General features: G+C 39.2%; 4 protein-coding genes and 1 long non-coding RNA gene across 6 annotated transcripts in view; 2 read left to right on the forward strand and 3 right to left on the reverse strand.

Annotated features, from left to right (window-relative positions):
• Positions 1–5,830: 5,830 nt before the first annotated feature.
• LOC115662421 (WAT1-related protein At2g37460-like) lies at positions 5,831–9,599 on the forward strand. Its single transcript, XM_030584572.2, has 7 exons — positions 5,831–6,027; positions 6,195–6,257; positions 7,025–7,141; positions 7,271–7,529; positions 7,655–7,816; positions 8,481–8,632; positions 8,720–9,599. The coding sequence occupies exons 1-7, from the start codon at positions 5,837–5,839 to the stop codon at positions 8,943–8,945; spliced, it is 1,170 nt and encodes a 389-aa protein (XP_030440432.2). The 5' UTR covers positions 5,831–5,836; the 3' UTR covers positions 8,946–9,599.
• Positions 9,600–9,648: 49 nt separating this feature from the next.
• LOC130139000 (uncharacterized) lies at positions 9,649–10,556 on the reverse strand. Its single transcript, XR_008817245.1, has 2 exons — positions 10,400–10,556; positions 9,649–10,192 (listed from the first exon to the last, which is right to left on the reverse strand). It is a non-coding gene; the product is annotated as an uncharacterized LOC130139000 (long non-coding RNA).
• A 978-nt stretch (positions 10,557–11,534) lies between these two features.
• Positions 11,535–14,307, reverse strand: LOC115662420 (WAT1-related protein At2g37460-like). Its single transcript, XM_030584571.2, has 7 exons — positions 14,019–14,307; positions 13,687–13,749; positions 13,498–13,614; positions 12,869–13,127; positions 12,506–12,667; positions 11,930–12,081; positions 11,535–11,836 (listed from the first exon to the last, which is right to left on the reverse strand). Exons 1-7 carry the CDS (start codon positions 14,225–14,227, stop codon positions 11,620–11,622), a joined length of 1,179 nt encoding a protein of 392 aa, XP_030440431.1. The 5' UTR covers positions 14,228–14,307; the 3' UTR covers positions 11,535–11,619.
• Positions 14,308–52,827: 38,520 nt separating this feature from the next.
• LOC115665093 (WAT1-related protein At2g37460-like) lies at positions 52,828–55,967 on the reverse strand. Of its 2 annotated transcripts, none has more exons than XM_056314409.1 (7): positions 55,699–55,967; positions 55,344–55,406; positions 55,126–55,242; positions 54,496–54,754; positions 54,152–54,313; positions 53,344–53,434; positions 52,828–53,189 (listed from the first exon to the last, which is right to left on the reverse strand). In XM_056314409.1, the coding sequence occupies exons 1-7, from the start codon at positions 55,905–55,907 to the stop codon at positions 53,101–53,103; spliced, it is 990 nt and encodes a 329-aa protein (XP_056170384.1). In that variant the 5' UTR covers positions 55,908–55,967; the 3' UTR covers positions 52,828–53,100. The 2 variants fall into 2 exon arrangements, with proteins under 2 accessions (XP_056170384.1, XP_030442841.1); XM_030586981.2 differs by having other exon boundaries at positions 53,283–53,434.
• Positions 55,968–71,027: 15,060 nt separating this feature from the next.
• LOC115673719 (soluble inorganic pyrophosphatase 4-like) overlaps positions 71,028–72,089 on the forward strand; it is a 3,867-nt gene continuing 2,805 nt past the window's right edge. Inside the window, exon 1 of the mRNA XM_030595971.2 lies at positions 71,028–71,141. The gene's annotated coding sequence lies outside the window, so the exon portion shown is untranslated. The remainder of the gene's footprint in view (positions 71,142–72,089) is intronic.

The raw sequence follows: 72,089 nt of genomic DNA on the forward strand, positions 1-72,089 counted from the left end.
GAATAGTTTTTTGTGAGAAATTAGAAGAGAAATATGCCTAATCATTTTCAAATTATTAACTAACTTATTAAGCATCCTCACCTCGCCAAAATGAAGGTAAAAAGTATGTTCCCAACCACCCACTTCATCCATTTCATTTGATAATTACCCACTGTCTATTATAGCTCGCTTGGACGTATCGTGCATTGCCTCTAGTGATCCTTAATGCAAAACTTGATCATTCTTTCACATTGGTGTTTTAATTCCAATATTTCCAAGGATTTATTTCATTGTTACCAACGACCATTCACCTTGTCTCTCTCTTGGCCCCCACTTCTCCCACTTCCCTATTTTCTTGATAACTTCAAAGCGCTCTCTCTCTCTCCGCTACCTTTGGCCACTAACTTCCGCTAATGTACAACTTCCAAGCCAGCTTTCTTATTCATACACCTTTAATCATTACCAAAATCTTGCGATTAAGCACTGATAAATATTGTTGTGTAAACACAACCTGTTTGTTTAATTGTGGATGCTCACCTCTATTTTTTGGTGCCCCCGACTTTTGCACAAAAAAGGGTAATACCCAAAAAATATTTCGTCAGCTACTTGTGTTGGGGTTGGAATGCAATGCATGGTCAAAGATTGCATTATGAGATAGCATATTATACAATCCCACCACCCATGGTTCCACTTATGGGGGATTTGTTTTCTTGTGCTTTAACTTTTGTTGAATGCAATGTGCAATATGAGTAATGGGTCACTCTCTCTTGCATTGTTCCTTCTTAGCCTCATAATTTATTTCTTTCCTAAGGTGCTTTAGGTCAAATGGCACAATCATGAAGAGGCAACATTTTTTTTAGGGGATAATGACATAAACAGTCCCTGAACTTTGGCTCAATGTGCAATTTGGTCCTTGAACTTTAGCCTAATGTTTAATGTGATTCCTGAACTTTTGATACATTTTCAATTTAGTCACTGAACTATATGAAAATGTACAATATAGTCCCTGAACTTTAATTAATGAAAGGACTACATTGAATATTTTTATAAAGTTTAAGGACCATATTGAATATGTACTAAAAGTTCAGGAATCATATTGAACAAATTGAAAGTTCAGCGACTACATTGAACATTAGGTTAAAGTTCAAAAACTGTATTGAACAAATTAAAAATTTATAGACTAAATTACATATTGAGTTAAAGTTCATGAACTGTTTATGTCATTTTTTTTTTATCGTGCTCTTCCTTTTGAGTCAAGGATGAGAAGTGGTGTCTGAGCGTATGCCTTTATGACGTGAGAGTGTCTCTCTGACCGGAGACAGAAAAAGCACACAGGATGTTTTGGGCGGAGAGGGATTGAAAAGCAAAAGAGAGGAGGAATACTTTCGTAGTATTGTTTTGGGCCTAAAAGTTTAATTTTATAGGATTTTCTTTTTTTCGCAAATAATAAAGGACAAGGAGGAATGATTAGCACTAACGACTCCTCTGGACATTAACAAAGAAGAAGGTGGGACGCTGCGGGGAAGGAAGAGAAAAATGGAGAGGGCCAAGGACAGATGGAGGAGACAAGTCAGTGTTGGCCGTTATGGGCGATGACCTCTGCCGCGATGACACCGTGAGAGACGTCCTACCGTAGTGATGATTGTAGTACAGCCTAAATCCTCATGATGATCGCATTTTAGCGTAGCTTAGGAGTTTTATATTTCCCATCTCAAAATTCATTATCACTATTTTTTCTTTAAATTGTTGTCGATTAAATTCATGCATCTTAAGTACTCAATATAAAGAACATATGAATTTGCGAAAACTCAGGTGTGAGCTTGTAGAACCGAACGTATTGGACGATGTATATTGCGAGGGGCTCTATTTTCCTCCATTCTGATAGGAGAAAACTGCCCCGTTCCAATAATTTGCTGGTGGGTTCTTGATGTTGCCAACATTTTTCCTTTTACTTTTTCCTTGGGAAAGGTCGTCATTTCCTTTGGAAAGCTTCGAGCACACCGCACGTTCACGGTTTGATAGTTGTTTAATAAATGAAAAGGAGGAATCTGAGTTGAGGAATCTCCATCTCTTGTGGATTCCCCATATCAAGCATCTTTAATTGGTATTCTCCTGGAATTGATAGAAGATTCCTAAAGTTAACCCATCGGAATTGCACAGTGTGATTGTGGAGCAGATGTATCGGTGTAAATTGAATATGTTTTGTATAGTTAATTCGATTTCCTCACCATCAAATATAAACAAGTTCATATATGAGCCACCTAAAATGACTTTTGGCTCTCGTTTTCTTCATTAATAAGGCCGATAGGACATTGGATGGCCCCAAACTTTACATGCCTAAAGCCGGTGTGATAAAGAATATCTTGAAGTTGCTTTGCTTATTCTTTTGATGGAATCTTGCCTTTTCCTTTGTGGATAATTAGGAGCTAATGGGACCTGCACAATTCCATTCACTTGATGGAACCCATTAGAGTTCATGTGCCTTTTATGCATGTGAGCCCTTGGATCAAATGGATCTCACAAGATGAATCACAACATTCATGAGTTGAGATGCATGGATTAAATATTTTGCGTAGGGTGCGCTTAAAAAAACTTCTTGGTGAAATGATTAGATATTGTTGGTTGATCCTTTTTAACGCAAATATGATAGGGTACATCGTATATGCAAATATAAGGATAAGTGCATACATATAATTTAAAGGTTTTGGTCGTTGGTTAATTGAGAATTTAATATCTTATTTTGTTCAATCAAGGATTTAAGATTTAAAAGAGTTTAAATCGGGTTTTGAGCTTGCTGTCAATGGAATTTGCATGTTGGACATGACACGCGGCAAACCACCAATATATTTCATGTTGGTGCCACATCGGATTTTGAACGGCCAAAATAAGGTTTTGAATCCTCGATTGACTAACAATCATAATCTCAAAGTCGTGCCTTTGCATTTATCCCTTCAAATATATTTTTGTTGTCAATAGAAACAATGTAAAACTTCTGTTTGTTTTGGACGGGGTGACATGTATAGATGTAGTGCCTAGCCATGTAGAACATGTACCCTGAAGATTTAAAGCTTAGGATCGCATAACTAGAAAATTATAAGTCAAGAGCTTAAAAAGCTGATGGAAAGATGAACACATATACCTGAGAGCTAATCAGAATGTATAAACTCGTCAACAAAGAACGTGAGATAACTTTCCAATACAGATCCATGTGAGCTAGTACGCCATCATTATGGAAAAAAAATTAGTTAACAAGTGCGCTTTTAATTAAGCAAACATATAATAAATTCAATACGAATAAAAATTTACTTCTACCGCTTCAAAAAATTAAGAAGTACGCTCCTGTCACTTTATTAGTAACGAAATTTTTTTAAATAAAGGTATGGAGTTGAGTCATTTTTCCAAAAGAAAGCTTAAAGTGGATCTCATCTTAAATAAGGATTTGAAATGGCCAATTTAGTCTCAAATATGACCCAAACTCACTATTTTACATGAACATGCTAGTCACTTGCTAATTCGGCGTAACATCTGGGGCAATTTTCTCCAAAATTTTCTACTTTGACCTAATTTGAAGAAGCCCCAAATTGAAGTTAGGGTTCGTGCTCAACCAAAAAGCCTCCTAATACAAAATGAAATGACCCCAAATTGTGGTATTTCACTTTCTCCTTGTATTATGGATACGATTTTTCAGATTCTCAATTTTCGATTACTAGCTTTGAAGAGTTTTCTTGTATTTATTTGAATTTTCTGCTGTTATTACTTTCATAAGGAGTTGACAATTTGGTGCTTTTCCGTTTCACGTCAGGAGGCGAGCACGAGTTCTAACTTCAATTCAGGTCAAAGCATAAAATTTTGGACAAAATTGCCCTTGATGTTGACACCGGACTAAGCACATGAGTCACATGCGCAAGTTGGCCGGCCCGGCAAAGATTTGACCGGCCAATAAGCGCAGGATTTTATTTGAAACTAAATTTGCCACTTCAAACCTTTATTTGAGATAAGATCTAGTCTTGGTCATTTTTTAAGAAAATTACATAATTTCATACCCTTATTTGAAATTTCTTTTAAGTGAACTTTTGAAAAAGATCTTTCTTTTAGTTTGTTGGTAAAAATATTTTTTTTTATTTTTCAGTTGAAAACATCATTTCAGTTTTGGCCAAACAGAAAACTCGATCAAAATTATCCGAACCAAACAACCTTTAGACAAGAACCGCTTCATCCCCGTGGAGTGATGGTGTCTGACAAAGTGACTGTACTCAAAGAAAATGCATAAAAAAACAGCACAACAAAGAAAGGCATGAATGATGAAAGAAGTTGTCTTATTAGTGGCAGACAATAAAATAAGCCATTTGTGGTCACTTTTTCCCTCCCACGCTCAAGCTGACCTTTTTATCTCTGCTCTCCAACTAGCTCAAAATAATTTACCAAATATTCTTCAATTTTTTCTTTTTTTCCACTTTAATTTATGTTAATTTTAGTTGAGTTCATTTAAGAAGCAATCAACTAGGCACCGACTCCTCCCTTTGCTTTTATTATGAGGCATTAGGGTTAGGCCTTGGTGGCCTGACTCCTCACTAAAAGAATTCGGAATTGGATCCCCTTAATCTATGAAGTTACAAGACTTATGCGATACTTGTGGACGCGACTACTAAAAATTTTTAGAGCGTTCAGACGAGCAGAAACCCAATAAACGGGCTTAGAGAGAAGAATTCATGCAATTGGCAATAAACCAGCCACACTTTTTTTTTTATTGCGGTGGAATTACGAGAGTTATAATACTAGTTACAAAAATCTCGTTCGAAATGCAATATTTTGGCCGAAAGGGGTCTCGAGCAGCAATCTTTTCAGGCCTCAAAATCTATCGTTTAGGTGCGTTTCCAAGCACTTTTCTGATCTTGAGCCTTTTTCAACAATTTTTTGCTCCTTTTATTATTTACTTATTATTTCTTCTTTTTATGTTTTTGTTTTCATTTAATTTCCAAATCTAATCTAATCTAATATATTATTCTAAAAGTGGCCACAATAAGTGCATTCGATTTTTGCAATTATTCGGAACCGGTCTTTAATAGTTGGTTCTTGATTTTAGTGTGGGAACCACTCATTGAGACCATGCTCTCCCCTAATGCATGGGCATTGGTAAATGTGGCTGGTGAAGGAGAGGAGCTGGGAAACATTTTGCTCTCACAAGTGGCCTTACTACCTCTTGCAAGAATGATGCTTCCAAACATGGGTTCAACCGTGACAACAGCTGCCTGCCTGGGCATTGTCTAATTTAATCAATGGGCTGAATTAAGTTTCGGTCAAAGTGGACCGAACCAGGTCGAGTCAACTAGGCTAGCCCGGCCTTGTTGGTCCCGATTTGTCATTTCAACTAAATTATGCCAAATTATCATTTTTTGCCAAAATTGATATTGAAATTGAGTTAATTTGGCCTAATTAGATTTGAATAGGGTTAATGGGTACTAATTATGAAGGATCGATTAGGGCACTAAACTTGCGCTCGAGTATTGACCGACCTATCTCAAGCTCGAACTCTTAAAATTGGCTTGAAATTTCAATGCGTTACGATTCCTAGATCAAACGTCGAGGAGGAATCAAGTCTAAAAAATGACTAGAAATGAGTAAATTTTGGAACAAATGCTTTTCGTTTAAAGGGGCAGTTTCATTCCCAATACAATAACGCGAGCAAAAGCATATGTAAGCAGGTCTTGCGGAATATTTTCTACTTCTGGAACTAGTGCTTTGGATTTAAAGGGTCGGTTTCATTCCCAGCACACTCCACGCGAGCAAAAGTTATCCAGGTTGATACACTGCTCCAATACACATTAGAAGAGCGAAGTTACGCGATTTGAGCAAAGCAATGGCCATGTATATGTGGATTCAGAAGTTGAAGCCGTTCATTCTCGTGGTATTCTTGCAACTCGGGCTGGCTGGAATGGACATCATTTGCAAGGCTGCCTTGAACGAGGGCATGAGCAATTATGTGCTCGTTGTCTACCGACACGCTGTTGCCACAATCGTCATCACGCCTTTCGCCATCATCCTCAACAGGTCTCTCTCCCCGTCCCATACAATCTACGACAATTTATCTAAGAAACTTTTATTGGGCCAACACTTCCATTCCACGTGTGCACTCACGCACCGGTAGTCTCCTCGCATCATTTGGTTTTGGTTAAACTTGACTTTGGATATATTGATCATGGGAACTTTTTTATCAGGACAACAAGGCCGAAGATGACACTCCCCATCTTCATCAGACTGATGGTGCTTGGCTTATTGGAGTAAGTATATCATACTGTCACCTTCTCATTCCCCATATGGGGGGTTATCTGGTCCCATTCCCACAACGCACACACTGTTCTCCTGGCTTATTGAATTATCAGTTTTTCGTCAGACTGTCATCTTCTCATTTCTCATATTGGGGGTTACCATGAAAAAAAATGCAGGGAGCACTGAGAAAGATACACATATTAAACTAATAGATTATAATAGTGCAGTCTATCCAAGAACCTACAGTTCTGCAATGCACATGTAAGCTAATATACCCACATTTATATAGCAGCCAACTCAAAAAAAATAAAAATAAAATTACTCAGGCAGGCTAGTTGCTGTTTTCCAGTATTAGATCCTAATGATAGCTTGTTCCTAACGATAGCTCCCCAAGTAGACCTCCAATATTTTCAACCAAAAAAAAATCACTCATGGACTAATAATTTGCAGGATTCACGCAGCAACACACAAAAATAAAGAATACAACACTCTATAGTCCATGATGTATCTTTCTAGCCTTGCCTGAGTAAAAAAGCCGTGAAAAAAGGAAACCAAAGAAGGGGATTGTGCTCTGCTAAAAATGTGTGGGAAAATGTGAGGTGCAGATTGACCGTCACTCTTGTGCGGACCTTCCCATTTTCTATTAACAATTATCGCAAAATATAAGGCAATAGTAAGGTTTCACGATAATTGGTTTTTTTTTTTTTTTGGGGGGGTGTTTCACGAGCAATTGTTCATGATTATCTTTAACATGTTTTTTCATTCTTATGTCTCTCAGGCCAGTCATTGACCAGAATTTATACTATTTAGGGATGAAGCACACGACCGCGACATTCGGAGCTGCCATGGCCAACATTCTTCCAGCCATCACCTTCGTCATGGCTTGCATCATGCGGTAAATGATGGTTTTTTTATGATATATAGGTTTCATCTTCTTTTGATTTTCGATGGGACCATACGATAACACCGAATGGTTTCACTTTTTTCGGCAATTAATGACTTTTTTTTATCACTACTGGCGTAGACTTGAGAAGGTGAAAATGAGGAGCATTCGGAGCCAAGCTAAGGTTTTTGGGACATTTGCAACAGTCACTGGAGCCATGATCATGACACTAGTCAAAGGCCCGGTTCTCCAACTATTTCGGACACGAGGAGGAGGGACAACCAGCAACAACATTCAAAACGGGAGTGATAGTAGTGGGATCATCCTCCAGAATTCCATCAAGGGTTCTCTCTTGATTGCAATTGGAATGTTCTGTCAAGCTTGCTTCGTGATTCTCCAAGTAATTATTTAATTTAGCCGATCTTTTCACGTTGGACCAATGCATTTTTGTGCGTTAAAAGGCTAATCATAAACAGCAATAGCACACTAACTTGCATTGGCATGGTTTTTTTCAATTTCCCACAGGCAACAACACTAAAAAAATATCCTACCGAGATCTCTCTCACGGCTTGGATATGCTTCTTGGGGACTGTTGAGGGTGCCGTCGTGGCTCTAGTCATGGAAAGAGCAAACACTACCGTTTGGTCCATACATTGGGATGCCAAATTACTTGCGGCTGTCTACAGTGTAAGAATTTGCAACTTCATGATTATTTAACCGATTTTCCTTTACAAAATAACTTGGGAAAATTAAGGGAGAAATTATAATGCCTACCACTATTATCACTTCTTGTCATCGGTTATTCTTCGTTATAATGCCTAACACTATTTACTTGTGACATTAAGCTTCATTTATTTTTATGAGTGGGATGGAACAGATGTTGGCGAATTAGTATGTGGCACCGGTTTCGACCACTGACTTTGTGCAGCTTGCACTAGGCATTAATGTGAGAATCATAAGCTTATGTCATCGTTAATCCACTTCTTGCTTTAAGAGAGTAACAAATTTCAAGAGGTTCTATTTTTTTTAAGAGTTTCTTTGTTATGCCAGCAGAAAATGACAAATAAATTGAAATGAAATTACCCTCTAACCTTTTAGCTATTCTACTTTGGATTTTTATTCGGTACACTTGTAATGTGCAAAATTATCCTACCAACAAGATTAAGGCACTAACACACATCAAACTTTTAATTTTGCTAATTGCATTCATTTTGTGTAATATATGAGCAGCATATTTACTAAAAATCCTTTTTAACTTTGAAACAAGAAATTTACCTTCTCATATTTGTTATTAGACAAGTTATACCATTCTAGCAAAAAATAAAAGTTATACCATAATTGGTAAATGCAGGGAATAGTCTGCTCAGGAGCGGCCTACTACATTCAAGGTGTGGTCATGAAAGATAGAGGACCAGTTTTCGTCACGGCCTTCAATCCTCTAAGCATGGTGATTGTGGCTGTCTTAAGCACCTTCATGTTGGCTGAGCAGCTTACCTTGGGAAGGTACATTTTTTTCTTCCTCAAAATTCTACCCCAATTCATGCTAATTATCAAATTTTAAAAATTATATTATGATAATTGTTAAATCAGGATTATTGGTGCAATCGTCATTGTGGCTGGTTTGTACCTTGTTGTTTGGGGCAAAAGCAAGGACTACAAATTGCCTTCACCAGTAGATGAGCAATCGTCACTGCCAACAGGGCTGGCTGACCCCGAGGGCATAGACGAGCCAATAGCATTGCCAACAGAGTTGGCTGACCGTGGGGGCAACAGAATGGACAACTTCAGTCATGAGATGATAATCGCTGATGAATAAAATTCGTTTTTATTAGTTATAATTTTCATGAACTATAAATGTCGTGTAATCTCTGAATAGATAGTAGTGATACCTATTTCCTAGATTATCAACGAAGTAGGTTGACGTCGTTTGTGAGGATATATGTGTTTGAGGAAATTCAAAAGGTAATTTATCATTCCCAGACATAATAATCACACTCCGAAGTCAATACACTTTCGCAAACTTTGCACTTGAACATGTTCCAAAAATCCAGATAATATGAATTTTTCATATGATGCGAAATATTGGAAGCGCAAAACACGAGGATTCAAAGCTTTTTAGAACCGAAACGGGAGAATGCTTTTTCTACGTGAGAAAGGTACAAAAACCCAGAAAATGGGAGAGACTCCGGCCAGCGTTATCCTAACATAGCACGACCCAATGGTGTTTAATCAGAAAATGAGGATTCAGTTTCTTCCTTCAAAGACCCATCTCTAGATGTTTCTTTACCATCTCCATTGGACAAACTAGATTTTGATGTTTAATCGTACTCTCCACAAAATTTAAGCACGACCCAATGGTGGATTAATGTGCACTCATTGATTTCAAAAGTTGCACACTGGAGTCTCCTGTTGGCCGTGACCGAATATGAGTGTCCGTGAGTGTGCGTGAGAAGGATTTGGAGATGGTCTTCAAGATCTTCAAGTTAATAACCAAACATTAGCACTAGTAAAAAAAAAAGAAGAAAACAAGATTTTCGAACTTTTTTTTTGTTAGAAGTTTAGTCTACAACAACTTTTATCTTCATTTATTCAACATATGCTTCGTGCAGGGGAAATGCCACCATTGAAGAAGATGCTTACATCATTTGCAAGGTTGCCTTGAACGAGGGCACAAGCAATTACGTGCTAGTCGTCTACCGACACTTTGTTGCCATAATCGTCGTCACGCCTTTCGCCATCTTCCTCAAGAGGGTCTCTCTCCCCGTCCCATACAATTTACGATAATTTATCTGAGAAACTTTTATTGGGCGAACACCTCAACTCCACGTGTGCACGCAAGCACCGCATCTACTCACAACAAAAATTGATAATAGTCGAAAGCATGATAATTTCTCTCTTAATGTTCACAAGTTATTTTGTAAAAGAAAATCAGTTAAATAGGCATGATATTGCGAGTGCTTACACTGTATATAGCTGCTAGTAATTTGATGTCACACTGCATGGACGAAATGGCAATATTTCCTCTTTCCATGAACAAAGCCACAACGGCACCTTGGACTGTCCCTAATAAGCATATCCAAACCATGTGAGAGATCTTAGAGAATATGTGTGAAGTGTTATTGTCCGTTGGAAATTACCAAAAAAAAAACAAAACACACTATCGCAAGTTAGTGTGTATTGTTGCTAATGATTAACCATTATACCGCACCAATCTCTAAAAGTTTCTCTTCTGAGAGTATAAGGCACTAAGCTTGCAAAACTTAAAATTACCTATTGATCCGACATGAAAAGATCGATTAAATTATATTAATTACTTGAAGAATCATGAAGAAAGCCTAGCGGAAGAATCGAGCCTTTGATTAGCGTCCTGATCCGGAGAGACGGCGAGGCTCACCGGCCCTGGCTTCTGACTGGTTGTCGGTCCGGCGACCGGCTAGAAGAAGAAGAAGAAAGGGAAGGAAAAAAAAGAATAAGAAAGAAAAAAAGAAAAGAAAAGAATAAAATAAATAAATAAATAATTCAAAAAATATTAAAATTTAATTGAAAGTTGCCTACGTTAGCTTTGACGATGCCATGCAAGTCGACTGGCATCCACGTTAGCAATATCCGGCCAAAATTAGCCGGAATGACTGAATTGGCATAAAAAAAAGATTTAGAACGAAATTAACATAAATGCAATAGGTTTAAGACTTTTCTGACACTTTTCTCGGTGACTCTCTCTCAAGCTTATTATTTGTTATCTCTTGTTCAACATATTCGGGTCTACAAGGACCAGGCCGAGAAAGACTAATTTTTGCACATAATGGATCAACTCAACTTCGTTCCTTGATAGTGTCCGGCCCAATGCGAGTTGATATATTGTCTTAATACAAAAGTTGGGCCCAAATAAAAGAAAGAAACACATCGCCTGGGGCAGATTTTCATCTACTTGTAATTTCCATTATTCATTTTCCCTAAGAAATCTGCTATTTTAAATTTCGAAAATTGCGAAAGTACTACATGCAATTTGACGTGTCAAGATTTTGAGTATTTTGAAAGTTTAAAATGTTTCGTGTTAATTAGAAATGAAAGTGCAGGCATCATAAATCTTATAAAAAATCAAAAGTGAATAGCTGAAGTTACCGATTCATGTCGCTTTCTGTGAATACCACTGCATAGATTTGTCACACTTTGGGTCATAACCTGAAAAAAATCCTGTGATTATGATGATTTGGTTCTATTATCAAAAAACCCCTATATGCCAGTTTATGAAAAATGCCTGCTCCGACTTAACTTCCAGAATTATTAAATATTTGTTAGGTGTCAACAACATACATGAATTTTGCTTCCAGAAAACATCGACGTACCAAAAATCACGGTATGTACCAACTCCGAAGGTTTGGATAACATTCACAATTGCAAAGACTTATCTCGAGAACGACTAATTAGGTCGAATCTTCTTAATTAATGAACTTTATGTCACTACAAATGTCAAATCCTCGAATGGCTAATCAGTTTCCGTTAGTTTCCGGAGTTTCTTTGTCATTACTTGTACTAATCTTGATCATCTCATGACTGAAGTTCTCCTTCCCGTGGCCCCCTGGGTCAACCGACTTTGTCGGCAATGCTTTTTGCTCGTCTATTGGCGAAGAAGAAGACGCGTAGTCCTTGCTTTTGCCCCACACGACAAGGTATAAACCGGCCACGATGACGATGGCGCCGACAACCCTAATTTAACAAAATCGATTAGCATAATGTACTTTTCTTAAATTGATGTTTTGCACGAATTGGGGGAGAATTTGATGAGGAAAAAGAAAGTACCTTCCCAAGAAAAGCTGCTCGGCTAAAATGAAGGTACTCAATACAGCGACGATCACCATGCTTAGAGGACTGAAGGCCGTGACAAAAACCGGTCCTCTATCTTTCATGACCACTCCTTGAATGTAGTAAGCCACTCCCGAGCACACTATTCCCTGCATTCCCCGATCATGTTATAACTCACAAGTTAAAGTTTGATATAATAGAGACGAGAAGGCTTGTTTCGAAGATGAAAGGGAATTTTAGTAAAAATATTGCTCGTATGAAATACATTTGGCACAAACATATATGAAATAGGAACTTTCATCTACAGACAAAATGAAAGCAGTTACCTGTGCCACTGGGGGAAACTCTCGAGGAGCCATGTTGATTACATGTCTAAAATATACAAAGTAATAAATAAGGAAAAATTTATAGGAAAAATTTATAGCCTGGGTTCAATCAATGTCCTAATGAACTTCATAATGAAGGATCACCAACAAGTGATGATAGTGGAAGGCATTATAATTCACCGCTTAATTTTCATGAGTTAGTTTGTAAAAGAATATCAGTTATAATCATGAAGTCATGAACGCTTACACTGTAGACAGCTGCAAGTAATTTGGTGTCCCACTGGATGGACCAGACGGCAGCGTTTCCTCTTTCCATGACCAGAGCCACGACGGTACCCTCAACTGTCCCCAAAAAGCATATCCACGCCGTGAGAGAGAGCTCAGCAGGATATGTTTGTAGTGTTATCGCCTGTTAGAAATTACAAAGAAAACGAGACCGATGCAAATTAGTGTGTTATTGTTGTTTGTGATTAGCCTTTTGACACATAAAAAACGACACCGTGGCATTCTCTGAAAGCTTCCCTTTTGAGAGTGTGAGACGCTAATTTTGATGAACTTAAATTTACCTACTAATCCAATATGAGAAGATCGACTAGATTGGATCAATTACCTGGAGAATCATGAAGCAAGCCCAGCTGAAACATCCAGCTGTGATCATGAGAGAACCCTTTATGGAATTCTGGAGGCTGATCCCACCATTAGAACTCCCATTTGGAATGTTGTTGGAGGTTGTCCCTCCTCCATTTGTCCAAAATAATTCGAGAATTGGGCCTTTGATTAACGTCATGATCATGGCTCCGGCCACCGTTGCAAGTGTCCCAAAGACCTTGGCTTGGCCCCTAAGGCTCTTCATTTGCACCTTCTCAAGCCTACGCCAATAGTGATTGAAAAGTCATTATTTGCCTTTAAAAGCTAAACAATAGGCATTATCGTCTGATCCAATCGCAAATCAAAAGGAAGGTCAGACCTTATGATGAAAGAACTATCATATCATGTCCGCGATAGATCGAGTTCATTTACGGTTCTCCAAAAGCAAACAAATTGGTTGTTCTGTGCCAGGTATGTATGTTGGACCATGATCAGATCCAATTTTAGTGAAAACTTTAGCATAGATTAATATCTCTTTATGGTGAAAACTTGATGATATTATGAAAAGACGCATATGGAAATCATAAGTTCCAATGGTCACGATGGAGTGATTTGCTTGTGTCGAGAGCGGAGTTAGCACACGTTCATTACCGCATGATCCAAGCCATGACGAAGGTGATGGCCGGAAGAATGTTGCACATGGCAGCTGCGAATGTCGCGGTCGTGCGCTTCATCCCCAAATAGTATAAGTTTTGGTCAATGACTGGCCTGAGAGAGAATCAACATGTCAAAAGGTGTTCAGGCACAAATTAGCAATGATAAGTTTAACTTCATACTTACTCCAGTAAGCTAAGCACCATCAGTCTGATAAAGATGGGGAGTGTCATTTTCGGCCTTGTTTTCCTGAAGAAGAAATGTTCACATGATTAATCGATTCAAATTCAAGACTTCACATTCAACCAAAACTACACGAAGCAAGGAGAAGGCGGAAGTGTTGGCCCGATAAAAGTTGTTCGACAAAACAACAAGGATGTATAGCAAGACTCCACTGATAAAGTAATAAAAGCTTGTCATAGATACAAGAAAATTGTCGAGTGGGAACAAATTCGGAAAGCACTCAAATATTTCTCACATATGTTAGTTTAGATTATATGGTGGACAGAGAGAGATACTTGTCTAGGACGATGGCGAAAGGGGTAATCACGATGGTGGCGACGGCATGGCGGTAGACGACGAGCACGTAATTACTCATGCCCTTGTTTAGGGCCGCCTTACATAGGATGTCCATTCCTGCCAGGCCAAATTGCAGGAACACCACAGCAAGGAAGGGCTTCAACTTGGGAAACAACGCCTTCGTGTCCATCGCTTTGCTCATTATCATATATCTTCTCTCCTCCCGTGTGCTGGAGAAATATCGGACTGGCTACAATTGCTTTTATTCTTGGAGGCTGTCTTGGCAGAACACTTCGACCGTTTAAATAGCCCTTGTCCCAAAAGCTAGACAAATTATGGAACACGCGTATATTGTGCACACACTTTTAAAAGAAATCTCGGGGCTCCACTAGGAATCAAGGAAACTCAATTATTACTCTAATATTTTTTGTCCAATATTTTTACTCTAATTGGCCAATCAAGATATGGCCTTGAGCCAATAACAGTGCACTCGAGAGTACTGTTGCTGGGCGAGCTTATAAACATTTTAAAGAAAGAGATTGACCCCTTTGCGCAATTTGCTTATTGTATGTGGTTTTGTGACGGTTGAGGGTCAGTGGCAGAGGAATTAGTGCTCCTGCACGTACGCAATGGATATTGCGTCACTCGTTAGGCTGGTTTTGATACGGTGATTCGAATCCTTGTGCTGCAATTGTCTATGATCATGTACTTCAGATTTTCAATTCGCTTGTGAAAAGTTTCTTTCTTTTTTTTTTGAGTTAATACCACGAAAAATTCCAAACTAGTACACATGTTAAAATGTGCAATAAAATGTATTCCCCATGCTTAGCACAGGGCAGTAAAATATCGCCCAATGAAAAAGAAACTTAAAAGTAAACAGAGATTTTATATAAATCTTAGGATTTTATCAATAACAAAGAACGTACGAATGGACTCATATTTTTCCCTTTTTATCTTGTCAGGCCCATACATGATTAATTAAATGAAAACACATGAATTACAAAGCAAGACATGAATTTATTTTTTTTTTAAAAAGAAGTTTTTTCAATTACAGAAATTCACGAGTTAAAACCCTCTCCTCGTCAATAGTTTGTTTGAAAAGGCAAAGGCCAGGGCCAACAGAAAAATCAATGGAGACGAGACGTTACCTCAACTTTTTCATCGTCTCTTTTTTATTTATCTATTCGAATAGAGCCCTCTCAATTCTCATTTACTTCACTCAATCTGTTCTGTATAAAAAATTGGGCTTGCGTGTAACAACTCCTCTCTCGCGTGGCTTGCATGCAAGCTGGATTATGAGCCACACGCGAAACAGGCTGAGGTGAAACCTGACTTTGATGTCATATTAGAATGTCTAAACTAAAAAACTCGAGCCATTTAAATATAAAAAAACACACATATATAATTATTGTATAAATTTATAAATAAGTGACATGGGATGCTTTTAACACACGCGTCTAATGTTGGATGGGTGTGGAAAGTTCAGTTGCAGAGTTAACTCCAAACACACCCGGTCTGCCACATATCATTTAAATTATATGAATGGGGACTTTTACAGGAAATATCGTCCATGGAAAAAAAAAGAGGGTTAATACAACGAAAAACCCCAAACTGGTACACTTATGACAATTTTACTCCAAACTAATTTTTTACCACAAAAAACCTTAAACTGGTACACCTGTGACAGATTTACTATCGGTTTGTTTCCGCTAAATTTTACTATCAAATTACTTTGTTAAATGACATGTGATAGTTGACGAATGTAAAATTTACTTTGTATCGATTTACGACAGTTGTCATTTAAATGATATGTGGTAGACCGGCGGGTGTGTTTGGAGTTAACTCTGCAACTTAACTTTCCACACCCATCCAACATTAGACGCGTGTGTTAAAAGTATCCCAAATCACTTATTTATAAATTTATACAATAATTATATATGTGTGATTTTTTTATATTTAAATGGCTCGAGTTTTTTAGTTTAGACATTCTAATATGACATCAAAGTCAGGTTTCACCTTAGCCTATTTCGCGTGCGGCTCATAATCCAGCTCGCATGCAAGCCACGCGAGAGAGGAGTTGTTACACGCAAGCCCGATTTTTTATACAGAACAGATTGAGTGAAGTAAATGAGAATTGAGAGGGCTCTATTCGAATTTGAGAGGGCTCTATTCGAATAGATAAATAAAAAAGAGACGATGAAAAAGTTGAGGTAACGTCTCGTCTCCATTGATTTTTCTGTTGGCCCCGGCCTTTGCCTTTTCAAACAAACTATTGACGAGGAGAGGGTTTTAACTCGTGAATTTCTGTAATTGAAAAAACTTCTTTTTAAAAAAAAAATTCATGTCTTGCTTTGTAATTCATGTGTTTTCATTTAATTAATCATGTATGGGCCTGACAAGATAAAAAGGGAAAAATATGAGTCCATTCGTACGTTCTTTGTTATTGATAAAATCCTAAGATTTATATAAAATCTCTGTTTACTTTTAAGTTTCTTTTTCATTGGGCGATATTTTACTGCCCTGTGCTAAGCATGGGGAATACATTTTATTGCACATTTTAACATATCCGACGCGACTAAGGCTTTTTAAGTCGATGTGTCCATATATAATTAAAGTTTCAATTTTACATAGTTCCAGAATCTCTTAGAAGACAGCGTTATCTTATGTAGTAAAAATTTGATAAAACTTGAGATATGCGGTTCCCGTACAGATAAGTCTATAGGCAGTCTCTGAATAAACATGTTTCAAATATTTACTTGGTCGAGCTGGTGTCCTACCTCGTGATAAGTTGTGCGCAAAATACAAAATACAACGTGAAAGTACGTGAAGAGAAGACATTAAAAATGAATTTAACAGCAAAGAAAATTTTATAAAAATATAAGTCAATTTTCCTTTGGATTCTCAAACTTCAAAACTATTAAATCAATTATAAAACTAAACTTTTGTGCCTATGGTTATGGATATTCTAATGTTCTTCTCTCTACTCGTTTGTTAAACAAGTTGATGGCTCGGTTATGACTTATCAATTTAGACCGTAAAAAATCATGTGCAAAGCTTATTTATAATTTTGATGTACTCCCCGAGTTCACCATTATATCTTCCCATCCACAATTACTCTAACTTAGAGAAGTAGTTGAGGGGGGTGATATTGACTATTTCCAATTTGTCGTTACACTTACAATTCGAAAATCTCAGCTACACTATGCAAAAAAAATGTTGCAGGTTCACAGGAGATAGAAACATTCTCACCTCGCCGAAAAGAAGGTAAAAAGTATGTTCGAAACCACCCGCTTCATCCATTTCATTTGATAATTACCCACTGTTTTTTATAGCTCGCGTGGAAGTATCGTGCATTGCCTCCAGCTATCCTTAATGCAAAACTTGACCATTGTTTTTACATTGGTGTTTTGATTCCAATACTCCTAAGGATTTTATTTCAATCCACTACCATCCGCCATGTCTCTATCTTTGCCCCCACTTCTCCCACTTCTCTATTCTCTTGATAACTTCAAATCTCTCTCTCTCTCTTTCTCTCCCTTACCTTCGGCCACTAACTTCTGCTAATGCACGACTTCCAAGCCAGCTTTCTTATTCATACACCAATAATTATTAGTAAAATCTTGCCACTAAGCATTGATAAATATTCTTGTGTAAACACAACCTGTTTGTTTAATTGTGGATAATCACCTCTATTTTTTGGTGCCCCCATTTGCACAAAAAGGGGTGATACCCAAAAAAATATTTTGTCAGCTGCTTGTGCTGGGGTTGGAAAGCAATGCATGGTCAAAGATTGCACTATCAGATAGCATATTGTATAATCCCACCACCCATTGTTTTCGCTTATGGACGTTTTGTTTCCTTGTGCTTTATCTTTTGTCGATTGCAATGTGCAATATGAGTAATAATGGGTCACTCTCTCTCGCCTTGTTCCTTCTTAGCCTCATAATTTACTTCTTTTTTAAGGCGTTGTATGTCAAATGGTTCAATCATGAAGAGGCAACATTATTTTTTTTATCGTGTTCTTCCTTTTGAGTCAAGGATGAGAAGTGCTGTCTGAGTGTATGCTTTTATGACGTGAGAGAGTCTTTCTGACCGGAGGTAGAAAAGGCACACAGAATTATTAAAGGACGGAGAGGGATGGAAACGTAAAAGAAAGGAGGAATACTTTCGTAGTATTATTTTGGGCCTAAAAGTTTGTTTTTATAGGATTTTATTTTTCACAAATAATAAAGAGAAGGGAGGATCTGGACATTACTATCAGAGTCTTATTCCTGCTAGGAAATGTTCGGATTGTAGATACTTTGTACCACCTGTGAACCGGATGTTCAAGGCTGACAATTTTATCACCGCGGGTTTATCGAGATTTTAGTAGTCATAATATATTTTCACATGACAGAATGTAGCAGCTAGGTTAAGCAACATGAATCTAACTCGTGACTTTTAAAAAAGTAGCTGCCCCTTTACCGCCAAGCCAATCACTTCAGTAGGTATTTTTTTTTATAAGATTTTCATTTCATTTCCTGTAAAAAAAATCAGTTTTAACTATCGTCATTGAAAAAATGGCACTACAAAAAAACAAGGGATTAGCGACGAATTTTGCAACGAAAAATTTGAAAAAATCCGTCGCAAATCGAATTTGCGACGAATTTAGCGACGGAAAAAATTCCGTCGCTAATAGGTCGTCGCAAAATTCATGGCAAATTAGCCAAGAAAAAAATTCGTCGCAAATAATTCGTCGCAAATTAGCCACGAACACTATCCGTCGCAAATTAGCCACGAACTTTATTCGTCGCAAATTAGCCACGAACTTTATTCGTTGCAAAATCTATCACGAAATTCGTCGCAAAATTAGCCACGAACTTTATTCATCGCAAAATTTGTCGCAAAATTCGTTGCAAATTCATCGCAAATTAGCCACGAACTTGATTCGTCGCTACTTATTCGTCGCAAATTAGCCACGAACTGTAATGGTCGCAAAATTCGTCTCTAAATATTCGTCGCAAATTTTACACCATTTCGGCCATCAAATCTTGTCCATATCAAACCAGACACAATGCCATATAATTGAAAAATATAACTGAAGGAAAGATGCTAGTCCGCAAAAAATAATGATATATGCAAAGTTGCAAAGTCTGACATGATGCTTTTTGATATTCAATCTTATAATACATTCAAAACATTCATAGGAGGCGGGACAACCATAGATTTTGCTTAAAAAACGAAAAATCGACAAACCATACACAAGATTGGGCAGCTTTGGTACTCGGCAGGACACCAAAAGCAGTCACTTTTGTCGACACCTGATGAAATGTGGATACATAAATAAAGATATTCAATCAGTCCAGAATATAAAAGAATTGTTTATGCATGGATGTTGAACTAGATATAAAAAAACAAGTAAGAGGGTTAACAAAAAAACGTTTCAGGACGAACATCAATGTTCTTACATATGAATATGAGTCAACTTTGACATCCACTGTAGTTTTTTCACTCTTGTAAACCGTATTTCTGTCACCTAGGAAAAATTAGATCCTTGTCCAAACAGCATTCAACAGTTTAATGACTTAGAGAGGTGAATTACCAATACAAATTCCCAGGAAGAGAGGACTCAAAGTCAATTAAGGCATGTATTTCTACAATGTTCAAATATCATGATTTTTTTTAACAAGCATGTCATCCTAGGATCTCTAAATTTTCAGTTTTTCGCAAGCAAAGAACCTAGTTATAAGAAAGTTGTGCACAAAAAGTAATTGTAGGGCAGGAACATATTGGGTGAAACTGCACTTATGTCATAAAAGATTGTGAAGCAAGCTTACCCCCAATTTTGGGAATTTTAACTAGAAAGGACCGAGAAAATCATCATCATCATCATCATCAATCTCAGCATCATTATGTCGCTCATCATTGTGCCCATCACCTATTGGATTGGCAGGAGGTACAGGAGGAACCTCACCGCGATTGATGTTGAGGTGTCGCATAACGATTTGCATTTGTTGTTTCAAGTCATTTATTTCTTCGTCCCTTTCTATAATTATATTTTTCAGTTGGTTCACTTCTTGGGTCAATTGCTCGTCATGTCGTGTCCTCCTTCGACCAGCCGCATTGGATGATGAAGTTCCAGCATGATTCGGCATGTACATCCTTGACAAGGATCCCATCTCAAATATTTTTCCTTTTTTCATCCCACCCGTTGCCTCCACCCATAATGCCATATTGTCAACCTCAGGCTCAGACGCAGCACAACCATCACTACCACTAGCATTGCTCATTAAAAGTTCATCATATTTTTCCTACATTAACAATATAGATGAAAATAAAATAACTTCATATATATATATCTACCATAAATATTAAAAGCATTTATGATTTTCATTCTAATTTCCATAAAGCCCAAAGTATAACCTTACATACCTTAATAGCTTTTGCTCGATCGCCAGTCCATGTCTTATCTTTCTTTTGAAATGTGCGTTCAAATGTAGCTGCAAATGTCGGTTCCGTTCCCAATTCATGTGCCTACAAAATGTAAACATGAGTAATTGAATTAAATTAACTTATAACTTATTTAACAGACTTACCAGTCGTTTGAGATGCTCCCCAATGTTGATACAGCCCTCAGCAGATGTGGCAGACCCTTCACAAGAACTAGAAGATCGATTCTTTTTATTCTGCTCACTGATTTGTTGACTCTTTTTAGTTTCCCAAATTCTGTTAATTTCCGTCCAATTGTCAGCTGTAATGAAAGCCGGCTTCACTTTCTTGATCTTCGCTCTATTCATCACATTTCGTATAAAATCACTGACTTTCTTCTGAAAAATTCTTCTCACTTCATTCTCTTCCTCTTTAGCCTACCTGAACTTCCACTGCAATCAATACAAGAAAAACTGAAAGTTATTATGATGGTCACATATCCATTACCATGCACCAGACAATTCGACGATAGATTTTGTTAAGTTCATCTCGGGGAAAATATTTGGTCTCTTTAGTACCGAAAACTAAAGAGTTGTTCTAGTTCCTTTACATCATTGTTGACCATCAATATACTACACCAAACTTAGTTGGTGAGAAAATAGAATATCTAAAACTTACATTGAACTCATTCCACCACAAATCTTTCACTTCTTGTGGAACACTTCTGTAATTAATATACTGCCCCATCCAATAGTTTTTGACTATTTTATTCAGTTCCCTCACAACAAACGGAGCATCCGTGAATCTGCAAACATACGGATATTGTGCAACATCGACAATTCAGTTGACATCCATATCTAAAGCCATAAATATTACATATACTAAAAAAAAATGAAGTACTTACGAATCTCCAAATGGGCATATCATGAATCGGTTATCTTCTTCACCTGTGTTTCCGTCATTATTCGATTGTTGCGCTGGATAATAAGGTGGAACAGAAGGAGATGGATCTAAAGGAGATGGAACTGGAGGAGATTCAGTTCGCATGTGGCCAAGTCCCCTAACATGTTCTTGAGTGTTGGAAGAAGGGCCAACGTGTCCATATTGTCCATCAGCATATAGTGGTTGAGGGTTAGATGAAAGGACAGGGGAAGAGGAAAGCGATGGGGACGAGGATGAGGAAGGGGTTGGACTTCTATGCATGTGACCTCCACGTTTATACTGACAAGTAGAAAGGTTAGACAAATATGTACAAAAATATGAACACGTATTACGGACACATAATGACGTACATGACGAAGCTTACCATTTTGGTTCAGAAGCAGAAAATGTTCCTTCTTAATTAGCCAATGCCGAGTGTTTATGACGTACAATTTCCTACGAATAAATATACTATAAATCGCACTCATTTTGATATCAAACATCAATATATAAGCATGATATGCCATGCTAAGCCGACAATAGCCATAATTAACCACACGATCCACTTTCAAACCACACGATAATTCATCAAGTACAAGAATGACCATGAAACATCAATTTCAGCCACATGATCTTCGTTCTCGGCCACACGATCATCAATCAAAGTGGGTGGCCACAGGCATTATAAGTCATTCTGTGAAGTTTTGAAATTTTTTAATTTTTTAATTTTTTTAGGCGTCTACAAAAATTTAAATTTATATCAAAGTGGGTGGCCACAGGTATTCTAAGCCATTATGTAAAGTTTTTTATTTTTTTATTTTTTTGGGCACCTAAAAAAATTTAAATTTTACTAAAAGTGGGTGACCACAGGTATTATAAGCCATTCTGTGAAGTTTTAAAATTTTTTTGGGCACCTAAAAATATTTAAATTTCACTCAAAGTGGATGGCCACAAGTATTCTAAGTTATTCTGTGAAGTTTTGAAATTTTTTATTTTATTATCATTTTTTAATTTTTTTTGCACCTAAAAAAATTTAAATTTCACTCAAAATGGGTGGCCACATGTATTTTAAGCCATTTTCTAAAGTTTTGAAATTTTTTATTTTATTATTATTTTTTAATTTTTTTGGGCACCTAAAAAAATTTAAATTTCACTCAAAGTGGGTGGCCACGGTTATTTTAAGCCGTTTTGTGATATTTTGCAAATTTTGGTTTTTTTTATTTTTAAAAAAAAATTCACCAAATTTAATATTTTCCCAGAATCTGACTTTTTTTAATTTTCTGGAAATTTTTATGAATTTATCGAGAATTTATCAATTTTAATGCATTTTCTGAAAAAACGCTTAATTAACCACACGATCGTCATTGAACGCTTAATCGGCGACATAATCGACAAATTAACTAGGCGAACATCGATCAAAGCCACATGTAATCCTGAAATCGGCCCCTAACTTAGCCAACCAATTCGACACTAAACAATCCCTAAACAAGTCCAATTAATACTCATTATACTAGGTAGGGTTTAAGGAGTCGTTTACTTGGTTCAAGGCCAAGAAAAACCAAACAATAATAATATTTTGGCAGGTCAGCAAGTGGGGGGCTCAAGTGGTGGCTAGTTGGCCAGGCGCTCGGCACGGCGCTCAGCCACGGCCGGGCGAATGACGGTGGAGCCGGGCGGCGGCCGGGCAGCCGATGGCGTCTGGGCAATGGCCGGGCGGCGGGCCGGGCGGCGATGGCGCTGGCGCGGCTGGCGTTAGCGGCGGTGACGGCGTCGGGCGGTGGGCGGGCGCGACGGTGTCGTGCGGCGGTTGGACGGCGACGGCTAGGCGGCGACGGCGACGGCAACCGCTCGGACGAGGATGGGCAGCGATGATGTCTGTGGTGGCCGGGTGACGGCGTCGGGCGGCTGTCAGCAAAGTGGCGAGCTTGGGCGAGGCCGGGCGGTGACGGCTTCGCTTGGTGGCCGGGCGGCCGTGAGGCGGGCGGGCGGCGAGCCGCGCGGGCGAGCGGGCGGCACTGGGCGGCAACGGCGGCCGCCATCGGGTCGCGGCGAGCTCGGGCGAGGCCGGGCGGCGACGGCTTTAGTCGAATGCTTGGGCGGCCGCGAGGCGGGCGGGCGAGCAAGGCGGCAACGAGCTCCGCTGTGCGAGCGGCGAGCACACACGCGGCAAGCAACGACGGCGATGACGGTGGCGAGCCGCCGGCGGGGCGCGACGACGGCGGCGGCGAGCTGCCGGGCGGGCAGGCGACGACTGCGGCGGCGAGCTGCCGTGCGGGCAAGCGACGACGGCGATGGCGGGCTGGCGCAAATGGTCCACGGTACTCGGCGACGACAACGGGAAGAAGAAGAAGAAGAAGAAGAAGAAGAGGAAGAAGGGACAAAGTCCGAAAAGAAGAGTGGACGTGACAAAATTAGTGTCGTAAAATGAGTGACAAAATTAGCAACGATCCAAATCCAATGGAAAATAGAATATCGCTAATGTCATCGCACGAATAATATTTGAGTTGTCGTCATTTAGCGACAAATTTTCCGACGATCAATTAAATTAATAAGAATAATCGACAACAACAATAATAACAACAACAATAATGATAATAACAATAACAATAATAACAAGAACAATAATAATAATTATGACAACCAAAATAACACTTGTCGCAATAATAATTACACATCATTAGTGTTTTGTCACAAAAATTTTAATCTTCATCTTCGTCTTCGTCTTCGTCTTCCTCTTCATCATCATCTTCTTCATGAGCATCATCTTCATCATCTGTCTCAAAATCAGATTCTGAACTATCTTGTACATTTAATTCGCAAATTTCAGTTAGATCCACATCTATCATTGCTCCACATGCATCTCGTAAAGTTGGAATGTTATATTCCTCAGTTTTAACCGTGTTACAAACTTCCTCTTGTTGATAGGCTCTATCCTTCTAGTGTTCCTCGATTTTTCTCCGTGCTTTGATTTTACATACAGCCCACCAATCAGCTTTGTCACGTTTCAAACTAGGATATGATGCATAATATACTTGAATTGGTTATTGTGCCAAGACAAATGGTTCATATTTCATATACCTTTTTTTGTGATTTATTTCAACCAAATTAAACTTCGTATGTACCTTCATTCCTTTGACGGGATCGAACCACTTGCACTTAAATAACACAACCCGCATCATTAAAGGTCCGGGGTACTTTATCTCTATGATTTCATCCAACAAGCCATAAAAATCATCTTTTGAACTGCCACTATTGGATGACCGAACACACATACCACTATTCATTGTGGCTTTTCCCATTCCATATTCTTGAGTGTGAAAATTATATCCATTTATGAAATATGCTGGCCAACTTCGTACTCTTAACTGTGGACCCCATGACAGATGATATAGCAATCCTTGCTTTCCAAGTTCATCATGATTACTATGAACCTAAGGTTACACACGCAAGGTCAATAATATATTTTTTAATAAATGATGTATAAAATTTAAATAACTGGGTTTTGGTCCATAGGCAACTTACATATGTTTTGAACCATGCTGCAAATTGTTCATTGCACAAACGGTCAAACTCATTTGATGGTAGTCCATACATTGAAGTTTGGAAAATCCTAGTAATAAATACCATTTATATATTAGCAAATATTTGACACACAATACATATATTTGCAAAATTACACTTACACGGAGTATGACTCGACTTCTGGGCAGTTCAGTAAAATATATGTATGGGCTGCATGCAATTATTCGCCTGTTAAGTAACGAAACTGACATGCGCCGCTTGGTCGACCCAGATAATTGAAAATAGAGAATGCTTTGCAATATGGATCACTTGGGCCCTCATCATTTCTGCCTGCTCTCCGCCTCTTGCACTACACGTGCGGCTCAAAATAGTATGATGCAAATGTTGTCATTTCTTCCACAATATATGCATTACAAATTGAAGCTTCAACACATGCCTTATTCTTCACTTTTTTCTTCAAATGATATAAGAATCTAGTTGCAATAGAAATAAACTTATCGGAACATAATATATAATAAAGTAATTTTAACTTTATTTAAAAAAAAATTACCTCTCAAATGGATACATCTATCGAAATTGGACGAGACCTGCAACTTTGGCCTCATAAGGCAAGTGAACTAAGAGATGCTCTATCGAATCAAAAAACGATAGAGGAAATATCATTTCTAAATTGCAAAGAATAATTGAAATATCTCTCTCCAGTTTCTCCATGTGTGATGCTTTTAACACTGTCGAGCAAATATCATGCAGGAAATTGCTTAACTCTGTAATGGCGCCCCATGCAAAGTTCGGTAAAACTTCCTTGAAAGATATTGGAATTAGTCTTTCCATCAATATGTGACAATCATGACTCTTCAAACCTGTCAACTTGCATTCATTCAAATCAACACATCTCCCGAGGTTCGAAGCATATCCATCAGGAAACCGCACAGATTTCATCCATTGACAAACAACTCGCCTCTGCTCCTTATTCAATGTATAAACTGCTTTTGGTTTTGGTCCCCTGCTGTTTGCATGCACATCTAGTGTTGGCCGATCACAAATATCTCTCATATCTTTTCTTGCGTTCAAGTTATCTTTTATTTTTCCGGTGACATCCATCACAGTATTTATAACATTATCGAAAACATTCTTTTCTATGCGTATGACGTCAAGATTATGATGAATAAGATGGACCTTCCAATACGGTAGATCCCAAAATATACTGCGTTTTGTCCACTTATGTGTACTTCCATATGCAAAAGTCGTACCGTGAGGGTTCTGAACAACAGTTGGAAAGTCCCGCTCTCAAATTTGCTCGCCGGTCAACCTCAATGGTGGACGTGTTCTTTCAGTCCTATTCTTGATGAACTCTTTTTTATTCCTTCTGAATGTATGATTTGTCGGTAAAAATTATCTGTGACAGTCAAAATAGCTAGGCTTCTTTCCATGTTTTAATCTAAATGACTTTGATCCCAGCTGTACTCCATCCAGATAACATTCCGTAAGCTGGAAAGTCATTTATCGTTCAAAGAAGAGCAACCTTCATTATAAATGTTTGATTGGTTGAAACATCATATGTAAGGACACCTTCCTCCCATAGCCGTTGTAACTCTTCAATCAATGGTTGCATATAAACATCTATTAACTTTTTCGGATTTTGCGGGCCAGTCATGATCAATGTCAAAAACATATAAGGTGTCTTCATGCACGTACCAGATGGAAGATTGTACGGTGTTAAGATAACTGGCCAACATGAATAACTTTTTCTTGATTTCCCAAATGGGGCAAATCCATCGGCACAGAGACCTAACCTGATGTTTCGAGGCTCTATCGCAAACTCAGGGTATGTTCTATCAAAATGTTTCTATGTCTTTGCATCTGAAGGATGACACATTAGATCATCTTCTGTTTCATGATTTGCATGCCAAGTCATGTGTTCAGCAGTGGCTTGAGACGCATAAAGCCTTTGCAATCTGGGGATTAAGGGCAGATAAAACATTTGCTTGCATGGTCTACGCTTCTGATTACGACCCGGCCTCCTGTTAATCTTGTACCTGGGTTGGCTACAGAATTTGCAAGATTCTGCATTTTCATCATCTCTCCAATATAACATACAACCCTTATTACATACATCAATCCTTACAACCGGAAGACCTAAGTTATCCACTAGCTTTTTCATATCGTAAAAATCACTTGGCATGATGTTATCACGAGGCATTGTTTCCCGCATTACTTCAACAAAAGAGTTAAAGCAATCTGCAAACACATTATGCTCTGTCTTGATATTTAACAGTTTTGCTGTCACTGATAACTTAGTATGGTTGTCACAACCTGCCCATAAAGGTTCATTTGCTGCTTTCATCATTTCCCAGAACTGATTAGATGAAAAAGCTCCATTACACACATTCTTATCAAAACCCGTTACTCCTATCTCTTCCAATTGTGATGCATGACTAGTACCCACTTGTTCAAGTGTAGGAGTAAAACTAGTACTTGCATGGTTCGATTCTGAAACAAAATTCTGACCAGCTGCATCAATCACCATCCTCTCGTATGGGTTCAATTGGTCATAATAGCTACATTCTTCCCTAACTAAAAATTGGTCACTTCTTCGATATCCTTCATCAGATATAAATGGTTCACCATGGCAAGTCCAATTATAATAATTCGGAGTAAACCCAAAACTACAAAGATGTTTTCTAACTTTATCACACACATTAAATTTACCATTACCGTACTTTTTACACGGACACCTTAACTTATTTCCATCCATGAACTCATATTTAGTACTAGCAAAGTCTAAAAATAGTTCCAACCCAGTACGAAACTCATCGGTCAATCCTCGACGTCCAGGTAAGTTCTTATTATACATCCAAGCCCTGTCTCTTTGCATTGTATCTGTATTAAAATAAAAAAATCTCGTAAAATATTTAAAATATCATATCTACTGTTCTTAATTAAAACCATAAAATTATGAAAATTAAAATTTTGTTTTTCACGCAACAATTACTTTGAAATTGAAAAAATTACCATGTAAAGAAGATTTACCCAGATATTTGACTGAAATTTGATAGCAAAAAGTGATCAATTTAAAGAGAATTGCAACGTTCACTTGGATTGCGAAACCTTTAATTGGACACGTACCTAAATAAAAGCAAAATCACTTAACATTCATTTTTAAATAATTTTTTATTTTTTCCGAATTTTTAAAATTTTTTTTTTCTTATATTTTTCTCCGGTCGCCGGTCCGGCGACCGGCTGATGCCGGCGAGGCCGAGCGGCCTCGCCATGGCCACTAGTTCGGCGACCGGCTGACGCTGGCGAGGCCGAGCGGCCTGGCCATGGCCGCCGATCGACTTCACCGTCGCCCACTCGCCGACGGAGGTCGACCCGCGGCCACGCGAGGCCAGCTCGGCCTCGCCCGCCTATCCGGGGAGGCCGACCGGCCTTGCCATGGCCGCCGGTCGACCTCGCCGTCGCCCGGATCCCCGGGCGACGGCGAGGTCGACCGCCATGGGGGAGGCCGACCGGCCTCGCCATGGCTGCCGGTCGACCTCGTCGTCGCCCGGATCCGGGCGACGGCGAGGTCGACCGCCATGGGAGAGGCCGAGCGGCCTCGCCGGCCATGGGGGGAGGCCGAGCAACCTCGGCCCATGGTCGGCGAGGCCCCTCGGCCTCCCCCCATGGCCGGCGACGTCTCGCCGGTGGATCGGCGACTAGCCACCAAGTTAGAACAAAAAAAGAAAAAAAAAGTTAATAAAAAAAATTTTCACATCCAGCGATGAATAGAAAGGACAGGACCATATTAGTTGCATGTTTCGTCACGAAATTAGCTACGATACTTACCGGTGGAAAAGCTTTACCGAGATTGATTTCTGCGCGCACAGATTATTGAGAGAAACGAAAGAGGGAGAAGGGGGGAGAAAAGCGGGCAACGTGAGGAATCAGTATTGAGAGAGAGAAATTGATGGGTGGGGTGCATATGAAGAGAAATTAGCGACGAATCCGTTTTCGTCGCGAAATCCGTCGCAAATTGCGACGGATAAAATATTCGTCGCTACTTTCGTCGCAAAAGGGTAAATTTCGTTGCACAAATTAGCGACCGAAAATAAATCCGTCGCAAATTTGCGACGGAAAACTAGTCGTCGCTAATTTGCGACGGAATTAGCGACGACCAACTTTCCGTCGCAAATTTGCGACGAATTTTACCACGGAAAATAATCCGTAGCAAATTTGCGACGAATTTTGCGACAGATTATTTTCCGTCGCTAATTTGCAACGAAATTTGTGACGGAATTATTTTCTGTCGCTAATTTGCGACGGATTTAGAAATCCGTCGAAAATTCCATCGCAAATTTGCGACGAAAAATTCCCCGTCGCAAATTTCCATCGCAAAATTCATGTTTTTTTGTAGTGTGGACATACATGTGATTGAAAACCTAGAAAATTATGAGACCACAACACTATTTCTTCGTCAATTCCTATTGATGCCAATTAGACGGATACACTGTCGTCCCTAAATGGGTCTCAGAACTCGGTAAGCATGGAAATGCCAAAAAACCATACCCACGCTACAAGTTTAATAGTAATAAAATGCATTTTGTTCGCCAGAACATGTGATTGGGCATCGTATAAGTTGTGTGGTTCGACTTTTGATGACATATTAAATTGAATAAAGTCAATATTGAGTCCAGGCAAAACCTTAGTCACAATGATCTCCTTATCTATAATTGGGTTGAGATTGATATTGTTGAGAGAACCTCATAATATGTTTTGTGAAGTTAACAAAACTTTCCATGATTTATATCGATATTGATAAATACAAGAAATGTTTATGTTGTAGGTAATATTCACGCTGAAAGAATTCTTTATGACTAACAAACCTTCACAAACAATTCTTGAGGAATGGGAAGTTCATATTTGACTTGGAAGTATCAAGGTTTTATGTCTACATAACTATCGTTGTCAAAGTGTACTGGTTAGGACAATTGATCATATCCAAGAAGCCGGAAACAACAAACTGTGTGAATATCAGCAAGGCGAATGCTGGATATCAACAAAGCATTGAATGTCATCATAGTACCGCGATAGCTGAATATTAGCAAAATACCTATCCTACCCGCGACGAAATTCTTGTCACGATTTTTTAGATTATTATCTTCAGATATTTTATCTTATCCATTCACAGCTAGTGATTCGGCATAAATTACAATTATGGAAGTATATCATTGATTATCAATTTCAAACTATATTTATGCGAAAGATTTCAGATACACGTAACATCTTTGTAGATTGACAATCATCTTGAAGACAAAGTACTTTCCATAGGTGAGCTACTCTATTTTTAGGAATCAAGATTTGATTATATGGGCGACCAAATCTGTGGAAATTTTGATTTGTCGACCTCAACGGTTACTTAATCTTCTCCACAATTGTTCAACGAGTAGATTGAAGATTGATCCTCAGAAGATTGTCCAACGGAAAGCTTAAAAACTGAGGAGTATTAAAGAAGACCAAGACGCCAAAGAAGATATGTGAGATCAAGAGTTCACAATTCCAAATTTCAAGAGAGCTTCACATATTTTCATTTGTCTTTCGTGAGTATACAATTTTAATCTTTTGAGAGGTGCTGACAGTATTTTAAGTGTGTGCTTAGATTGAGATAGCTTGGGTATAAGTAGCACATGCTTTGTGGAAAAGCGCTTGTGTATAAGTAGACACATACGACTGTAACTTCTCATTGATTGACTAGTAAAATTCAGCTAATAGGCTGTCAGTGTTGGATAATGGATGTAGGCTTATACTAAGCCAAATCACTATAATCTCTGAGTGCATTGTCTTCTATCACTTCGTTCATACTCAATCTCTGCTTAATAGAAACATTGTACAACACTACTTGAATATTATCAGAACTTGTTTATATTCATATTTTGTTTTGCCTGGTTACTTTGTTTTCAGAATTTGGCGCTATTAATTCCGCACTATTTTGCCAAGAATTTTATAAATCACCTATTGACCCTCTCTACGTGATACTTTTAGCCAACATTAGATATTCCACCTGGATAAGAGAAAATTTTCAAAAATGAGAAATGTAAAAAGAAAAAATAACCAAAGAAGAAGGGTGGCACGCAACAGTGGAGGGAGAGAAAAAGGGAGAGCCAAGGATAAACGGAGGAGACACGTCAGCGTTGGCCACTGTGGACGATGACCTTTGCCACAATGACACTATGAGGGGGCGACCTACCATAGTGATGATTGTAGTATGACCTAAATCCTTATGTTGATCGCGTCTTAGTATAGCTTAGAAATTATTGATATGCACGTATGAGTTATGTTAAAAAGTCCCACATCGGAGAATTAGTATGGTGCTGAGCAGTTAATATATTCCAGTTGGCCCAAAACTTATTGACTTAAACTTTTGAGCGAATGTGGGTTCAACTGGATATATTAACGGATTCGGATTTGGGTTCCCTCTTGACGATCTCCCCAAGCGAAAGATATTAGACTTCTGCTACGCGCCACCAAAAGGACTTTTTATTTCCCATCTCAAAATTTGTTATCACTATTTTATATTTAAATCGTTGTCGTCTAAATTCATGCATATCAAATACTCGATCTAATGAATATATGAATTTGCGAAAAAGTGTGAGCTTGTAGAACTTAATGTATTGGGCGATGTGTGTGTATATATATATTTGGTCGAAATTTGACAATGTATATCGCGAGGGGCTCCAATTTTTCTCCATTCTGATCGGAGAAAACTGCCCCCATTCAAATTATTTGCTGGTGGGTTCTTAATATTGTCAACATTTTTAGTTTTTCTGTTCATGGGAAAGTTCGTCATTTTCGTTGGAAAGTTTCGAGGACACACCGCACGTTCATGGTTCAATAGTTGTGTAATAAATGAAAAGGAATCTGAGTTGAGGAATCTCCATCTCTCGTGTATTCCACATATCAAGCATCTTTAGTGGGTGTTCTCCTGGAATTGATAGAAGATTCCTAAAGTTAACCCATGGATATTGCATTGTGTGGCTGTGGAGCATATATGTATTGAATATGTTTGGTATGATTAGTTCGATTTCCAGCACTATCAAATGTAAACAAGTTCATATATGAGCTGCCTAACATGACTCTTGTGTCCTCGTTATATTCGATTAATAAGGCCAATAGGACATTTGATGGCCCCCATACATGCCTAAAACCGGTGTAATAAAGAATATCTCAAAGTTGCTTTGCTTATTCTTTTGATGGAATCTTGCCTTTTTTCTTTATGGATAACTAGGAGTTAATGCGACCTGCACAATTCTGTACACTCGATGAAATCCATTAGAGTTCATGTGCCTATGATGTATGCGAACCCTTGGATCAAATGGATCTCACAAATGACTCACAACATTCATGAATTTTGAGATGCATTCATTAAATATTTTGCGTAGGGTGCGCTTACAAAAAATTCATGATGAAGTGATTAGATATTGTTAATTGATCCTTTTTAACGCAAATATGATAGAGTACATATTATATGATTGTAAAGTTCTCAATTGGTCGTTGGTCAATTGAGAACTTAAGATCTTATTTTGCTTGGTCGAGGATTTAAGATTAAAAGAGCTTTAATCGGATTTCGAGCTTGCCGTCAATGGAATTTGCACGTTGGACATGACACGTGGCAAACGACCAAAATATTTCATGCGGGTGCCAAATTTGAATTTGAACGACCAAAATAAAGTCTTGGATTCTCGATTGACTAAAATAAAAATCTCAAATCCTGCCTTTGCACTCATCCCTTTAAATATATATATTTTTTGTCAATAGAAACAATGTAAAACTTCTGTTTGTGTTGGACGTGACATGTATATATCTAGTGCCTAGATAATTTCTGTGAACAAGCCGTGTGGAACATGAACCTGGAAGATTTAAAGTTTGTCCTCAGTATCGCATAACTAGAAAATCATAAATCAAGAGCTTAAAAAGCTGATAGAAAGACGTATACATACATGAGAGCCAATCAAAATTCATAAACTCGTCAACAAAGAACGTGAGATAACTTTCCAATACAGAAAATATAAAGCCACATGAGATAGTAGGCCATCATGATGCAAAACAAATTAGTTGACGAGTGCTCTTTTAATCTAGCAAACAATTAAGAAATTTCAATACGAATAAAATTTTAGTTACAATGCTTTCAAAATTAAGAAAGTACTCTCCTTCCGTTTTCTTAGTAAATGGGAAAATTCTAAATAAAAGTACGGAGTTAAGTCGCTTTTCAAGGAAAATCTAGAGTGTATCTTGTCTTAAATAATGGCTTTAAGTGGCAAATTTAATCTCAAATAAGGTCTTGGCTTGGTGGCTGACTTGCATGTGCGGAGCCACTTGCTAATTTGGTGCAACATCAAGGGCAATTTTCTCCAAATTTTCTACTTTGACCCAATTTGAAGAAGCTCAAATTAAAGTTAGGGCTTGTGCTCAACCAAAAAGCCTCTTGATACGAAACGAGAAAGCCCCAAATTGTGGTGTTTCGGTTTCTCCTTATGTTATGGTATGATTTTTGAGATTCTCAATCTTCAATTAGTATCTTTGAAGTGTTTCTTGTATTTATTTGAGTTTTTGGCTTTTATTACGTTCATAATAAATTTGCAGGAGTTGACAACAAGCCAGGTTGTGATGATGGAATTTTGCAGAGTCTAGAGAAATAGGAGATAATACAAGTAAATTTTTTTTTTATAGATTTCTCGCCACCCAAATGTAATATACCTAAAAGATAAGAGATAGGTTACTCACCACCCGAACGTAATATTGCTAAGGCATAAGGGCAAAATAAGAAAAACTTCTTGTTCTGAAGCCAAATTTATTTGAGGTAATATTTATTTTGAGTCGTCTTTTGAGAAAATGATCTAACTTCAAACTTTTATTTGAAATTTCTTCTTAATAAACTTTGTTCTCGTTCGAAAAGAAAAATATTGAAAAAGATCTTTCCTTCAGTTGGTTGGTGAAAACAATTTTTTTTTTAATTTTCGAGTTGAAAACATCATTTCAATTCTGGCCAAACAGAAAACTAGATCCTGATGATCCGAACCAAACAGCCTTGGACAAGAATTGCTTCATCCGTGTGGAGTGACGATGTCTGACAAAGCGCCCGTACTTAAAGAGAATGAATGAAGAAACAGCACGGCAAAGAAAAGGATGAATGATGAAAGGAGCTGTCTTATCAGTGGCAGACAACGGAATCAGCCATATGGAGTCCCTGTTTCCCTCCCACGATGAAGCTGACCTTTTTATTCTCTCCTCTCCAAATTCCTCAAACCAATTTAACGTGTTGTTCGTTCTTCAGTTTTTTTTTCCACCTTTAATTTATGTTAATAACCTTTTAGTTGAGTCCATTGAAAAAGCAATCAACTTTGCCACTCCCTGTACTTTTATCATGAGTCACTAGGATTAGGCCTTAGTGGCCTGATTCTCCACTAAAAGAATTCCGATGAGGTCAGAAGACTTAATGTGACTGATGTGGACGCGACTGCTAATTTTTTTTTTTAAAGCATTCAAACAAGCAAAAATCCAACAATTGGGCTTAGAGAGAAGAATTCATGCAAATGCATGATAAACTAGCCACAATTTTTTTTATTAGGGTAGAGTTACGAGACCTACAATACTAGTTACAAAAATCTCGTTGGAAAATGCAATACTTTGGCCAAATGGGGTCCCGAGCTGAAATCCTTTCGGGCCCCAAAATCTTTTGTTTAAGACCATTTCTAAGCACTTTTCTGCTCTCGGACCTTTTTCAGCAATTTTTTTGCCCTTTTTATTATTTACTTGTTATTTCTTCTTTTTATGTTTTTGTTTTCATTTAATTTCCATAGATGATATAATCTACTATATTATACTAAAAGTGACCAAATTATGCGCATTCGATTTTAATGAAAATGAGTACTTTATTTTTCAAATAAAAATTTAAAAATATTGCCAAGAAAACATAAATCTCTTGATAAAAGTAGCAAAATGGACTTTATGAGAATGAGAAAATATTTTTTAAAATATATAAGAATTTTTGGGAAAAAAAATATTGACATGGTTATAGATACTACATCTATTTAGTAATATCTAACATCATAAAAAGTAAATTGAATCTACGAGAATAAGGAAGTAATTATGTCTATAATTTCACGTAAACTTGGCTCTATTGTATTGGAGATGAGTATATATCAAAAAATATATGCCAATGTACTTGTAGAATAATATAAAGAGAAAAATGGGCTTTGTCACTCAATATATAGGAGAGTAAAATTAATTCATTTCCCTCCAATACAAAATGAAGTAAAATGCAGTATTACATATAATTTTACTTGAAGAATAATAATTACTTAAAAAAATTATCAAACCATAGAGTTGATTCATTAGAATAGTCCAATAATTTTAAGATATTACATAAGAGATATTTAATAGTGTATATTTTATCTATCCGATGATTTATATTGCTTCCAAGTGATAATTCTTTTAGATTATAAAATCTCATGATTATTCTTGTTACTATAACTCTAAGATAAAAAAATTTCTCATAAATTGAAAATGCAAAAGTAAAGAAGTAGTTTTAGTAAACACAATTTTTTTTAAAATAATTGATTTACAAAACCCACATGAAGCACGGGTAAGCATATTAGTTATTTAGTAATTCTTGAGCCTCGGGTTGCAATAGTATCAATTTGTTATTTTCTGCCCAAACTCGTTTGTCTATTTTCAAAATACCTTAAAATTGAGAATATTTATTGCTTCGTATGTGTTTACGAGTGAGACTCGTCCCTATCATTTCACCGCCTTAGTAGCCCTATATACTTATTATCGACTCGCGGCGGAAGAGGAGTTCCTACATCCTCCTGAGAAATCGTTTCTCGAAGAATCGATGCTTGTTGGATCCCGAAATATATGGATCCTGACCATTCTTTCGAAAATATCGACATATTTATGTGGGATGGCGACATTTATTTACAATCCAAATGCACTTAGTAAGGGTGAGCGGTTCCAGGTTCCGTATAAGTTTCACCTAGAACCTGGAACCTATCTGTTGGAACAAGATCTTCATTTTTTGGAAACTGGAACCTACCCTGCATACCATGGAACCTGGGATCTATCCGTCCCGAGTTCCACTTGTATTATTAATTGAACGAATTGCAGTTAAATATCACATTTTATGACCACCAGTTGCTTCTACAATCCACTCATTAAATTTATATATATATAGATATATGAAAATTACAAAAAATTTAAAAAGTAAAAGTTTCAGTCATAAAATGGAAGCTCATACTAGTGGTTCTAGATTATACACTTATCATCGAACACCATTGAATACTGTAGGATCACGCTAAGACATAGACCAAGAAAAACACAAAAACTTGTTATAGGTTCCAGGTTCCACCTACTTAGAACCTGGAACTTACCCGTCGAAACAGATTTCTTAATTTTTGGAACTTGTAACTTACCTTGCATACTTTGGAACCTGGAATCGACAGATTCCTACCGGTCCGGTTCTCAGGTTTTAGGTTCTACTCTGGAATCAAGCACGCGGATGCCAATCCCGATTGAATCCATGAATAGACAAGCGATTCTTTCTTCCTTTGCAATGAAGTGATCGATCAGACAAGTGAGAGTGGTGACAGATGAGAAATATAGGTGAAGGAAACGGCATCTGTTCTGTTTGTTCATTGTTATGAACTTTTTGTAAAGGTGTGTATTGTGGATAGAACGGGCCATGCTTCTCACGTAAGTGGTCAAAAAGAAGAAAGCTAGACATCCAATCGTGCAACATAGTGTTTTGTATCTTTCCATTGAGAGTGAAGATCGCTGCTTCGCTTTATATCCTCAGGAAGTGAAAGGGGTGCTCATCTTCGTAGCATGATGTATGCCAAGATAATGAGACACTCTTCGAGGAAAGGAGGATACATTGAATCAAATTTTAAGAATTTTTCTTTTGCATGGAGTTTCAACTGCAAAGACTGAAGAGATCTTTCTTTTGCTCGTTGAATTGTCTTTCGAGATCCCGGTCCTGGCACGGACGGTGAAGAAGTAGAATTCGAATTTTTAAGATCTGTAGATCAATTTTCCCAAATTTAATCACAAGTTTTTGTTTATCATGAAAATGTTTTTTTTTCTGTTCACTCATTTTATTGAGGGATGGAAATGATGAGAAATGACAAAAATATTTTTAAAAAAAAATTGATTATGCGCGAAACAAAAGGACTTGAAGAATCCTTGTATTTTCAAGATATATTAGTTCATTTGTTATCACCGGAAAATCTCTGTATATTATTCTACGGGCATAGTCCGATATGAAATGTTCACGTATCAAATGGATCTGAAAATTATTTTATTACGACTTCTGGTACAATTATATGAAATGGAAATTACATAGTATGCAATACCAATAATTATATATCAACATTTTCATTAATGATTATCTTTCGCCTCCATTGAAAATTGAAGAGGGAGCAAATTAGCGATTTGGGCTGGCTTTTAATTGAATTGACCCATTTAATCTTTGTATGCACTGTTTATCTTTGCATTGCCAGTCCAACCACCCAAAATACCAAAACTCGTACACTCATAAATCCATTTAAGCCTCTTCACTTGAATATCTATTCTGGCACAATCTAGAGTTTTCCAATTCAATTCATTCATTAGCGACTTGGGACCCCACGCATTAGTCGCGGGTCTTGAATAGCTTGGATCCAGGACCCTCGAGGCCAAACCTGGCCCTAATTCCCCGTAGTCAGACTCAAGACCTAGTGGCCGGACTGAGACTACGGCAACTAAACCTGAGTAATTAGCAACAAGGTTCGCACCCTAGCAGTCAACTCGAGACCTCTACGGCTCCGCATGGCTCCTCGAGTCCTCTGCCCAAGGAGTAAGAACCCTGTGGCAGGATCGGACTACCAAGGCGACAGATCCGGGCATCAGGGAGCTAGGATGGGGTACCTTGGTCACTGGTCTGTCCAAATGGGGACCTTGAATCGACCCTCTCGGGTCCTGAGTTTGGGACTTGGATTCCGGCTCTAGCTACACGTGTTCTTGGTCCAAACATCAGGGTCATCTAGGCGGCTAGGACTCGGTCAATAAGTTCTTAATGAGATGTTGTTATTCTTCTTTATCAAAAGTGGGTCAATAGGTAACCCTTTCAAGCTTACATTCGACTAGGATTTATTGTTTTTAACCCGTTTTTAGTTACTATAGTGTTACCCGTACTCCTATAGTATAGTTAATATGAATCAGACATTGGATCTTTGATCCGTGTTGCCATCTCCACAGTCGACAAATCAACCATGTGCCAGACCAAACATTATGCCAATCTGGCTACTTCCACTCCTACAATAAACAATCTCTGCTGTATGAAACAAATTCATAAGTTCAACACAATCATTAACTAGTGTCAAAATATTCCCACGTCAGTTATTTTTGCTGTGTTTTTTTTTTTCTTGTTCAACATATTCAGGTCTACAAGGACCAGGCTAAGAAAGACTAATTTCTGTACATGATGGATCAACTCAACTTCGTCCCTAACAGTGTCCGGCCCAACGTGAGCTAGTCTACTGTCCGACTACAAAAGTTGGGCCCAAACAAAAGAAAATAGAATTGTCTGAGGCAGATTTCATCTACTTGTAACTTCTGCTTTTGATTTTCCCTTAAAAATCTGAAACCGAAAATCGCAAAGATATTATATACAATTCGACAGGTCAAGATTTTGAATATTTTGAGAAGTTGACAATGTTTCGTGTTAAATAAAAATCAAAGTGTTTAAATATCATAAAAAATTTTAAAAAGCAAAAGTGAAAAGTCGAAATGATCTCAGACAGGAATCAAATTTCATGTTAATTTCTCGAATCCCACTACCTTGATTTGCCACAATTACTTTCGGTCGTAACCTGAAAAAAGCTTGTGATCTTGATGTTTTGGTTCCATTTTCGGAGAATCCCTATATGCTGATTTGGGAGAAAGGCCTGCTCTTGCTTCACTTCCATAGTAGATAAAAGACAAATTATTCCATGATCAAAATAAATAAATAAACTCAATACACCTTTAAGTGCCACATGAGATTCACTCAGATGGACTCACCACAGGTGGTCAACTCATTTCAATTTTTTATTTGAGATGCAAATGTCAAGTGAGATCCACTATACTTGAAGTTGTTTGGACCTGACGAACAGTACACAATCCGGCCCCACATTCTGTCTTCATTAAACACTGCAAAAACATTTCAAATTTCTATTTCAATTCCACATCCCAAAGAATATGATGGTGCTCATTTTGATATTGCTACATATGGACTTATAAGTTTTGTCCCCGACAGAAAAAAAATCGTTTTGGATGCAATAGAGTCCTAATCAACTTAGTAGGGGCATGCATAGAACTTTTCCATGAATGAAAAGAAAGATGGTCATAAATTAGACTACATTCACCGCAGCCAATTTCCAAGAGGCAATGCACCTTCGCCTTAGGGTTTCCAAAACATGAGATTTCATTTCAAATGACTTTAGTAGTGGCGATCAACATTTGCCACGTGCAATGTAAATTGTCTGGTAAACACAATGAATAAAACGGATCACGAATCGCCTTGGGACCCTTGAGTGTCAAGTCCAATAGTCTCGATCAAAATCATAATGTATATAGTACCTGACTCAGAACAGTCGTGTATGGCATGTTGTATTCCAATGCCTATACACTACAAAAAAACATGGATTTTGCCAGAGAAATTTGCAACGGAGAATTTTTCGTTGGAAATTTGCGACGAAATTTGCGACGGATTTTTTTTTCCGTCGCAAATTAGCGATGAAAATTATTCGTCGCTAATTTGCAACGGAATTTGCCACGAAATAAAAATTCGTCGCAAATCAGCGACGGAAAATAAATCCGTCGCAAATTAGCGACGGAAAATTGGTTGTCGCTAATTCCATCGCAATTGCGATGGAAAATAAATCCGTCGCTAATTCCGTCGCAAATTAGCGACGACCAATTTTCCGTCGCTAATTTGCGACGGAATTAGCGACGACCAATTTTCCGTCGCAAATTTATGCAACGAAATTTACTATTTTGCGACGAAATTTGTGACGGAGAAAAAATTCGTCGCTAATTTGCGACGGATTTTGCGACGAAAACGAATTCGTCGCTAATTTGTAATTTATGACGAAAAATAACTTTCGTGATATCCATCCCACCCGTCAATTTCTCTCTCTCTGTACTGATTCCTCATATCCCCTCGCTTTTCTCCCTCCTTCTCCCTCTTTCGTTTCTCTCAATAAACCTATTCGTGTGCGCACAAATCAATCTCGGTAAAGCTTTTCTACCGGTAAGTATCATAGCTAACTTCGTGACTAATTGGCGACGAATACGGTTCGTCGCAAAACTATTCATCGCTGGATTCGAATTTTTTTATTTTATTGACTGTTTTTTTGTTTTTTTTTCCTAACTTCTTCACCGGTTGTCGGTCCGGCGACCGGCGAGGCCGCTTGGCCTCCCCCCATGGCTGTCAACCTCGCCCCATGGCCGGCGAGGCCGTTCGGCCTCCCCCCATGGCCGTCGACCTCGCCCAGGTGTGGCGGTTGACCTCGCCGTCGCCCAGATCTGGGCGACGGCAAGGTCGACCGGTGGCCACGGCGAGGCCGCTCGGCCTCGCCCAGATCTGGGGGAGGCCGAGCGGCCTCGCCGTGGCCGCAGGTCAACCGCCACACCTGGGTGAGGCCACTTGGCCTCCCCCCATGGTCGTCGACCTCGCCGTCGCCCAGATCTAGGCGACGGCGAGGTCGAACGCCACACCTGGGCGAGGCTGCTCGGCCTCAGCCGGTCGCCGGTCCGGCGACCGGAGAAAAATTTAGGGAAAAAAACAAAAACAAAAAAAATAAAAAAAATTCGAAAATTTTAAAAAATTATTATAAAATGAATCTTAAGTGATTTTTCTTTTTTTTAGGTACGTGTCCATTTGAAGGTCCTGCAATCCAACTGAACGTTGCAATTCTCATCAAATTGACCACTTTCTACTACAAAGATTTCAGTCAAATATTTGGGTAAATCTTCTTTACATGGTAATTTTTTCATTTTTTTCAATTTCTAAGTAATTGTTGCGTCAAAAACAAAATTTTAATTTTCATAATTTTATGGCTTTAATTAAGAACAGTAGATATGATATTTTTAATATTTTACAAGATTTTTTTATTTTTATACAGACACAATGCAAAGAGACAGGGCTTGGATGTATAATAAGAACTTACCTGGACGTCGAGGATTGACCAATGAGTTTCGTACTGGGTTGGAACTATTTTTAGACTTTGCTAGTAGTAAATATGAGTTCATGGATGTAAATAAGTTAAGGTGTCCGTGTAAAAAGTGCAGTAATGGTAAATTTCATGTGTGTGATAAAGTTAAAGAACATCTTTGTAGATTTGGGTTTACTCCGAACTATTATAATTGGACTTGCCATGGTGAACCATTTATATCTGATGAAGGATATCGAAGAAGTGATCAATTTTTAGTTAGGGAAGAATATAGCTATTATGACCAATTGAACCCATACGAGAGGATGGTGATTGATGCAGCTAGTCAGAATTTTGTTTCAGAATCGAACCATGCAAGTACTAGTTTTACTCCTACACTTGAACAAGTGGGTACTAGTCATGCATCACAATTGGAAGAGATAGGAGTAACGGGTTTTGATGAGAATGTGTGTAATGTAACTTTTCCATCTAATCAGTTCTGGGAAGTGTTGAAAGTAGCAGATGAATCTTTATGGGCAGGTTGTGACAACCACACTAAGTTATCAGTGACAACAAGACTGTTAAATATCAAGGCAGAGCATAATGTGTCTGTGGATTGCTTCAACTCTTTTGTTGAAATAATGCGGGAAACAATGCCTCATGATAACATCATGCCAAGTGATTTTTACGATATGAAAAAACTAGTGGATAATTTAGGTCTTCCGGTTGTAAGGATTGATGTATGTAGTAGGGGTTGTATGTTATATTGGAGAGATGATGAAAATGCAGAATCTTGCAAATTCTGTAGTCAACCTAGGTACAAGATTAACAGGAGGCAGGGTCCTAATCAGAAGCGTAGACCATGCAAGCAAATGTTTTATCTGCCCTTAATCCCCATATTGCAAAGGCTTTATGCGTCTCAAGCCACTGCTGAACACATGACTTGGCATGCAAATCATGAAACAGAAGAGGATCTAATGTGTCATCCTTCAGATGTAGAGGCATGGAAACATTTTGATAGAACATACCCTGAGTTTGCGATAGAGCCTCGAAACATCAGGTTAGGTCTCTGTGCTGATGGATTTGCCCCATTTGGGAAATCAGGAAAAATTTATTCATGTTGGCCAGTTATCTTAACGCCGTATAATCTTCCACCTGGTATGTGCATGAAGACACATTATATATTTTTGACATTGATCGCGACTGACCCGTAAAATCCGATAAAGTTAATAGATATTTATATGCAATCATTGATTGAAGAGTTACAACGGCTATGGGATGAAGGTGTCCTTACATATGATTTTTCTACTGATCAAACATTTGTAATAAAGGCTGCTCTTCTTTAGATGATAAATGACTTTTCAGCTTACGGAATGTTATCTGGATGGAGTACAGCTGGGATCTTAGGATGTCCGATATGTTTGGAGAGATCAAAGTCATTTAGATTAAAATATGGAAAGAAGCCCAGCTATTTTGACTGTCACAGACAATTTTTATCGATAAATCATACATTCAGAAGGAATAAAAAAGAGTTAATCAAGAATAGGACTGAAAGAACACCTCCACCATTGAGGTTGACCGGTGATCAAATTTGGGAGCGGGTGCAGGACTTTCCAACTGTTGTTCAGAACCCTCACGGCACGACTATTGCGTACGGAAGTACACATAAGTGGACTAAACGCAGTATATTTTGGGATCTACCATATTGGAAGGCCTATCTTATTCATCATAATCTTGACGTCATGCACATAGAAAAAGAATGTTTTCGACAATGTCATAAATACTGTGATGGATGTCACCGGAAAAACAAAAGACAACTTGAACGCAAGAAAAGATATGAAAGATATTTGTGATCGGTCAATACTAGATGTGGATGCAAGCAGCAGGGGACCAAAACCAAAAGCAGTTTATACATTGGATAAGGAGCAGAGACGAGTTGTTTGTCAATGGTTGAAATCTGTGCGGTTTCCTGATGGATATGCTTCAAACCTCGGGAGATGTGTTAATTTGAATGAATGCAAGTTGACAAGTTTGAAGAATCATGATTGTCACATATTTATGGAAAGACTAATTCCAATAGCTTTCAAGGAAGTTCTACCGAACTTTGTATGGGGCGCTATTACAAAGTTAAGTAATTTCCTGCATGATATTTGCTCGACAGTGTTAAAAGCATCACACATGGAGAAACTAGAGAGAGATATTCTAATTATTCATTGTAACTTAGAAAGGATATTTTCTCCATCGTTTTTTGATTCGATGAAGCATCTCTTAGTTCACTTGCCTTGTGAGGTCAAAGTTGCAGGTCTCGTCCAATTTCGATGGATGTATCCATTTGAGAGGTAAATTTTTTTTTAAATAAAGTTCAAATTACTTTATTATATATTATGTTCTGATAAGCTTCTTTCTATTGCAACTAGATTCTTATATCATTTGAAGAAAAAAGTGAAGAATAAGGCATGTGTTGAAGCTCCAATTTGTAATGCATATATTGTGGAAGAAGTGACAATATTTGCATCATACTATTTTGAGCCGCACGTGCAGTGCAAGAGGCGGAGAGCAGGCAGAAATGATGAGGGCCCCATTGATCCCAATTGCAAATCATTCTCTATTTTCAATTATTTGGGTCGACCAAGCGGCGCATGTAAATTTCGTTACTTAACAGGTGAAGAATGGCATGCAGCCCATACATATATTTTGCTGAACTGCCCAGAAGTCGAGCCATACTTCGAGTAAGTGTAAATTTGCAAATATATGTATTGTGTGTCAAATATTTGCTAATATATAAATGGTATTTATTACTAGGATTTTCCAAACTTCAATGTATGGACTACCACCAAATGAGTTTGACCGTTTGTGCGATGAACAATTTGCAACATTGTTCAAAACATATGTAAGTTGCCTATAGACCAAAACCAAGTTATTAATATTTTATACATCATTTATTAAAATATATATTATTGACTTTGCGTGTGTAACCTTAGGTTCACAGTAATCATGATGAACTTGGAGAGCAAGGATTGCTATATCATCTGTCATGGGGTCCATAATTAAGAGTACGAAGTTGGCCAGCATATTTCATAAATTGATATAATTTTCACACTCAAGAATATGGAATGGGAAAAGCCACAATGAATAGTGGTGTGTCTGTTCGGTCATCCAATGGTGGCAGTTCAAAAGATGATTTTTATGGCTTGTTGGATGAAATTATAGAGATAGAGTACCCTGGACCATCAATGATGTGAGTTGTGTTATTTAAGTGCAAGTGGTTCGACCTCGTCAAAGGAATGAAGGTGCATACGAAGTTTAATTTGGTTGAAATAAATCACAAGAAAAAATATATGAAATATGAACCATTTGTCTTGGCACAACAAGCAATCCAAGTATGTTATGCATCATATCCTAATTTGAAACGTGACAAAGCTGATTGGTGGGCTGTATGTAAAATCAAAGCACGGAGAAAAATCGAGGAACACTGGAAGGATAGAGCCTATCAACAAGAGGAAGTTTGTAACACAGTTGAAACTGAGGAATACAACATTCCAACTTTACGAGATCCATGTGGAGCAATGATAGATGTGGATCAAACTGAAATTTGCGAATTAAATGTAGAAGATGGTACAGAATCTGATTTTGAGACAGATGATGAAGATGATGCTCATGAAGAAGATGAAGATCAAGATCAAGACGAGAACGAAGATGCAGATCAAGACGAAGACGAAAACGAACATGAAGATTAAAATTTTTGTGACAAAACACTAATGATGTGTAATTATTATTGCGACATGTGTTCTTTTGGTTGTCATAATTATTATTATTGTTCTTGTTATTATTGTTATTGTTATTATCATTATTGTTGTTGTTATTATTCTTGTTGTTGATTATTCTTATTAATGTAATTGATCATCGGAAAATTTGTCGCTAAATGACGACAAGTCAAATATTATTCGTGCGATGACATTTGCGATATTCTATTTTCCATTGGATTTGGATCGTCGCTAATTTCGTTGCTCATTTTGCGACAAAAACTTATTTGTGGCTACTGTTCATCGAAGAATTAGCGACATAAGTGAAATTTGCGGCAATTTTTCGAATCCATCGCAAATTCTGTTGCAAATTTGCGACGGATTCGAAAATGCCCTTTATTTTTGTAATCCGTCGCAATTATACTACGGATTGGAAAAGGCCATTTATTTTTGGAATCAGACGCAAATTTGTGACGGAAAATAAATCCGTCGCAAATTTGCGACGGAAAAATAAATCCGTCGCAAATTTGCAACGGATTGGAAAATGCCCTTTATTTTTGGAATCCGTCGCAAATTTGCGACGGATTGGAAAATGCCCTTTATTTTTGGAAACCGTCGCAAATTTGCGACGGAAAATAAATCCGTCGCAAATTTGCAACGGATTTGCGACGGATTGGAAAATGCCCTTTATTTTTGGAATCCGTCGCAAATTTACGACGGAAAATAAATCCGTGGCAAATTTGCGACGGATTCCAAAATGCCTTTTATATTTGGAATAAATTTGCGACGGATTTTGCAACGGATTCCACATTCACGGCCTTTTTTGGATTCCGTTGCAAAATCCGTCGCAAATTTGCGACGGATTCCAAAAATAAAAGGCATTTTGTAATCCGTCGCAAATTTGCGACGGATTCCACATTCGCGCACGTTTGAATTTTTGCGCCTCTCTCTCTCTCTCTCTCTCTCTCTCTCTCTCTCTCTCTCTCCCCCTGCCCGCGCACGTTTCCCCCCGGTCACGTCCACTCCCCCCTACATGGCAAACCTTTCCCCCCCCCCCCCTCTCTCTCTCTTCCTTCTTCTCTTCTTCTTCTTCTTCTTCTTCTTCTTCTTCTTCTTCCCTTTCTCGTCGTCGACCGCGGCTCCCTCTCGCTGCCCAGCCACCGCAGGCCGTTCGACCAGCCGCCGCACGCCGCCTTCTCGCCGACGAGCCGCCACCATCTCGGCTCCACCCCAATCGAGCCGCGCGACCGCCCGTCGCCGGTCTGCCCGAGCTGCACGCGAGTGCTGCCCTCCGCCTGGACCAGCCGCCATCGCTGTGCGTCGCCACCGCCGCTCGTCTGGTAGCTGCCCCAGCTCGAAGGCGCCGACGAGCTACTACTTGCTACCGTCTGCCGTTCGCCGTTCGCCGTCCGCCTTGCGTCGCCGTTCGTCCGGCCGTCACGTCGCCGTCTGGCCGTTCGCCTCCGCCCAGCTGCGCCGCCCGTCCACCGCCGTGCCCCCCTCTGCCGACTGCCTTCCCCCTCCCCTCCGCGAGCAAGCAGCAGCTCGCTCGCCGCCGTGTCCGCCGCGGCCCAACGCTTCCCAGCCGATGTGCGTTGCCAGCAGCCGCCCGACGCCGTCGCCGCCCAGCAGCCGCCCGACGCCGTCGCCGCCCAGTTCCATGGTCGTTGGCCGTCGCCGCCCAGTAGCCGCCCGATGCCTTTGCCGCCCAGCTCCACCGCCGTTCGCCGTCGCCGCTGAGTTCCCCTGTTCTGGCCATAAATCCGTCGGCTGCTTGCTCGTCGCCGCCGAGCCGTCGCCCGTGGCCTAGCCTCTTGCCCAGCCGCTCGCCTGACCACTCGCCCAGCCGTGGCCGAGCGCCTGGCCAACTAGCCGCCACTTGCGCCCGCGCTCGCGCCGAGCCCGCCACTGGCCGACCGGCCATTTTGCCCTATTGTTTGGTTTTTCTTGGCCTTGAACCAAGTAAGCAACTCTCTAAACCCTACCTAGTATAATGGGTATTAATCGGACTTGTTTAGGGATTGTTTAGTGTCGGATTGGTTGGCTAAGTTAGGGGCCGATTTCAGGATTGCATGTGGCTTTGATCGATGTTCACCTGGTTAATTTGTCGATTATGTGGCCGATTAAGCGTTCAATGACGATCGTGTGATTGATTAGGGTGCGCATGGAATGCATTCCGGAACAGAATGACGATCGTGTGGTTGATTAAGCGTTTTTTCAGAAAATGCATAAAAATTAAAAAATTCTAGAAAAATTCATAAAAATTTCCAGAAAATAAAAAAAGTCAGATTTCAGGAAAATATGAAATTTGGTGAATTTTTTTTAAAAATAAATAAAATGAAAATTTTCAAAACTTCACAAAATGGCTTAAAATACCTGTGGCCACCCACTTTGAGTGAAATTAAAATTTTTTGAGGTGCCCAAAAAAAATCAAAATAAAAAAAATCAAAATTTTCAAAACTTCACAATATGGCTTAAAATACATGTGGCCACCCACTTTGAGCAAAATTTAAATTTTGTTAGGTGCCCAAAAAAATAAAAATAAAATAAAAAATTTCAAAACTTCACAGAATGTCTTAGAATACCTGTGGCCACCCACTTTGAGTGAAATTTAAATTTTTTTAGGTGCCCAAAAAAATTTAAAAAGTCAAAAATTTCAAAACTTTATAGAATGACTTAGAATACCTATAGCCACCCACTTTGAGTGAAATTTAAATTACCCAAAAAAAATTAAAAAAATCAAAAATTTCAAAACTTCACAAAATGGCTTATAATACATGTGGCCACCCACTTTGAGTAAAATTTAAATTTTTTTAGGTGAAAAAAAAATCAACAAATCAAAATAGATTTATGTTCCAGAAATCAATTTCTGGAGCAGAATTAGTCATGTTTTACCAAACAGATTTCTCCTTCAGAAATCAATTTCTGGCAAGAATTTGATTTCTAGAGCAGAATGGTTACCATTCGCACCCTTAGTTGTTTAATGCCAATCGTGTGGTTAATTAGTTTAATCGTGTGGTTGATTTGCTTAATTATGGCTGATTGGTTAACTATGGCCCAATCGTGTGGGTTGATTGATGATCGTGTGGCCGAGAACGAAGATCATGTGGCTGAAATTGATGTTTCATGGTTGATCTTGTACTTGATGAATGATCGTGTGGTTTGAAAGTGGATCGTGTGGTTTATTATGGCTATTGTTGGCTTAGCATGGCATATCGTGATCATATATTGATGTTTGATATCAAAATGAGTGCGATTCATAGTATATTTGTTCGTAGGAAATTACACGTCATAAACACTCGGCATTGGCTAATTAAGAGGATACATTTTCTGCTTCTGAAACAAAATGGTAAGCTTCGTCATGTACGTCATTATGTGTCCGTAATACGTGTTCATATTTTTTTACATATTTGTCTAACCTTCATACTTGTCAGTATAAACGTGGAGGTCACATGCATAGAAGACCAGCCCCTTCCTCGTCCTCGTCCCCGTCCCCGTCTCCGTCCCCGTCCCTTTCCTCTTCCCCTGCTCTTTCATCTAAACCTCAACCACTATATGCTGATGGACAATATGGACACGTTGGCCCTTCCTCCAACACTCAAGAACATGTTAGGGGATTTGGACACATGCGAACTGAATCTCCTTCAATTCCATCTCCTTCAGATCCATCTCCTTCCGTTCCACCTTATTATTCAGCGCAACAATCGAATAATGAGGGAAAAACATGTGAAGAAGATAACCGATTCATGATATGCCCATTTGGAGATTCGTAAGTACTTCATTTTTTTAAGTATATGTAATATTTATGGTTTTAGATATGGATGTCAACTGAATTGTCGATGTTGCACAATATCCGTATGTTTGCAGATTTACGGATGCTACGTTTGTTGTGAGGGAACTGAATAAAATAGTCAAAAACTATTAGATGGGGCAGTATATTAATTACAGCAGTGCTCCACAAGAAGTGAAAGATTTGTGATGGAATGAGTTCAAGGTAAGTTTTAGATATTCTATTTTCTCACCAACTAAGTTCGGTGTAGTATATTGATGGTCAAGAATGATGTAAAGGGACCAGAACAACTCTTTAGTTTTCGGTATTAAAGGGACCATATATTTTTCCTGAGATGAACTTTACAAAATCTATCGCCGAATTATCTGGTGCATGGTAATGGATATGTGACCATCATAATAACTTTCAGTTGTTTTTGTATTGATTGCAGCGGAAGTTCAGGTGGGATGAAGAGGAAGAGAATGAAGTGAGAAGAATTTTTAAGAAGAAAGTCAGTGATCACATACGAAATGTGATGAATAGAGCGAAGATCAAGCAAGTGAAGCCGGCTTTCATTACAGCTGACAATTGGACGGAAATTAAAAGAACTTGGGAAACTGAAAAGAATCAGCAAATGAGTGAGCAGAATAAAAAGAATCGATCTTCTAGTTCTAGTGAAAGGTCTGCCACATATGCTGGGAGCTCTATCAACATTGGAGAGCATCGAAAACGAATGGTAAGTCTGTTAAATAAGTTATAAGTTAATTTAATTCAATTACTCATGTTTACATTTTGTAGGCACATGAATTGGGGACGGAACCGACATTTGCAGCTACATTTGAACGCACATTTAAAAAAAAAAGATAAGACATGGACTGGCGATCGAGCAAAAGCTATTAAGGTATGTAAGGTTATACTTTGGACTTTATGGAAACTAGAATGAAAACCGTGAATGCTTTTAATATTTATGGTAGTTATATATATGAAGTTATTTTATTTTCATCTATATTGTTAATGTAGGAAAAATATGATGAACTTTTAATGAGCAATGCTAGTGGTGGTGATGGTGTTGCTGCGTCTGAGCCATCAGTTGACAGTATGACATTATGGGTAGAGGCAACGGGTGGGATGAAAAAAGGAAAAATATTTGGGATGGGATCCTTGTCAAGGGTATACACGACGAATCATGCTGCAACTTCATCATCCAATGCGGCTGTTCGAAGGAGGACACGACTTGAGGAGCAAATGACCCAAGAATTGAACCAACTGAAAAATATACTTGTAGAGAAGGACGAAGAAATAAATGACTTGAAACAACAAATGCAAATCGTTATGCGACACCTCAACCTCGATCACGATGAGGTTCCTCCTGTACCTCCCGCCAATCCAATAGGTGATGGGCACAATGATGAGCGACACAATGATGCTGAGATTGCTGCTGATGATGATGATGATTTTCTCGGTCCTTTCTAGTTAAAATTCCCAAAATCGGGGGTAAGCTTGCTTCACAATCTTTTGTGCCATAAGTGCAGTTTACCCAATATGATCCTGCCCTACAATTACTTTCTGTGCACAACTTTCTTACAACTAGGTTCTTTGCTTGCGAAAAACTGAAAATTTAGAGATCCCAGGATGACATGCTTGTTACAAAAAATCATGATATTTGAACATTGTAGAAATACATACCTTAATTGACTTTGAGTCCTCTCTTCTTGGGAATTGGTGTTGGTAATTCACCTCTCTAAGTCATTAAACTGTTGAATGCTGTTTGGAGAAGGATCTAATTTTTCGTAAGTGACAGAAATATGGTTTACAAGGGTGAAAAAACTACAGTGGATGTCAAAGTTGACTCATATTCATATGTGAGAACATTGATGTTCGTCCTGAAACGTTTTTTTGTTAACCCTCCTACTTGTTTTTTTATACCTAGTTCTACATCCATGCATAAACGCTTCTTTTATATTTTGGACTGATTGAATATTTTTATTTATGTATCCACATTTCATTAGGTGTCGACAAAAGTGACTGCTTCTGGTGTCCTGCCGAGTACCAAAGCTACCCAATCTTGTGTCTGGTTTGTCGATTTTTCGTTTTTGAAGCAGAATCTATGGTTGTCCCGCTTCCTTTGAATGTTTTGAATATATTATAAGATTGGATATCAAATAGCATCATGTCAGACTTTGTAACTTTGCATATATCATTATTTTTTGCGGACTAGCATCTTTCCTTCAGTTATATTTTTCAATTATATGGCATTGTGTCTGGTTTGTTCGTTTTATGTTTCTGAAGCGGAATCTATGGTTGTCTTGTGTCCATTGATTGTTTTGAATGTATTACATGATGGTCATTAATGCGTAGCTATTGCTATGGACAAGATTTGATGGCCCAAATGGTGTATAATTTGCGACGAATTTTGCGACGAATATTTAGCGATGAATTTTGCGACCAATACAGTTCGTGGCTAATTTGCGACCAATTTTGCGACGAATTTTCCGACGAATAAAGTTCGTGGCTAATTTGCGACGAATTTGCGACGAATAAAGTTCGTGGCTAATTTGCGACGAATAAAGTTTGTGGCTAATTTGCGACGAATTTTGTGACGAATTATTTATGACGAATTTTGCGACGGATAATGTTCGTGGCTAATTTGCGACGAATTTTGCGACGAATAAAGTTCGTGGCTAATTTGCGACGAATTTTTTCCCGTCGCAATTTAGTGACGGAAATTGAAATTTTCCGTCGCAAAATTTTGTGACGCCGAATTAGCGACGGAATTTTTTCCATCGCTAATTTCGTCGCAAATTCGATTAGCGACGGATTTTGCCAAATTTTTCGTCGCAAAATTCGTCGCTAATCCCTTATTTTTTTGTAGTGATATTTCACAAGTAATACATAGACTAATCAGAAGTAGAACAACCACACGCCTGCAACACAAAATGTTTGCACTGAAGAAACAAATTGCAGAGGAACATTGAGCACTGAAGCTACAAAAAGACCAAGTTTCTGCATCCAACTTCTGGAGATCAGTATGTGGGGACAGTTAAGGGGCTCTCTTCAACTACAAATCCACAACTTTTGTTTTCAAGAACAGACGAGATCCACTTCAAATAAAAGCAAAAAAATGGGGAAAAGAAAGGAACAGACGAGGGTACTGTTCACTTGGCCATGAAAAGGGAACAGATTTGAGCTCTTACCTCATCATATTGCTTGAACTTTGAAAAAAGAACGAGATTTCAGATCAAGGAAGCTCACAATGTTAATATTAGTAGATACCTGATAGATGAATGAGTGAACACCGCCATTGCGAATGGCTGGATATATCATTGGGTCGCCAAAGTTGAGAGGAGTAAGAGGAAAAAGGACTCTCGAGAGTTGATCTGAAGGGTGTTATTTTGTGCAGGTCGTACAACTGATGCCGTATTAAAAAACAAAAAAGGGTCATTACAATGAGTGATGTAAATTAATCAAGCTAAACTCGGCATGGAAAACATAACATAAATAAATAATTTGAAAAATTATTAAAATTTGTCCAGGTCAGAGCCGGCTGCACCACGTAGGACAGTCGGCGTTTATGTCAGTGTCAGCCGGCCAAAATTGATCGGATGGACTAAATTGAAACAATTGTTATATGTTTAAGACCGTTTTGGTAAATCTTTCTACCAATTTTTTGCACATGATGGATCAACTCAACCACGTGTGTCCAGCCCAATGCGAGATAATATATTTTCTTAATACAAAAGTTGGGCCCAAATAAAAGAAAAAACACATCTTGGGGCAGATTTTCATCAACTTGTAATTTCCATTTTTCCATTTTGACTAAAAAAATGTGCTATTTCAAATTCCGAAAGCCGTTTCGACAAAAAAAAATTCCGAAATTCACGAAAGTGCTACGTACAATTCGACATGTCAAGATTTCGAGTACTTTGAAAGTGTAAAATGTTTTGTGTTAAATAAAAATGAAAGTATAGGCATCGTAAATCTTATAAAAAATCAAAAGCGAAAAGTTGAAGTCACCATGCGGGTTGCTTTCTGTGAATCCCACTGCATGGATTTGCCACAATTACTTTCGGTCACAATCTGAAAAATTCTCGTGATCGCAATGTTATGGTTCTATTCTCGGACAACCCCAATATACCAATTTGAGAGAAAAGCCTGCTCTAACTTAACTTCCAAAATCATCAAGTATTTCTTAGGTGTCAACAAGATACATGAATCTTGCATCCAGAAAGCATCCGCATACCAAAAATCATATAATGTACAAATTTCGAAGGTTCGAATAACGTTCACAATTGCAAAGACCTCTCTCCAAACGCCTAATTATGTTGCGCCTTCTTGATTGGCTAACTTTATGTCACTACAAATATAACATCCACGATGATCAATCATTTTCCGTTAATTTCCGGAGTTTCTTTGTCATTAAATGTACTAATCTTGATCATCTCATGACTAATGTTCTCCTTCCCGTTGCCCCCGGGGTCAACCAACTTTGTCGGCAACGTTTTTTGCTCGTCTAATGGCGAAGAACAAGACTCGTAGTCCTTGCTTTTGCCCCAAACAACAAGGTATAAACCAGCCGCAATGACGATGGCACCGATAATCCTGGTGCAACAAAATTAATTAGCATGACATGGTTTTTGAAAGTGATAATTAGCATGGATTAGGGGAGAAATTTGAGGAGGAAAGAAGAAGTACCTTCCCAAGAAAAGCCGCTCGGCTAAAATGAAAGTACTCAAAACAGCGACAATCACCGTACCTAGAGGACTGAAGACCGTGACAAAAACCGGTCCTTTGTCTTTCATGACCACACCTTGAAGGTAATAAGTCACTCCGGAGCACACTATTCCCTGCATTTACCAATTATGGTACGAATCATTAGTTAACAATGTAATAATAAAGATGAGAAGGTAACTTTCTTGTTTCGAAAATAAAAATGATTTCTAGTGAAAACATTATATAAAAACTTTCATCTACTTATAAAATATATGCAGTATTCTAAGTCAGCGGGTGAAACTGTTGAGGATCTACCTTGATTACACAGAAATACTAAAATTAACAAAGGAATATATAGGGTAAGTGCACCGAAAATTCTAAAATTTGTTACGAAAGTGCAATTGAGTCTTAAAATTTTCAAAATGTGCAATCAAGTCCTAAAACTTGTCACAAAAGTACAATCGAATCCTAAAATTTTCAAAAAGTACAATTAACAGAATGACTTGATTTCACAAATTTGACAAGTTTTAGGACTTGATTGCACTTTTTGAAATTTTTAGGATTCAATTGCACTTTCTAACAAGTTTTAGGACTTGATTACACTTTTTGAAAATTTTAGGACTCGATTATATTTTCGTGACAAGTTTTAGGACTTCCAATGCATGTATGCCTACTATATAAGAAAAATATTATGGCCTAAGTTCAGTTAATGTCCTAAGGAACTTCACGACGAAGGATCACCGACAATAAGAAGTGATAATAGTGGAAGGAATTAGAATCTCTCCCTTAAGTTTTACAAGTCATTTTGTAAAAGAAAATCAATCAAATAATCATGAAGTTCAAGCGCTCACACTGTAGACAGCCGCGAGTAATTTGATGTCCCATTGTATGGACCAAACGGCGGCGTTTCCTCTTTCCATGAACAAAGCCACAACGGCACCCTCGACCATCCCCAAAAAACATATCCAAGCCGTGAGAGAGAGCTCAACAGGATATGTATGTAGTGTTATTGCCTGTTGGAAGTTACCAAAAAACCACGCTACCGCAAGTTAGCGTGTATTGTTGGTCATGATTAATCCTTATACTGTACCGATCTCTGAAAGCATCTCTTTTGAGAGTGTAAGGCACTAACTTGCAAAACTTAAAAGTACCTACTGATCCGATATGAGAAGATCGACTAAATTAGATTAATTACTTGGAGAATCATGAAGCAAGCCCAGCTGAAGCATGCAATTGTGATCATGAGAGAACCCTTGATGGAATTCCGGAGGCTGATCCCACTATTAGCACTCTCGTTTTGAATGTTGTTGGTGGTCGTCCCTCCTCCTTTTGTCCAAAATAGTTCGAGAACCGGACCTTTGATTAGCGTTATGATCATGGCGCCAGCAACCGTAGCTAGTGTCCCAAACACCTTAGCTTGGCTGTGAAAACTCTTCATTTTCACCTTCTCAAGCCTATGCAAATAGTGATTGAAAAGTCATTAATTGTCTTAAAAAGCTAAACCATAGACACTATCGTCTGATCCAATCGCAAATCAAAAGAATTTGAGACCTTATGATGAAAGAACTATCATATCATGTTCGCGATAAATCGAGTTCATTTACCGTTCTCCAAAAGCAGACAAATTGGTTGTTTTTCTGCCAGGTATGTACGTCGGACCAAGATTGGGTCCAATTTTAGCAAAAACTTAAGCATATTTTGACATCCCTTTGTGGTGAAAAAGTGATAGATATTATTAAAAGACGCGTACGAGAGTCATAAGACCTAGCGGTCACAATGGAGTGATTTGCTTGTATCAAGAGCAGAGTCAGCACACGTTCATTACCGAATGATCCAAGCCATGACGAAAGTGATGGCCGGAAGAATGTTGCACATGGCAGCTGCAAATGTCGCCGTCGTGTGCTTCATCCCCAAATAGTACAAGTTCTGGTCAATGACTGGCCTGAGAGAGAAGAATGAAACAACATGTCGAAGGTGGTGATGAACAATTTCTCGTGAAACCTTGTCTAATTTGTGGCAATAATAAGTTAACTTCATATTTACTCCAGTAAGCCAAGCAGCATCAGTCTGATGAAGATGGGGAGTGTCATGTTCGGCCTTGTTCTCCTGAGGAAGAAATGGTCACATGATTAATCAATCCAAAGTCAAGACTTCACATTTAATCAAAACTAAATGAAGCGAGGAGAATGCACGTGCATTCTGCATGCACAGGTGGAAGTGTTGACCCGATAAAATTCGCTCGACGAAACAAAAGGATGTATAGCAAGACCCCGCCGATAAAAAGAAGTTTTTAAACCTTTTCATTGATATAGGAATATTGTTGAGTGGGAACAAATTCAGGGAGCACTCAAACGTTCCTCACATATATTATTTCAAATTAAATGGTGGAGAGAGAGACTTGTCTAGGACGACGGCGAAAGGGGCAATGACCAACGTGGCGACGGCATGGCGGTAGACGACGAACACGTAATTGCTCATGCCCTTGTTTAGGGCAGCCTTGCAAAGGATATCCATCCCTGCCAGCCCGAATTGCAAGAATACCACAGCAAGGAAGGGCTTCAACTTGTGAAACAACGCCTTCATGTCCATTGCTTTCCTCGTTATCATATATCTTCTCCCTCCTACCGTGTGCTGGAGAAATATATCGAACCGGCTATAATAGCTTTTGTCCTTGGAGGGTGTCTTGGCAATGAAAGCTCCGACCCTCTAAATACAAAGCCCTTGTCCCAAAAGTCAGAGAATATTCTGCAACACGCATATTTATGTCCACACGTTTTTGACAAATCCTTGGCAAGTAAAGTGAACTCAAGAATATTGTTGTTGGGTTAGCTTATAAACAATTTCAAGAAAGAGAGTGACCCCTTTGCGCAATTTGCTTATTGTATGTGGTTGTATGAGGGTTGAGGGTCAATGGGAAAGGAATTGGTGCTCATGGACGTACGTAATGTATATTGCATCATTCATTAGGCTGGTTTTGATATAGTGATTCCAATCGTTGCCCTACATTCGACATAGCGACCCCTCTGAAATTACCATCAGAGTCCTATTGCTACGAAATGTTCGGATTGAAGATATAACGTACCACCTTCGGATCGAGCTTGACAATTCCGTCACCAAAGGTTTATCGAGATTGTAGCATTCAAAATATCTCTTCACATGAGAGAATGTCGCAACTACGCTAAGCAACATGACTCTAACTTGTGACTTTCTAAAAGGATAGATGAAGGAGACGAGTTGGCATTGGCTGCTATGTGCAATGAGCTCCGCCGCAATGACACCGTGAGAGGCGACCTACCATAGTGAGGGAAAATTACCAAAAAAGTCCTAAACCTTTTGCAGTTGTACTAATTCAGTCCTAAACCTTTTTTTTTTGCCATTTCAGTTCTAAACCTTTTACAATTGTGCCAATTCAGTCTATCCGGCCACTTTTGGCCAACCGGCGCTGACGTGGACGCCGGGCGGCTAACGTGGCATTATTTTAAATTTTTTTCTTTTTTTTTCCTTCTTCCCCCTGGCCGGACCGGCCAGGGGGAGGCTCACCGGCGAGGTGACCTCGCCGGCCATGGCGAGGCCAACCTCGCCGGCCATGGTGAGGTCGAGCTCGCCGGCCATGGGCGACAGCGAGGCCTCGCCCAGATCTGGCGAGACCTCGCCGTCGCTAGACGAGCTCGACCTCACCTCGCCCGGCCATGGAGAGGTCGAGCTCGCCAGCCATGGGCCAGGCCGAGCTCGCCCGACGACGACGAGGCCTCGCCCAAATCTGGCGAGACCTCGCCGTCGCCGAGCGAGCCCATGGCCGGCGAGGTCGAGCTCGCCGGGCGACGGCGAGGCCTCGCCCGGATCCGGCGAGACCTCGCCGTCGCCGGCGAGCTCGACCTCGCCCGGCGACGGCGAGGTCTCGTCGGATCTAGGCGAAGCCTCGCCGTCACCCATGGCCGGCGAGCTCGACCTCGCCATGGCCGGGCGAGGTCGACCTCCCTGGCGAGCCTCCCCCTGGCCGGAAGAAGGAAAAAAAATATTAAAATAATGTCAAGTCAGCCGGCCGGCCAAAAGTGGCCGGATGAACTGAATTGGCACAATTGTAAAATGTTTAGGACTGAAATGGCAAAAAAAAAAAAGGTTTAGGACTGAATTGGCACAATTTCAAAAGGTTTAGGACTTTTTTGGTAATTTTCCCACCATAGTGATGATCGTAGTACAACCTAAATCCTCATGATGATCGCATCTTAGCGTAGCTTAGGAATTTTTTATTTCCCATCTCAAAATGCGTTATAACTATTTTTCCTTTATATCGTTGTTGACTAAATTCGTGCATCTTTAGTACTCAATCTAATGAATGTACGAATTTGCGAAAACTTAGGTGTGAGCTTGTAGAACCTAATGTATTAGACGACGTATATTGCAAGGGGCTCTATCTTCCTTCATTCTGATTGGAGAAAACTGCCCCCATTCAAATCATTTGCTAGTGGGTTCTTAATCTTGTCAACATTATTCCTTTTTCTGTTCCTGGGAAAGATCGTCATTTTTATTTGGGAAAGCTTCGAGCACACATCGCACGTTCATGGTTCAATAGTTCGGGAATAGATGAAAAGGAGGAATCTGAGTTGAGTAATCCCCATCTCTTGTGGATTCCCCATATCAAGCATCTTTAATTGGTATTCTCCTGGTTCCTAAAGTTAACCCATGGAAATTGCACAGTGTGGTTGTGGAGCAGATTTATGTGTGTAAATTGAATATGGTTGGTAGAATTAGTGCGATTTGCTGTACCATCAAATGTAAACAAGTTCATGTACGACCCACCTAACATGACTTTGGCTCTCGTTTTATTCGATTCATAAGGTCGATAGGACATTTGATGGCATTTACATGCCTAGAGCGCGGGTAATAATATTTCGAAGTTGATTTGGTTATTCTTTCGGTGAAATCTTGCCTTTTTCTTTTTGGCTAACTAAGAGTTAATGCGACCTCCACTCGTACATTTGATGGAACCCTTTACAGTTCATGTGCCTTTGTTGCATGTGAACTCTTGAATCAAATGGATCTCACAAATGACCCAGGGCATTCATGTGTTGAGATGCATGCGTTGAAAATTTCGCCTAGGGTGCGCTTCAAAAAAAAAAAAAGTTTTGGTGAAGCGATTAGATATTGTTGGTTGATCCTTTTTAACGCAAATATGAGGGGTACATAGTCTATGCAAATATAGGGATAAGTGCAGAAACATAATTTAAAAGATTTTGGTCGTTGGTTAATTGAGAACTTAAGATCTTATTTTGCTCAAATGATGATTTAAGATTTAAAAAAGCTTAAATCGGGTTTTGAGCTTGCCGTCAATGGAATTTGGGCATCGACACGGGCAAACGACCAAAGCATTCCATGTGGAAGCCACGTCAGATTTTGAACCATTAAAATAAAGTCTTGAATCCTCAATTAATTAAAGATCAAAATCTCAAATCCTGCTTTTGCACTTATCCCTTCAAATATATTTTTTGTTGTCAATAGAAACAATGTAAAACTTCTGTTTGTGTTGGACGTGACATGTGATATATGTAGTGCCTAGACAATTTCTGTGAACAAGCCGTGTAGAACATGAACCCTGAAGATTTAAAGTTTGCCCTTAGGATCGCATGACTAGAAAATTATAAATCAAGAGCTTAAAAAGCTGGTGGAAAGATGGTTACATACCTGAGAGCTAATCAAAATGTATAAACTCGTTAACAAAGAACGTGAGATAACTTTCCAATATAGAAAAAAAATTATTAGCGAACGGAATAATTCCAAATAAGGGTATAGAGTACAAATAAAAACTTAGTTCTACCGCTTTCAAAGTTAAGAAGTACTCTTTCGTTTTATCAGTGAAACTGAAAAATTACAAATAAAGGTATGGAGTTGAGTCATTTTCCCAAAAGAAGTTCTAAAGTAGACTTTGTTTTACATAAGGACTTGAAGAGTGACCAATTTACTTTCAAATAAAGCCCCAGCTCACTAGCCAACCAAATCTTCACTGGCCGACTTGCACATGCAAGCCGCTTGCTAATTCAATGCAACATCAGGGATGATTTTCTCCGAAATTTTCTACTTTGACCCAATTTGAAGAGGCCCCAAATTGTGATGTTTCGGTTTCTCCTTATATTATGGGTACGATTTGTTCAATTCTCATTTTTCAGTTACTATTTTGAAGAGATTCTTGTATTTATTTAAATTTTCTGCGTTATTACATTCATAATAAATTTGCAAGAGTTGACAATTTGGGGCTTTTTTGTTTTTGATCAGGAGACTTTTTTGACTTAGCACGAACCTTAATTTAAATTTGGGTCAAAGCAGAAAATTTTGGACAAAATTACTATTTAAGTTGCCGATGTAATAAGCACATGAGCCGCATGTGCAAGTTGGCCGGGCCAGCGAAGATTTGGCCAGCCAATAAGGTCGGTCCTTATTTAAAACTAGATTGGCCAATTCAAAACTTTATTTGAGATAATATCAATTCTTGACCATCTTTTGAAGAAATAGCCCAACTTCAGGCCTTTATGTAAATTTTCTTCTTAGTAAACTTTGTCCTCCTGCGCAGTAAAAATTTTGAAAAAATATTTCTTTCAGTTTGTTGTTGAAAACAATTTTTTTTTTATTTTTCAGATGAAAACATCATTTTCGTTTTGGCCAAACAGAAAACTAGATCAAAATGATTCAAACCAAACAGCCTTAGACAAGAATTGCTTCATCCTTGTGGAGGGATATGTCTGATAAAGTGACTGTACCCAAAGAAAATGCACAAAAAACAGCACAACAAAGAAAAGCATGAATGATGAAAGGAGTTGTCTTATTAGTGGCAGACAATAAAACAAGCCATTTTTATCCCTCCTCTCCAAATATCTCAAAATAATTTAATTTGTTGTTCATTCTTCAGTTTTTCTTTTTTTCCCCCCTTTAATTTATGTTAATAGAACCATTTAGTGGAGTTCATTGAAAAAGCAATCGACTAGGCACCGACCCCTCCCTCTACTTTTTCTTTTGAGGCGTTAGGGTTAGGCCTTAGTGGCTTGACTGCTCACTAAAAGAATTCGGAATCGGATCCTCTTAATCTATGAGGTTACAAAGACTTAATGTGAGTGATGTAGACGCAATCGCTAAAGACTTTTTAGAGCATTCAGACCAGCAGAAACCCAATAAACAAGTCTTAGAGGGAAGAATTCACGCAATAGACGATAAACCAGCCACACTTTTTTTTTATCGGGGTGGAATTACGAGACCTATAATACTAGTTAAAAAATTCTCGTTCAAAATGGAATACTTTGGCAAAAAGGGATCACCGAGGCCCAGCAACCGACGGAGGAAGAAGGAAAATATATATATTAAAAATTTTGAATTTTTTAAGTTGTAAAAATTTGTCCACGTTAGCATCGGTCATGTCATGTAGGAAGGCTGACATTCATGTCAATAATTTCCGGACTAAATTGGTCGAAATGACTAAATTGATAAATTGTCAAAAGGTTTATGACTAAATTGACACAATTAAAAGGTTTATGACTGTATTGGCACAAGTGCAATAGGTTTAATACTTTTTTAGTAATTTTTCCAATGAGCAATTCTTTCTTCCTTTGCAATGAAGGGATCGTTTGGAGACATGCAAGAGTGGTGACAGGATGAGAATATACATTAAGAAAGACAAGGGTATCAATTCTGTTTGTTCATTGCCATGAACTTTTCGTAAAGGTGTGTAAGGTGTGCAAATGAACCGGAAACCACCCGAAACCGGATCGAACTGTCCCGAAACCAGTGGTTCCCGTGGGGACTGGCCCGGTTCCCAGTTCCAATTTACTAGAATCGGTAAGTACTGGTCCAGTTCCCGATTTTAGGAGTGAAACCGCCCACCTGAACCAGACCGATAATATATATAATTTTTAAGAAAAATTTCCAACCAAAAAAAAATGAAAAAATTTTAAGGAAAATTGAAAATCCTAAAACCCTTAATCTGATGCTTAACGCCCATCAACTGAGCGCTCGTCTTGCCTCACTCTCATCTTGTATGAGTCGTCTCTCTATCTCTCACTCATGGTCTCGATTCTCAAACTGAATGTCCATCGACTCACAGTCTCGACTCTCAACTCCCATCAACTTATGGCCGCGCCTCCGGCCGTTCATCGCTTCCCTCTCTCACTCTCGGTCACCTCCATTTGCGTGAAACTTGGTGAGACTGGTTCCATGGATTCACTCAGGATCCGGACCAGACTGCCGGTCCGGTTACCGAGTGGATTCATGGGACCAACGGGCAATTCCCGATTCTAATTTTTTGGAACCGGTCTTTAGTGGGTGGTTCCCGGTTCCATGGTGGGAACTGCCCACCCAGATCATGCTCATCCCTAAAGATGTGTATATGCTTCTCATGTAAGTGGTAAATAGAAGAAAGCTGACATCGAATTATGCAACAAAGTGCTTTGTATTTTTCCATTTGACAGTGAAGATTTCTGCTTCACTTTATATCATTAGGAAGTGAAAGGGTGCTCATCTTTGTAGCATGATGTATGCCAAGATGAGGAGAAACTCTTCGAGGAAAGTAGGATACCTTGAATGAAATTTTAGAAATTTTATTTTGCATGGAGTTTCGGTTGCAAAGACTAAAGAGATCTTTCTTTTGCTCGTTGCATTGTATTTCAAGATCCTTGTCCCATTTTGGTCACTATGGTGTTAATATGAATCAAACATCTGATATTTGATCCGTATTGCCATCTCTACGTCAACAAACAAACCATGGTGCTAGACCAAACATTATGCCAATCTGGCTATTTCCACCCCTACAATTAACAATCTCTACTGTATAAAACAAATTCATTAGGTCAATTGAATCATTAACAAGTGTAAAAACATTCCCACGTCAGTTGTTTTGCGCCTCTTTTTCTCTTGTTCAACATATTCGGGTCTACAAGGACCAGGCCGAGAAAGACTAATCTCTGTACATGATGGATCTAACTCAACTTCGTCCCTAATAAGGTCCGGCCCAACGCGAGCTAATGTACTGTCCGAATACAAAAGTTGGGCCCAAACAAAAGAAAATAGAATTGTCTGAGGCAGATGTTCATCTACTTGTAACTTCTACTTTTGATTTTCCCTTAAACATCTGAAAATGGACAGAATTATTTTAAAGTCGGAAAATCGCAAAGGTATTTTATACAATTCGACCAGTCAAGATTTTGAAAATCTTGAAAAGTTCACAATGTTTCGTGTTAAATAAAGTCGAAGTGACCCCGGACAAGAATAAGACTTCATGTTGTCTTATGTGAATCCCACTACCTAGATTCGCCACAATTAGTTTGGTTCATAACCTGAAAAAAGCTTGTGTTCCTTATGTTTTGGTTCCATTCTCGAAAATTCCTTATATGCCAATTTGCGAGAAAGACCTGCTCTCTTCTACTTCCATAGTAGATAAAAGACAAATTATTCCATGTACATATATATATATATATATATATATATATATATATATATATATATATAAACCTAAATTCGATACACCTTAAGTGCCACGTTACTTAAATCGACTCACCGATCGGTACGAGTGCAAAGCCAAGCCAACTCATTTCAGTTTTATATTTGAGATGTAAATGCCAAGTGAGATCCACTTTACATAAAGTTGTTTGGATCGGACAAACAGTACACAGTTAGACCCCACATTTTGTCGAATTGTACATGAATAATGAGAAAGATAGTGGGGGGCATGCATAGACCTTTTACATGAATAAAGAGAAAATTGTAAATTAGACTACATTCATTACCGCCAATAACCAAGTGGCAAACCTTTGCCTTAGGGTTTCCGAAACATGAGACCTCAAATGACTAAGTGGCAATCAACATTTGCCACATGTAATGTAAATTCTCTGCAAAACACGATGAATAAAACTAATCACGAATCACCATGTGACCCTTAGTGTCAAGTCCATAGGCTCATTGGCCACGCTTGTATTGATGAATCCGCAGACAAAATTACAATGTTTGGCCTGTTATACTCCAATGCCTGCATTTGACAAGTAATAGAAAGACTAATCACAATTGTGAATGCTTGGATAATATATTATTCGATCACCAAAGTTGAAAGTAGTTGGAGGAGAAAAGACTCTCGAGAGTTCATTTGAAGGGTATTAAATGAGCATGTAAACGGGTGTTATTTTATGCAGTTGGGACAATTAACTCTATTAAAACAAACCAAAATAAGGGTCATTGCAATGAGTAATATAAGTTAATTGAGCTAAAATCGTTATATAAAACATTACATGTTTTGTTCTTTTCTGCAACAAGCTTTTAGGTCTACCATAAATCCCTCCCTTTGATTTCTTCCAAAAGAGGGTCCAACATTGACTTATCACCAACTGAGCAAGTAGCCTCGTCAACATCATGTCTTGAAATTTCAGCTGCCGAGGGTTCTAAATTATGCAACGCGGTTCTCGTGTTACCTTCATCCTTGATAGCCAAACTCATAACCGCAAGATATTTTGGCATTAATGTTGAGAAACGACCATACTTCGATGAACCCTGTGAGGTTTGAGAAGAGTTGTTGGCATGTTGCTCACAATCCCTTCCTTTGCATCTTTAGAATATTATAAGAGGGGATTTGGGTAACCACCATATTCCCACCCAACACAAATAGAGCACGACCCCACAACCACCCAGTTGATTCAAATAATTTACATTCACAGCACACTGAAAAGTTAGTGGAATCGAATCTCACAACATGTTGTCTATGTACCCCATTTTTCCCAAACCGCTCCATCGGTAGCACTACTCGAAACTCGTTTTGACATGTTTTCCAAAAACTCTTGATAGAATTTGAAAATAATAGCACGAGCATACCCTGAAGCAACATGCAAAACTGACAGTTTTGGCTCACCATGAGAGCTGTAATCATCTTGGGCTTCAATCTCCCTTGTGTGTTTGAGCTGGTCTTCCTAATTCAGCGAGGTTCATAGTTTTAGTAGACATGTTTTTTGAAAGAGATTATGCGTTCTCGCTCCTTTGAATTGATCTAATGCTACATGAAAATCCATCACTACTGAAAACAGGACTCCATCTATGCCTGAGTTCATGTGGTCTTGGCGGCCTAAGTGCTGCTCTCATTCCCCCATTCCTCTTCCATTTTCTTCCAAAACGATTCATATCCAACCTCTGTTTCATATCCATACAAAGTTTTCAGAAATATTATGACTTAAATTGGGGTTTTGCACAGAATTTTGCCCAAAGTGGCAAGTATACAAAAAATATTGTGTATTCGGAAGCATCATTTTAATTGCTTTTGCCATAGCTTCATCTTGATTGGTGAATATTGTTTTAGGTGCCTTGTTTCCCATTGCCTGCAAGATTGACTCAAATACCCACACAAAGGAATCGGCAGTATCATCCCACAAAAAGGCACACCCGAACAAAGCATCCTTTGAATGATATTAACCCAATAAAAGATGCACAAATCATATTATATTTGTTACTACGATAATTGGTATGGAACACCACCACATCTCCCAAGCAGTCATAGCCAAATCTAATCAAGCTATCTCTCCAAAATAATTTAGCTAGTCTACCCTCTTGATCTCCCTGAAAAGCATAAAAGAACATGGGGCGTTTTTCGTTTTTGTGATTTTCAAATGATTGGAGACAGCTTGACGATCTCCCCCTCTTATCTTGTAAGAAATTTCGATAATCACGCAATGCATTTCCAGGATTTCTGCTTTCTCCAGCTTGATTTGCCAAAAATTTTCAGGCCATGGCTGATAAGCCTTCCCCCACCTCATCAAGTGTTTTTGATTTCTACGAACAAATTAGAAAAAATGCCAAAAAAGTCTTAACCCTATTATACGGATGCAAATTTAGTCTTAAACATTTCAATTTAGCCAATTTAGTTCTAAACCTTTTGATAGTTTACCAATGTAGACTTTCGACCAATTTTGATGGCAAATCGCCTGCGTGGACGCCGGCCATCCTATTTAGCACTACGGCACTGACATGGACAATTTTTGCAAATTTTTAAAAAAAATTCCGAATTTTTCCACGATGAAAAAAAAAAGAGAAATAAAATAAAATAAAAAGGGAAAAAATCAGAAAAATTTTAAAAAAATTAAAAAAATATCCACATTAGCACCGGTCGTGTCACATAAGACAATCAGAGTCTATATCAGCGATTTCCGGCCAAAATTAACCAAAATGATTACATTGACAAATCACATAAAGGTTTAGGATTAAATTGGTATAATTAAAATGTTTAGGACTGAATTGGCCACTATACAATATGTTTATGAATTTTTGGATAATTTTCCCAAGGTAAATTCATGGTATTGTGCCACAAACTCAATCACTTTATGGATGTCCTTTTTCAACCTTAAATTTAAAATGAGCGGGACAACCACACCTATCTTCAATCCTCCCATATTTCTTCTCTTTGCCAGATGAATTGCTAGAAAATTCCTCGTGATTACATACAAAAGTATTATATGATTTTTTTGTGACTACAAACATTCACTTGTCAATGAAATTTCCTTAAAAGGATTTGCATACTTTGCTTATCCATGCGTGTACTTGCATTTCAATTTTTGATGAAATCAGATGTGGAGTCTAGTCATAAATTGTGCAACAGTTTTTTCGTTCGATCCAAGCAACTTTGTGCAGACTGGATTTAACTTGGCATTTATATTTTAAATAAAAACATAAAACGAGTTGGTCTAGGTCTGCACACGCGACAACCACTGAGTTGGGTAAATTTGGGTACACCCAGTATTTTATCCTCCAATGAAGTACCATAGAATAGAAGTACCGATCGAGGCATAACCAGAAACAGAGGACGGCCAAAAGTACAATATTTGGCAACTGTATAGGCAGGTGTTAGGCAGCTCGTTTCCAATATTTGGCCAAAAGTACAATATTTACATCTATAACAGAGATCTCAGTCCTTGTTCTAAGCGAATCGAGTATGCTCTAAAGTCCAAAAGAACCATATCAAAGTGATCCATTTCTGGAGATTAACCAACAATTACTATCAATCTAGCTAGGAAATCGACTAAGTAAGAGACGGGTAAAGTTAACATTTAACGTAGCGTTTTCCGTCGAGATCGAGATCAAGATCTCGAGAGAATTGACTGAGGCAAAGTCGAGACGATAAACCTAGAAGGCATGACTTTGATTTAATCAAATACTCAAAAGAGGAACAATCAAGATAACAGCACTCTTCATCGATTGAAGAGAGAACGACCCTCCAAGTCAAAGAGGCAAAAGCTTGCGGGGGCGGCAAAAGGGAAGGATGGACCGTTAGGTGGTGCGCATAGGGTCAAAGCGATGTGAGCCAGCACTGAGTCACCGGATGAGCTTGCCCGCTCATCTCCTCCTCATCGCACCATCACACGTCTCCGAAGGTAAGACGACATCGGTTCACATTTGCTCCCGACTTGGTCAAGTGCCCACCTCCATCTTCTCCTTCCTCCCGTCGATCTGGTCCTCGTTCCGTGGCCTCCAAGTCCCCCTAACGTCCTCTCCTTCCACCCTCTCTCTCTAATTCGTTGAGTTTTTTTTTTTTTGGTAACCCAGGGAACCCCGCACGGCCGACACGTGCTAGCCACCACACACGTGCACCGGTTAAGTCACCCTGCGGCACCCGGGATTCGAACACCCAACCTTTTGCGAGAGGAAGAGTGCCCTTTCCAGCAGCGCCACCCAGGCGAGTGGTATTTATCATATTCTTTATTTTTAAAGACGAGGGAGAAAAAGGAATCGGCAGAATCGGGAGTCGAGCAATCTAGAAGACCCTTAATCGATGAGATCCACGTTGGATGGACGAAGCCCCACGTTGGTTAAGTAGATTGCACGACCATTGGACGAAGCTCCGCGTTGGATGGACGTAGCTCGTTAGGATATGGCCATTCTCAAATTGTCATCCGTCGCTTAGAATGCTAAAAGATTAACCCATTAGATGAATGTGTAATTTAATATTTAAATACTATAACACTCCCCCTCGAGTAAAGGTTGAATTCTGGCCGAAGCCTAAAGCGTGAAAATATATAATTGGGAAGGCAAATAAGGGCCTGCAAAGATTTGAACTCAAAACCTTCTATTTTGATACCACGTGAGATTTTGTAAAACCGCCGCTAATTATTTTAAAAACTTAAGTTGTTAGACGAATGCGTGATATAATAGTGAAATATTATAATATTGTCATCACCTTTCATGGTCACTTACAAACACTCCTTTTGGCGGGCTTGACCCACATGGATCAAGCTAGGTCTTAATAATAAATATTTGCTCTCTGAGAATTCACTCTTAGATAAGGCTCTTATTGTATTTTGTATCTCAAACGCTTCCTTTTGAAGGCTAGTGATGGTAAAGTTATGAAGTTGCAATGTCTCAACTATGAATGGAAAATTCTTAAATCCCGACACATATAGAAAGAAAATAAACATTCAAAATGATATTAGAAGAAATCAAGCTCGAGATCACTAGTTCCAATAATATATCAGATATTCCAATCCAAAAGCTTCAATTGATAGAAAATAATACCCAATTTCGTTTTCACTCTAGTTGCTGACTTTGTAGATCTCTTCGAGTATGCGTATGTATGATCAAAGTATCTATGTATATGTTCGTATCTAAAGAAACTACCGCTACATGTAATTTCGTAAACTCAATGCAATAGATCATCAGGTATACTATCCAATTATATGACAGTAATGGGGCTTTCCTACTTCATTGAACGGACTCTATATGTTCCCGGATTTCTCTTCTCTAGACACTTTACGGGAGTAAATATGCCTCCACGACATTTCCTTCGGCTCATTTATCTCCACCCCCGGGTAAAGAAAACTCGATCCGATCAAGTCTCCAATTGGATTTAGGGATGGAGAGAAATGCGGCCATTTTCTTCGGATATATTGCAACTACTACCTACGTCTCTCGTCAGTTGTTTTCTTACCATAAATTTTGGAGCGTCTCGCGAGTCGATCCAATTAAAGTTTGCATGACTAGAGTTCCCTCATTTGGATACGTTTTCCACACGCAAGCAACGCTAGAATGGCTATATTCAGGTTCCAGAGCACTTTGCGTAAATAAAGGGGGCATATGGATTACGTTTCTGATTCATCGCTGCAAAGTTGGCGGGTCCATCCTCCTCTTATTTTTCTAAAAGTACATACGGCCCAACTTGTGCGTGCAGTGCTCGACGCTAAGCACTTCGGTTGACCAATCCTAATTAGTGAATAGACAGCCTTTAGAATAGAGAAAGCCAAGAATGTTAAAAGATAATGAAATATATTCTAATTCGTACTTTGATGCTAAAAGCTGGAATGTCGCTTAGGAATTAAGCATCGTGTTTTTTCCCGAGGAAAAAACGTGACTCCTGATTTGATTGATTTCTTTCGTACATTTTACCTTAAACAATAAAGATCGAGAATCCCTAAATTTATGTACAATCTTACCGTCTTAAATTCACCCTTCAAATATTCCGAGACGCCGGCAATACGCGCGAGGTGTTCGAGTTCCCTTTTTCGGTATTTATGTGAATACAATGTTGAAAGATCAATGCTTGGACCAAGTGGTAAGGTAATGACAGATTGTAAGGTGGTACTGCGATGTTCGTCGTCGGGTGGAATGTAGCGACCAAGTCTGAAATGCACGGGCGAAGACTTTTTGTCCATAAACTTCTCGATTTCAGACTCATCAAGGTGACCGGCTCAACGCCGGACTCATCAAATCACGGAGCACACCATATGCGCTTGAAAAGTCCGAGTCAATGGCGATCCCATGATCTGTCCAAGCCGAGGAATTTAGGTTTTCCATGGCGCCCGACGTGCAATTGTCGTACTCATGTGGAACAAACAATAAACAAATAATTAGGGGGCCCTGGCGGTGGGTTGCTGGGCTAGTCTCCCCCGAGGTATAGACGCTCCGATTACCTATGCGGGCTCGTTCCCGGGAAATGGTGGCGGATCCTCAGTTACCAAAAAAAAAAATTAGATAAAATAAATAAGCGATGGCTCGAATCGGACTGCGAGATTTTGTGGGATCACTTTGTCAGTTGGTTTAGAACAGTTGGCAGAGTAGTCCCATAAAATTTCGCGTGGTATTATAGTTGGAGATTCCGGATTCAAATCTTTCCAATCCCCAATGACTAAGTACGAGAGGAAGTGTTCGAGCAATTAAATATGTCCACGCTTCATCTAACAGCGTAATTTTTTACAATAATTGGTAAAGTGATCCCACAAAATCTCACACTGATGATAGATCGACGAAAAACAAGTTGTTTCTCTTTTCACTGGACCGTGAAGTTCTTAGCAGTTGTCGTGACTGAACTTCTAACGTGCTTTGCATCTTCGAACAATAGCAACCTCGAAGAGACGCACCGAATCTCGGCGCCCCATTGCGGCCGCGACGACGGATCTGCTGATCTCGTGACTTCGAATCGCGTGTGGGCAGAATAGCCGTGGCTCAAGCAACTGCGCATCTCGCGGCGAACGCGAGGCAGTCGTGCTTAAGGTAGTACGGCACCGGCTGGCCGGCCGCTTCGCAACGCTCTTTCCGTTGGTTGGGTAGAATGAACAAGTGGACAACAAAGACGGGTGGCCAGGGGGGAGGGAACCGTCCGGCCACGGCGGTTGGTTGGAGACCGCCCCCTGATAATTGCAGGCCCTCCAACCGCTTGTCGCGTGGAGGTGCGCCTCCGAAGAACGTCCCCCAAAAGAAACCTTTTTTAACCACGACTCCCCACCGTCCATATCCCACACCATTATTATAAAAAACATAAAATAAAAATAAAAAATAAAAAACATAAATAAAAATAAAAAGGGGAAAATCATAATCATGTTCATCTTTCTAGATGGGACAATATGAACACTTTATTAATACCGGTACGATATTAGTGGCTGTTTCCCACAAAAGTGCTCTTAACACCCCACCCCACCCCACCCCTACCCCCCCATATATTTGTCTGTTAGCAGAAAAATAATCTTTTCATATCTTTTCCAAATTTTGGTGATTTTTATTTGGGTTCGGTCGCAATTATAACATATATATATTATACTATATTGGGTTAATACCTCAAAAAAAAAAAGAACCAAATCGCTACGTTAATGTCGCATTTAATCCAAACAAATTTTCGTATGGTAAAAAACCTCCAATCGGTACATCCACGCCACAGTTTTTCCCGAACTAACACGACACGGATATATAGATGCGAAAAAAATCGATCTAAGATAAGTACAGCACGAGCGTACCGATTTGAAATGTTTTGTGATTCGAAAATTAGTCCGGATCAAACATGGCACATTGGCACCGATATATCAGAACAGAGGGTTTTCGGTGGTGCTAATCATATTATATAATATTATATATGCATAAAATAGTTTTAGGTAAAAAAAAAAGAAGAAGAAGCGTTCCTCAGAGAAAGGAGGGAGGAGGGAAGAGAAGAGAATGCACCGTACGACGACCGTTAGGAACGCGGTCCAAGTAAAAGTCTCGGGGTCGAGGGCGGCCCGGGGCCCCAACGCGGTCCAAAATCTGCGAGGAGGGAACGAAGGGAACGAGACGGGGCCAGCTGGCGCCACGACGGCATCGACGGCACCCCCTCTCCCCCCCCTCCCCAAAAACAACAGAATATGCGGGGGGGGGGGGATTCCGTTTTCCTCCCGTTCCATTTCCCCCTCCTCCGTCTTTAAAACAGTTGGCCCCGTCCGTCTGTCCGTCGCCACAGAGCGGGAACATTCCCAAACACGCCACCACCTCCCCGAGCTCAAAAGCTTCCCCCTCCTCTGCACCGCACGGGAAGAGAGAAAGAAGAGAGACCCGCTAGCTCTCGGCTCTTCCCTCGAGAACGAGAACGAGAAGGAGGAGGTGCGTGGCCGTCTCCCTCTCTCCTTTAGGGTTTCGTTTTTTTTTTGGGCTTTCCTTTCTTCTTTTGCTCTCCCATTTTCGCGTTTCCTCTTTTCCTCTTTTCCTGAGATCCGTCCTGCTGGAGCGAGCTCGAGGCCGTTACAGGTTCCGTCCCCCGGCTGCTCCTTGTGCCGTCCCTCGCATCGTTTTGTCTCCTTCTTTTGATCTTCTTCTTTCCGTTTTGTTGACTCTCGTCTTGTGCCGTCGCGGCTGGGAGCGGTCGACAGCTCCTCGACATTGGCTCGTGCTGCGCCGGTGATCGTCTTCGCTGTGCTTCTCCAGCTGTGCGCGCGTTTCTTCTTTTTTTCTTTTTGCTTGCGTTTGGGTCCGCTCGTCTTCCGTTGCTTGTGTCGGTGATCTGTGGATGCGGTGTCGCGTTCTTCTTCAGGATGTGTCGGCTGTCCGAGCCTGAGCGTTGTCGTTTCCGACGCGCGTCCTTTTTGGGCAGCGGATCTGTGTTTGGTTCCGCTCTGTTACTGGCTTTGCTTGAGTTCTTAATCTCCTGAGTTGGATGGACCTTGCGTATGCTGGCCTATTCGGTAGGCGTTGCAGCAGAGCCATACGCATCGTGCCGCGTCGCGTTTGGTGATTTCTTCGATGTTGATGGCGAGACGGTGCCTGCCACCAGATTCATCATTCCTGTGGCGGATCGATGGCCCCTTTTCATTTCCGTTTTTCGTTGATCTTGTTGGGACCGACTGCGAGATCTGCGAGACGTTCCGTGTTTCCTGCTTTGGAACGTGCTTGCTTGGTCCATTCGGGATCTTTTTAGTCAAGGACGGAAGCTTGTCGTGCGCTAGGACTGCTGCAAGACTGCATTGTTATTGCTGTTCAGGGGAACGAATTGGACTTAGGAATGTTTCCAAGTCGTCTGGATCCGTTTTTGCCGGACTTAAGAATTGCTTGCTT

Source organism: Syzygium oleosum, unplaced genomic scaffold (assembly GCF_021117445.2).
Source record: "Syzygium oleosum isolate NSW1041296 unplaced genomic scaffold, Sole_v2.1 Sole_v2.09, whole genome shotgun sequence".
Lineage (NCBI taxonomy): Eukaryota > Viridiplantae > Streptophyta > Magnoliopsida > Myrtales > Myrtaceae > Syzygium > Syzygium oleosum.

What these genes read in the sequence shown, in the direction of transcription:
- LOC115662421 (XM_030584572.2), top strand. Translation starts at nt 5,837, where the DNA reads ATGGCCATGTATATGTGGATTCAGAAGTTGAAGCCGTTCATTCTCGTG. An exon ending in TTCGCCATCATCCTCAACAG is followed by an intron (nt 6,028 to 6,194) that starts GTCTCTCTCCCC and finishes CTTTTTTATCAG; the next exon opens with GACAACAAGGCCGAAGATGA. An exon ending in GTCATGGCTTGCATCATGCG is followed by an intron (nt 7,142 to 7,270) that starts GTAAATGATGGT and finishes CTACTGGCGTAG; the next exon opens with ACTTGAGAAGGTGAAAATGA.
- LOC115662420 (XM_030584571.2), bottom strand. Translation starts at nt 14,227, where the DNA reads ATGATAATGAGCAAAGCGATGGACACGAAGGCGTTGTTTCCCAAGTTG. An exon ending in ATGGTGCTTAGCTTACTGGA is followed by an intron (nt 13,615 to 13,686) that starts GTAAGTATGAAG and finishes ATTCTCTCTCAG; the next exon opens with GCCAGTCATTGACCAAAACT. An exon ending in CTTGCTTCATGATTCTCCAG is followed by an intron (nt 12,668 to 12,868) that starts GTAATTGATCCA and finishes AATTTCTAACAG; the next exon opens with GCGATAACACTACAAACATA.
- LOC115665093 (XM_030586981.2), bottom strand. Translation starts at nt 55,907, where the DNA reads ATGATAACGAGGAAAGCAATGGACATGAAGGCGTTGTTTCACAAGTTG. An exon ending in TTCGCCGTCGTCCTAGACAA is followed by an intron (nt 55,407 to 55,698) that starts GTCTCTCTCTCC and finishes TTTCTTCCTCAG; the next exon opens with GAGAACAAGGCCGAACATGA. An exon ending in CTTGCTTCATGATTCTCCAA is followed by an intron (nt 54,314 to 54,495) that starts GTAATTAATCTA and finishes AACTTCCAACAG; the next exon opens with GCAATAACACTACATACATA.